Raw genomic sequence first — 72,089 nt, 5'->3', positions numbered from 1 at the left:
GTTTCTAGCAATTTCATTTTATTATACATAACCCAGAGTATTTTGTGTATGGAAGCTATTTAGGATTTCTGCCAAATCTACACAGCTAAGACTAATGCAAAAACACTCTCCAAATTCTGTGGATAAACTGAGCATATTTACACTCTTCCTGACCATGTCCAGGAAGTAAAGGGGCATTTTTCTATAAAAATAGGTCTTACTCTTATTGTGATTCTAAATTATAGAGACAGCAGTCACACCCAGAAGATTCGGGGGAATTGCACTATTTGTGCACAAAAACTGCTCAGTATGAAGGGCTAGTCTTTTCCATCATAAAAACACTTTATGTGATTGGCAAATCAGAAAGCGGTCAATCAGTAGACACTTATAGAGATGTTTTTCATCTCCAGTAACAGCAGGATGCTAACAAGAGAGTTAAGAAGACGAAAAGGAAAAAAAAATACATTGATTTGTTGACAGAGGCCTAGCAGCTGTCACGGTAAAACATGGTTCTCTTGCACTTAATCAATGTCAGTCTCCAGCCTAATCGTTTCGTAGCCCAGATGAGAAGCAATCAAGAGGAACACCTTCATAAGCATGACGCTTGCTAGATGGCGTTCAATGAAGTGTGTCCTTAAGCTTAGGCACTCAAAATGTGATGCATGACCCGAAGCTAATCAGAAACGCTTAACCCTTTGAAAGGAGGGCGCAATTACCTCCCTGTTTCTCTCTCTCTCTTTTTTCCTCTTAGAAATTACATTCGTATTCTGTCTATAATTTTAAAGATTCCATGTGTCTGTTGTGATGTGCAATTCTTTTTCTTGCTGGATAAGTTGAAGCATCATCAAGCGCAGTTCCCATCTTCAAGTGTGGGGTGCTATTACAAATGCATCTCATTTCTCAGAAAGACAACACAGGAACAGGGACTAAGCTCACTACTGATTTTCCCAGGTTTCTTTCTGTGCAAATATTTACCTCATCAAGGTACCTTTATTATTATTGCACTGGCCCAGGCATAATAGCTTGAGAGGCTGGTACCCCTACAAGTCAAGGCCTGCTTAAGAACACCAATCGTGTTTCTTGCAGAATAGGATTTAATTTCCTGTGAGTTGGCTTCTTCAACTGACTCCCGAGAAAGATGCTCTGGAGAAGCACCACCAGGGGCCGACTCATTCAAATGGAGAAAAATGCTGAGGAACCCACTCTGCCTCACAGCTTGGAAGAGAGGGGACCAACACACTCCTTTCCACACCATTACTTCGGCTTCATACAGAGAAGCCGAACCAGGGCTTATCGTTCTTTCTAGTTCTCATGGATCGGATGCATAAGTGGTGTGGTGCACTGGTGTGGGAGTGGGCTGTGGACCATCTGGGGAAAGGGACCAAACCAAACAAACCCTCTGCTTTGCCTCACTTAATGTTAAGTATCAAAGGCAGGAAAATGTGTTTTCTGTATTTTCATACTTTTTCACTTGATTTGTTCTCAGAAATAATCTCTGTGGTAAAGGCATGAGTGTGTGCTAATGTCTCTGTGTGTGTGTGTGTGTGTGTGTGTGAGAGAGATAGGGAGAGTGAAAAAGAGACAGAAATGGGAGGTATTAAAAAGTCTTGGTTGCTTTTGTGAGGCGAGATAAACTAAACACAAAACAACGACAACAATAAAAAGCAGTTTGATAGATATTAAGAAATTAAAAAAAACCTTCTAAATAGTAAATTATACTTGAAATTGTTAGGACATGTATTTAACCAACAAAAGACAAGAAATTAAAGCAAGCTTTCATCTCTAAGTCACCTCATGCATGCACAGGCTCACTGCTAATATGAGGCATTCCTGGTTGAATCAGAAATGTTTTTTCTTCCAGGTAGGAAGATGCAACTTCTGTGTGAGCACCCCCCATTTTTTCAGTGGAGGCATATGTTGTGATGCTGGAAAGACTTCAGCAGAGCTGAAGAAAGTCCTGGTCACCAACTTCCAAATATCAGGCAATGAAAACCCTATAAATGACAATGATTTGGTTCAATCTGCGAAGTCACCATGAATTACAATGGCACGTGTCAGGATGTTGGATACCTAGTTTCTCGGTGGGTAGTTATGTCACTATAATTCAATCCCTATAACTAAGGAGAGTTCAGTGATCTCTCCCACACCTGAATTATCAGACATCTCAAATCTTTATTGAAACCTTTTCCACACTGTCAAAACTTAAGGCCAGTAGACAAAAATCATACTTTATCTTGCTTGTCAAAAAAAAAAGATTTGAAAAAATGGAGCCATGTTTATGTATGTGGTCATTACTACACAAAAGGAAATAAATGCACGACTGTCACTGTGAGGTAATACTTGTACTAATTTTTAGGCATCAAGTGGTAGATTGTAGACAACAGAAAGGTGTTTCGTAACCACTTTTACAAATTCAAAATACATATCAAGCCATTTGTATTTTTCTCAATTTACCTGCTGTTGTCTTTTCTTCTTGGTTTTGCTGCTATTGCTGTTTTCATATATAAAAACAGTACTTTACGGATTTTCGTAGATTTGCTTATAACCTCTGTCTCTCTAGCCCATTTTTACTTCATAAATTCTTAAGTTATTCATCAGAGAATATTCTTCTCCAACAAATGTGCTTAGGAGCATGGTTATGGAGTTTGTGTAGAGAAAATGTTCTGATAAATTCTTAATGTTCTTTCTCCATCCCAGGATTTTGGCCAACTTCTACTTAAAGAATATTCAAATCCAAGTTAGAGCTAAGGGGAGCCAGGTGTAGCACTCTGACAATGGGGATTTTTCAGGCCCTCCTTACTATTTGAGTGTTTACTTCAACCTGCATGCCAACCTTATCCATCCAAACTACGCGAACATTTCCTTACTAGCATCTGCATATTTATTTTAACCTAAATGTGCATTTAATGCTTGTGCTTTTGTTTTGCTTATCTTGAAGCTCAGATTCTGGCTTCTAAAGTCTTTGTGGAGCATCTTTCTTTGCCTTTGTCAATATTATGTATCCTTAGCCAATCAAAGGTGAAATGCTTCTTATTGATAAGCAGGACCTGGTATAACCATGTATTTCACTGATAGCCAGTGAAATGCTGCGAGGAAGACTAGGGCTTGAATTTGATAAAGATAAGCTATTTACACCTTCTAAGCACAGATTCTAGGAGAAAGACAAGTCTTTCCATACCTATAAACAGTTACAGTTTCAGACCCCAGAAGGAGTGCTACTCCATCCTGTATGGTTGCTACGTGGGAGTCAGGATCAACCACAGGGCAGTGTTTGGTTTGATTTTTATTGAAGCACATATTCACAAGCTTTATTCCTAACAAGGCGATCTATCAGACTTGCTAAGCCATGGCAACTCCTGCTGTATAAATTAAGGGAAGAGAATGCTGAATAAAATGTGAACCACATAACCATATGCATATTTTGTTGATAATATGCACCCTGAGGGTGCAGTGGTTAAATGATCTGCTCTAGTTTGAAAGATTGGCTACTAGACCATTTGCAATGTGGGAAAAAGATGTGACAATGAGCTTCCATAAAGATTTATAGTCTTAGAAATCTTAACGCTTAGAACTCCAGGGCAGTTCTGCTATGTCCCATAAAGTAGCTATAAGTCAGAAATAACGATGTCAGTGGGCTTAATTTTGATGCTGTCATAAAATATTTTAAGTAAACTCAAAAATGTAGTTAATATTAAAATAACAGACACCTATTTCCTAGATGAAATAACAGTACAATTTCAATAGATAATATATATTTAGGAAATATATATGAACTACTTAAAATAATTGTCATCGGTAAACTTCAACAAAGAGCAAAAATGTGTTAGAAAAAAATTATGCTACAAAGGCTGAATATTTTGGAACTAGAACACTCAACCTTTCTTCCAAAGTATCCTAGATTGAGTCCAACCTCCAATGTTTGGTTAGCAGTATTTAACAGCATTCCCTGAATATCTATACCCAACTCTTCTCTTTCCAAGATTTCTGCCCAGTAAAATGTGTAATATTTTCTTATATATACTTATTAATATTTTACCTTGAATACCCTTTTATGTATTGTTTGGTCTATGTACTGGTTGACTGAAATCTAAGTTTTCCACTGACCCATAGACCTTTGAAGCTTCTTTGCTAGAGGTATCTCAATGTAAGAGAAAGGAGATGGACACTTTATCTTTGCTAGTCCTGGCTATGCAGTTAATCTGCATTACTTAACACTAGGTAGGCATCAGTGCTTTGAAATCAAGGTTCCCCAAGGATGATGTGATGGTAAAATTGAATTAATTCAGCTAGATAAAGTTTCTCAAAGAGATGTCCCCAAAACATGTTAGATGTTCATACATGCCAAATTGTCTTTCTTTCTTTTTTCTTTCTTTGCATACAGAGAAAGGGGTGGAGAGATGGAAGAAGGGAGACAGGGGAAAAAAGTGAGAGTGAAGAGAAGTACTCTAAAAATATTGCTTAGAGTCAGTACAGTAGTGAGTTACACATTAGGCTGCTAACAACAATGTCAGCAGTTCAAGCCACTAGTCACTCCTTGGGAAAAAGACAGGGCTTTCTACTCCTATAAAGTGTGAAAGTCTCAAAAGCCCCCGGGGGCAGTTCTACCCTGTCCTCCTGGGTCATTCTGAGTTGGAATAGATTCAATAGCAGTGAGCCTGCTCCTTTTAGTAGAAAAATCATGACCTCTTACAGATTTCTGCATTCTGTCTAGAAAGTTTACTTGTAATGTAAGCATAGGAAACAACCACTTGCAACAGTTTCTTCCGAATGGGGCTTAGATATGATTACCAGGACTAATGCCTGCCACAAGTCTCAGCAATTATAATACATTAAGGTGATGGACTCCTTCGTGTGACTCATTTCTAAATGAGACTGCAATCCAGAAAGGGAAATACATGTGTCGAGTTCAATTGATGAACAAATATGAAACTTCTGCAGTTGATACATTGCTAGGCTCTGACAGGTTGTAAAATAAAATATATTGATTATATATCTTTCTAGTTGATATACAACCCCACCCCTCAAAAAAATAATAAAAAGTGGACACAGCAACCTCTGATTTACAAAGTCTAATTTGTTCACCCATAAAATAGGGTTTCCCCAGTGATTGACTGCCCAAGTATCATGCTGAAAATTCTCCTTACATAGTAATTACATCTACCTGCTCCGAGTTCTTTTACAGGAAGGCAAAGAAAATGGCTCCCAAATGTTTCCAATTGACAGCAATTTTGAGGTACTGTGGTATTTAGTTGTTTTTATGGTAATTTAAGGATCAAGAGTGAAGGGTTGGAGGTTAGCCTGTCAATCAGGCGCAGCTTGATGACCTCATTTGGAGGCGCTAAGGAGATAAACAGCTCGCTGAAGGCAGGCCACAGGCTCACTTCCTGGGAGACATTGCAGCTGTCAATACACATGGAACTATGCTATAACCTTGAACTGGAGGATCCCCATGGAGACCCCTGCCTGCGCTGAGATTCTTACACCACCACTGAATCCACAAACTTCCTGCCCACTGACCTGTGATTTTTCTGTGTCTTTGCATGTGTTTCGTGAGTCTGAATAGGACTTTATACATTGGTATTGGGCATATGGGCTAATATCGCACTTATGGACTTGATCTGGACTGGGCTGAGCTGTTTTATCAATATCCACTTACTCTTGTATATAAAGCTCTTTCCTATGCACATATGCATGTCTATAAATTGTTTCTCTGGTCTACCCAGACTAACACAGATACCCACAGAGGAAAACATGTGGCATGGACAGGCATGGTGAGACAGTGACGGGAAGACCCACAGAGCTAGTAGAGAAAGCATAGTTCCCAAGCGAATGGAGGAAATTATATGAAACCAGGTTTACCAAATATTTTCCCAAGTACCTTATTAAAAGGAAGCCCTATAGGATTTTAGTTACTTAGTCACCTCTCTGTGCAAACCATTTGAAAAGTGATTGTGGCTGTTATTTGACCATTAAAAATCACGAGTCATCATATTTCAACAATACCATATGTTCAGGAATGATAAATGAACAGGGGTTGGTATAGGGGTTATGAGAAGCAATGCAAACGGGGCAGAAGTAGCTCAGCTCTGGATGCGAACATTATCCACTAGGGGGCATTGTTTCCGAAAATCTTCACCTGGAGTTTTAGTTAGTTCTCCTTCCTTCACTCGTCACTTACACTTCTAGGTGGCCTTCCCTGTGTTGAGGTAGTGAAGATAAAATTAATTGGAAAGTAATAAGAACTTTCTGATATTTCTGTTTCATTTTAAGCATGTTGCATTTTACTCTATTGTGTAAGGCTCAGTTCTTAGTGCAAAGTTATATTTTATATAAATGTGAAACTTTCTTTTTTAAAAAACCCATTTCATTAGGGGCTTGTACAACTCATCACAATCCATCCATCCATCCATGTGTCAAGCCCATTTGTACATTTGTTGCCATCATCATTCTCAAAACACTTACTTACTTGAGCCCTTGGTATCAGCTTCTCATTTTCCCTCCTCCATTCACACTACCCCTCCCTTGCACACCCTTGACAATTTATAAATTATTATTTTGTTATATCTTACACCATCCGAAGTTTCCCTTCACCCACTTCTCCGCTGTCCGTCCCCAAGGGAGGAGGTTGTATGTAGATCCTTGTAATCGGTTCCTCTTTTCTCCCTCACCTTCCCTCCACCCTCCAGGTATTGCCACTCTCACCACTGGTCCTGAGGGGTTCATCTGTCCTGGATTCCCTGTGTTTCCAGATCCTATCTGTATCAGTGTATATCCTCCAGTCCAGCTGGATTTGTAAGGTAGAATTGGGATCATGATAGTAGGGGTGGAGGAAAGCATTTGAGAGCTAGAAGAAAATTATATGGTTCATCATTCCTACGCTGCACCCTGACTGGCTCGTCTCCTCCCCATAGCCCTTCTGCAAGGAGATGTCCAATTTCCTACAGATGGGCCCTAGGTCCCTACTCCACGCTCCCACTCATTCACAACACTATGATTTTTTTTCAGTGTTTGATGCCTGATACCTGATCCCTTTGACGCCTTGTCATCTCACAGGCTGGTGTGCTTCTTCCAATGCGGGCCTTGTTGTTTCTCAGTTAGATGGCCCCTTGTTTACCTTCTAGCCTCTAGGACCCCAGATTTTATATCTTTGACAGCCATGCAGTATCAGCGTTGTTCACCACATTTGCTTACGTACCCACGTTGTCCTCAGTGATCGAGTCAGGACAGGCTGGTGTGCTTCTTCCATGTAAGTTTTGTTTTTTCTCAGCTAGGTGGCCACTTGTTTATCTTCAGGAACTTAAGACCCCAGATGCTATGTCTTTTGATAGCCAGGCACCATCAGCTTACTTCACCACATTTGCTTATGTACCCACTTTGTCTTCAGCGAACATGTCAGGTTAGGCTGGTATGCTTCATCCATGTGGGTTTTGTTGTTTCTCGGCCAAATGGCCACCTGTTTATCTTTAAACCTTTAAGACCCCAGATGCTATATCTTTTGATAGCTGGGTAGCATCAGCTTTATTCACCACATTTGCTTATGTACCCGCTTTGTCCTGAGTGATCGAGTCAGGGCAGGCTGGTGTGCTTCTTCCATGGGGGTATTGTTGTTTCTCAGCTAGATGGCCACTTGTTTATCTTCACACCTTTAAGACCTCAGATTCAGTATCTTTTGACAGCTGGGCACCATCAACTTTCTTCACCACATTTGCTTATGCACCTGCTTTGTCTTCAGCAACAGTTCCAGGAAGGTGAGCATCTCAGACTGCCAATTTGTTAGAACTAAGTGTGAAACTCTTTCACACTTACCTCTGAATAAAGTTGGTGGTTCAAGCCCACCAGCTTCACTTTGATAGAAAGATGAGCCTATCTTCCCCCATAAATATCTACAGCCTTGAAAACTCTATATAGGTTTCTATGGATTGGAATCAACTGAGTGGCAGTTTTATTTTATATTTTATTATATGGCTGTTATTCACATTAGGTAGCTGAAATTCATGTCAAAAATTAAGAAAACCATTTTCCACCAAGTCACACAGTTTTAAATTAGTCAAATATGCAATCAAGATGCATTGGTAATTATTGGTGATTGAAAATTTGAAAGTTGGAAACAAAGACAAAATTGGCTATTAGAAACTATAGCCTCACTGATAGAAATCACATGAAAAAATTTTGCAAAAATACAACTGATTCTTTGCAAATACCACTTTCAATTATATAAATAACAACTATACACATGAATCTCACCAGATGGAACACATAGGAATCATTTCAACTATGTCTGTGAAAATATATGGTGGAGCAGCTCACCATCTCAAGGCTTTAAGAAAAGCCAGGGGTTAATAATGAAACATACCATAAAGGGCTCATAAATACATCTAAAATAAGCTGAAGGAAATGAAAGTCTACAAAGAAACCAAATATAGTCATAAGTATATCCACTGGGAAGAGCATGTACGAGGACAAGCTCTCAACATTCACACATTAAGATATCTGGGAGACCAAGGCTTCCTTGCAGGACACTTCCTGCTTGTAGGTTGGAGATGCATCTCATTCACATTCTCCTAAGGAAAAGTTATTACCTGCAATGGCCCTCATCATAAAGGTCAACTGCTTGAAGGTTATCTGCCTGACAGGTTGGCAGACATCAAAAGCAATCTGACCATTTTGAGGTTTCAGGGACACCTGACTCAAAACATGATATTTTTAAATACCTCATATTCATGAGCAATCTGGCTGATTAAAAAGGAATAAAGAAGAATTGATGCTATTGACTTATGGTGTTGGTGAAGAACAAATAATCTGCCTTGGAGAAGAATTGCAGGAATTTGATCGTATGTACTTTGGTTACAGTATAATGAGAGACCAGTCATTGTAGAAAGGCATCACACCTGGTAAAATAGAGGGTCAGGGAAAAGGGAAGCCCCCACCCCCAGTGAAATGAATTGACTGTGATTTCAACAATGGGCCAAGCACAGCAAGAATCGCGCCCATGGCCCAGTTCCAGATATCAGCTGTCTTGTTGTACATGGCATTTCCATGAGTCACAACTCTCTAAATGGCGCCTAACAGCACTATTGTACAGTTTTGATTTTTTTAATTCAATTTGTAATTTTCAGTTACCAAATCAGGACTCTCTGAAAGATTTGAGTACACATTTGGGGCATCCAAATCTACTTTTGTGAAATAAAAGTATACTTGTAAATTACTTACTTTATGAGTAGTTAACGATAAGAGATGAATGGGAGCGATTTAAACTTAAAAATAAAACAAAGAATCATTTAGTGCATATTCTGTGGAAAATATAATAAAGTATGTTTCTGGAATGATTTGGACATCTAACTTGAAAAATAATCACAATGTATTTTTTAACATTAAAAAATGTAGAAACAAAATGTATTTCTTTTTATTTTTTGTTTACTTAACAATGTTACTGACATATAATTCATGTACTGTACAATTTCATGATTAGAATATATTTATAAAAGGTGTGCCATTCAAACTCTTCCAGAATATAGAAAAAGACAGCAAACTCCCGAATTCCTTCTATGAAGCTACTATAACTCCGATGTCAAAACTGGGCAAGGATCCCACAAGAATCAATAACTACAGATCAATATCCCTAATGAATATTGATGCAAACATTCTTAACAAAATATTTGCCAATAAAATACAGAAATATAAAACTAATAATTCACCTTAACCAAGTGGGATTCATACCAGGAATGGTTCAACATATGAAAGACCATTAATATCATTCACCACATTGACATGAAAAACTCTAAGAACCACATGATAACATAGATAGATGCAGAAAAAGCATTCGACAACATCCAACACCAATTCCTGTTTAAGACACTTGAGAAGATAGGAATGGAAGGAAAATTCCTTAAGACAATACAAGCTATATATGAAAAACAAAAAGCCAACATGGTAGTCAATGGAGAAAAGATGAACACAATCCCACTGAAATAGGGGACCAGCAAAGCATCCCCCTTGCCCCCAATCTTATTTAATATGATGCTGAAAGTTTTAGCTAATAGCATAAGGCAAAGAAAAGACATCAAATGTATTCGCCTGGGGAAGGAAGAGGTGAAACTATCATTATTTGCAGATGATATGATTTTATATACGGAAAATCCCAAAGCTCCACACGGGGAGTACTGGAAGCAATAGAGGAGTTTGGCAGAGTGGCAGGATACAAGATCAACAAACAGAAGTACATCGAACTAATATACACATCAGATACGACCACAGAAGAGGAGATCAAAAAGGTTGTACCCTTCACAATAGCCAAACACAAATAGAAATGTCTAGGGATATACCTGATTAAAAGAACAAAAGATCTATATGGGGCAACTACAGAACACTATTACAAGAAACCAAGAGTGACCTCAACAAATGGAAGAATATCCCATGCTTGTGGATTGGAAGACTCAATATAGTCAAGATATTAGTTCTGCCTAAGGCACTATATAAGTTTAATGCAATCCCAATACAATTACCCTCATCTTTATTCAAAGAAATGGAAAACTGATTACCAACTATATATGGAGTGTGAAGAAGCCCAGAATCAGCAGAGAAATCCTCACGAAGAAGGACACCGAGGGAGGCGGGGGTGGGGGGGAGGCTTGCTTGACCTAACTTTAGTACATACTATACAGCCACAGTTTTCTAACTGCATGTTATTGGTATAATGGCAGATACTCAGACCAATGGACAGGAACTGAAAACCCAGAAATAAAATCATCAACACAGAGACAACTGATCTTTGATAAGGGCCAAAAAATATCCAATGGGACTCTGAAACCCTCTTTAACAAGTGGTGCTGGAAAAAATGGAAATCAACCTGCAGAAAAATGAAGCAAGACCCTTATCTCACTCCATGCACAAGAATAAACTCAAGGTGGATCACAGACCTTGAAGTTAAACCCCAAACTATTAGGACCATCAGTGAGGGAATGGGGACCAATTTGAGAACTTTGGCACAGGAATACATAGGCTATCAGAAATAGGGAAGGACACAAACACAGAGGAGGCACAAATTGACAAATGGGATATACTGAAGATAAAATACCTGTGTACATCAAAAGAATTCACCAAGAAAGTAGTAAGAGAGTCCACGGACTGGGAAAACATCTTTAGCAATGACACATCAGACAAAAGCCTTATTACTACAATCTACAATACTCTGCTAGCTTCCAAAAAGAAACAAAACTAATTGCGCACTGAGGAGGTGGCCAAAGGACTTGAACAGAAGTTTCACAAGGGCAGAAATGCGAATGGCCAACAAACATATGAGAAAATGTTCCCGATCTTTAGCCATGAGAGAAAGGAAAATTAAAACAACAATGAGGTGCCACCTAGCATGCTCAAAGGTAGCCAATTCAAAAAATCAGAAAGCAACAAGTATTGGAGGGGCTTTGGGGAGACAGGAACTCTCATCTACTGCTAGTGGACCTGTAGGTATGTACAGCCACTATGGAAATTGATCTGTCGATATCTAAAAGAGATGGAAATCGAGTTACCATACGACCCAGCAATCCCCCTACTGGGCATATACCCAGAAGAGGCAAGAAACAAAGGACAGACATCTGTGCTCCAATGTTCATTGTGGCACAGTTCAGAATTTCTTTTTTTTTTTTTTTGCACGTCTGAGCGTGGAGGGCAGAGTGCGGGGTGGGGAGGTCTGTGATAGCCGGTCCCATGCAAATGGTTCTGTAAGCATTGTCCCGTGCCTCCTCAATCACTGCTAGATATACATTTGGGACCTTCGGATGGCCTTCTTAGCCCTGCCCCGCACCCCCCCACCCCCGCCAAGACTATGTTCAGTTATGTTAGTGGCCTCCAGCATCTCAGCCTCCATCTCCTCAATCAGATCCTGGCTTAGGCCTTCCCTAGTGGAAACAGTTCTCTGGTCACCAGCTTAGGGATAATCTTCCCCCATCCCTAAAATTATGACAAACAGAAATGAAAATGGTATACAAACTTTGGCCAAAGTCAAAACCGATCAGACCATGAATAAAAGATACCTAATTTTACATAGCCTCTGTTCATAGCTATAAACACTGTGCCCGGATGTGGCTAAGGAGGGGGTCAGGGTTTACAGAGTAATGTAGACTTGATTTGGTTAGACCCTGGGATCTCGTGCATCACTGCTTCCCCGGCCATTACTAGCATGCCTTCATCATGAGTGGAAAAAGGTTCCCTCGTCCTTGAGACCCATGTGTTCCCATTGGTCCAGAGGGAGCAGCAGTCCTGGGTCAGAGGAGCTGGATGGGCCCCTGGCCAGTGCAGTCCTCTCCCTGATTCCGGCCTCTGGGGCCGGAAGCCTTGGTTTTCTACCGAAACAACACTGCTGCCTTGTACAGCCTCCCTGGAATGTTTGTGGGTTCGGGAGAGCACAGTTTGCAAGCCCCCACATCAGGAATTCTGAGGAGTTTGAGATCAGTCGCTGGGGGAAAACTGGAGAGATTTCTATTCCAGACCAATTCTCAGGCCTGAGTTGTCTGGCCCCAGCTACAGAGACCCTGATGGAAAAGTGATTGAAGGCTTTTCAGCTCCCAGGCTCCAGAAAGGAAAAATGTTTCCACTGAGCCCCACCTACATTTTTCAATCTCCGTGGGGCTTGTGGTTGTTTTTTTTTTTTTAACGTTCTATTTTCTTACTCCCTGATGGCCCTTTCGGTTATTCAGCTTTCTCCACCTTTCCATTCCTCACAGTTCAGAATTTCAAGGAGTTGGAAACAACCCAAATTCCCATCAACTGACAATTGGATTAAAAAACTGTGGTACATACATACAATGGAGTACTATGCATCGTTCAAAAGCAAGGATGAACGTATGAAGCACAACACAGCATGCGAAGAACTGGAGGAAATCATGCTAAGCAAAGTAAGCCAAGCACAAAAGGACAACATGAGTCTGCTGGGGTGAGATTTAAAAAAAAATGCAAAGGAGACATAAGGAAAAAGCTACTTTATACAAACACTCCTGGGCTGAAGACGAGTAGTATGGCAAGGGCCAGTCCAAATCTATGGTTGCATATGGTAGCCAGCTAAAAAGAAGGTGGGGAAAGGGAAAAAAATAAAGAAAAATAAGGAAATGCTGAAAAAGGAATGGGTAGTGGGGCATGGGGAACTCACCTACCCAAGGGGATGGTATTGTTTATATCTCCACTGGGAAAGAGGAACCAGAATTCAACCCAGTGCTCCAAGATATGAATGTAACATGCTGGCAAGGAGTAGGGAACCAGTGCAGAGGTCTGAGGGACTGGCCCTAATCCCAAATATATGGTTATCTCCCCCTTCCCCCAGAAGAATTTATTTCAAAGTACGGCACTGGATCTGAAGCTCCAGGAAAGGGACATGTCTGATCGAGGGACACACAGGAGCAGATGAATGGGGAGGAGAAGGAGAGAGTGGAGCACATCCTGGCCCACCAGGCCATAAGGACCTTGTTTCTGATTAGAGCAGACAGTCCACAGAGAGGACCACATGATCTACCCCACTATGAGACATGACATCACTCACTGACCCATAGTCCTACAGGGGACAACACTAGAGACACAGTGTGAGTATTGCGCCCGATTTGATCCCACCACATGGAGGCAAAACACTAAGGGGTTGCAACAGAACAGCAAGGGAATAGAGCAGCAAGGTCCTGAGGGAATGGTGAAGGTGGGCTTTGGGGCTAGGCCTCGGTGCCCCAACAGACTGGACTGGAAAACACTCCTAAAGGCCAACAAACAGTCCTTGAACTAACTACAAGATTTTCATTCTTGTGTTTTATTTGTTCTTTGTCAGTGGTTTGTTGTTGTATATTGTTGCTTGGTTTTGCTCTCTCTTGATTTTGTGCATGTTATTATCTCTGCAGGTCTGTCTACGTAAGATAGGCTGGATGAACAATCGGGAGAAGAAAACAACAGGACTGGCAGTTCTCGGGGGCCATGGGAGAGGGGAAGGTGGGGGGAAAGGTAGTAGTATTAGCAAACCCAGGAGAAAGGGAACAACAAGTTAACCAAATCGGTGGTGAGGAGGGTGTGGGAGGCCTGGTAGGGAGTGATCAAGGATAATGTAACCAAGAAGAATTATTGAACCCAAATGAAGACTGAGCATTAGAGTGGGACAAGAGGAAAGTCAAAGAAATTAGAGGAAAGAGCTAGGAGGCAAAGGGCATTTATAGAGGTCTAAATAAAAGCATGTACATATGTAAATATATTTATATATGAGGATGGGGAAATAGATATATGTGCATACATTTATAGGTTTTTTATTAAGGTAGCAGATGGACATTGGGCCTCCATTGAAGTACTCCCTCAATGCAAGAATACTTTGTTCTATTAAACTGGCATTCTTTGATGCTCACCTTCCCAACACAACAGCTGAAGACAAATGGGTGCATAAGCAAATGTGGTGAAGAAAGCTGATGGTGCCTGGCTATCAAAAGATATGGTGTCTGGGGTCTTAAAGGCTTGAAGGTAAACAAGAGGCCATCTAGCTCAGAAGCAACAAAGCCCACATGGAAGAAGCACAGCAGCCTGTGCGATCACGAGGTGTCGAAGAGATCAGCTATCAGTCATCATCAGAACAAAAAATCTTATCATAGTTAATGAGGGGTGGGGAGTGCAGAGTGGAGACCCAAAGCCCATTTGTAGGCCACCGGATACCTCCTTACAGAAGGGTCTCGGAGAGGCGGCAGTCAGGGTTTGATGTAGCAATGATGAAATATACAACCTTCCTCTCATTTCTAAATACTTCCTCCCCCAATCCCCAGCCATCTCAACAATCATGATCCCAATTCTCTCCTACAAGTCTGGCAGGACCAGAGGATGTACACTGGTACAGATGGGAACTGGAAACATAGGGAATCCAGGGCGGATGATCTCTCCAGGACTATTGGTGTGAGTGGTGATACTGGGAGGGTGGGTTGGAAAATGGGACCTGATTATAAGGATCTACATATAACCTCCTCCCTGGAGGATAGACACAAGAATAGTGGGTGAAGGGAGACGTTGGACAGTGTAAGATATTGTTAGGTAGGCTAGTGCAGGCTTGGGGAATGTTCATTAACACATGCCCAGAGAGCCAAGCCATGGGAACAAAGGAGTGGCCCACTGCACATGCTCAGAGGTTCATGTCCCACCCCCCCACCCCCCGGGAGGCATGGGTGGGCACTAAATCTGGATTGGCCTACCTAGGCCACCTGGATTGGCCCACCTAGGCCACCTGGATTGCCCACCTAGGCCAGGTGAATTCAATTCAGCCAATGGGTTCAATCAGGGGTTGTCCACCAAGCCTCCCCGTGGAATCCTTAAAAAGGCAGGAGCCTAGAGTCGAGACACACTTTTTTTGCCCCATGATGCTGAGCAGCTTCTGCCAGGCTCCATGGTCGGGAAGAGTCCTATGGGTGCTGTGTAAACCTGAAACTTCTTCTAACTCTCATAAAACTCACTTGGATCATGAACCAGGCTTCGGCGTGAATTCGTTCTCACGCGGGGCCAAGGACCGAGGTATAACTCTAGATCCAGAGAGATCTAACAATATGACAAAATAATAATTTATAAATTATCCAGGGTTCATGAGGGATTCATGAGTGGGGAGGGAGGGGACAAAATGAGGAGCTGATGCCAGGGGCTTAGGTGGAAAGCAAATGGTTTGAGAATGATGGGGGCAATGAATGTACAAATTTTCTTTATACAATTGATGTATGTATGGATTGTGATAAGAGTAGTATGGACCCCTAATAAAATGATTTTAAAAAAAGAAAAAAAAACGATGTGGGCAATCATCACCACAATCCATTTTAGAATGTTTTAATTTTTGTACCCATTGTTATTAGCTTCTTATTTTTCCCAGCCTCTCCTAACATAACCCTAAGAAACTATTATCCTAGTTAGTGTATCTATAGATTTAACAAGCCTTTATTTCATATGAAGAAAATCATATAAACCTACAAGTATAAAAAGATAAAACAGAAAAACCTCAATCCAAAAGGAAGCCAAAAATAATAAACTGAAACAAATAAAAAGTGAACCATAAGAGAAAGCAAATGATACAATGTTTAATTTAAACCTACCTAAATTTGAATTAACATTTTCTGGTGCACTTTGTCTGACATCCCTAGTCACTGGTCAGAGGAAATTCCATGGAGGCTTAATAACCATGGAGATTCTGCCAATTGATTTTAGGCTTTCACTGTCATCCATAACCTTCTGCAAAGTGGGTACTCAGAATGTAAGCTCTAATACAATTCCCTCCTCTGATCTTGGGCTTTTATTATTTACAATCCTTGGATCACAAAGGCTGCTGTTGTGTTCACTCTGTGAATTACTGACAACTGACATAGATGACTACTTGTTTTAAGACAAGCAAGACGCTATTCTTTCTGATAACCAGACACCAAGTGATTTCTTCACGCTTTTCTGTAGCACCCATATCTTCAGTGATCCCTTATGAGTGTAAATATTGATCAGGGTTGCATCATAAGAACTGATTGTCCTTAGGTTATGGCTTAGGGTTAAGTGTGATTTCAAAATTCATATATATATGAATTTTATATATATATAAAATATCACTGTTCCACCTGAGTATTGTCTGCTTCTTGAGAGCTAATATATGTAACTTCCATGGGTCCTAATCACAATGTATTAAGAAATAATTGTTACGTGTTTTTCTTGTTTGATAGATACCAGAGCATAAAAGGATGGGGGTGGGGGGACCGTATGCAGTATATTTTCTAGAATAAGATTACAAAGCATGCTTCAGTGGAAAAAGAATATCAACTTCACTTGCATTTCCCTGTCTCATTCCTCTTCCTTAGAGTCATTCCTTAAACTCCATAGAGGTATTTGTTGTCTATTGATAATTTAGTATAGATAAGCTACCTTCTTATGTTGTTGATGTTGTTAAGTGCCTTTAAGTTGATCCTGTCTCATGATGACCTGACATACAATAGAACAAAAGGCTGGCCAGCCTGATGAAAACTCTGACTGCTATTTAGCATACAGGAGTGTGCTAGTTTCCTACATCAACCTAAGTGCCTTACAATCCAGCTGGGGGTCTGAAGAACAACAACATAATCTGTCACAGGTCTAGAGGGAGAATTAAGGTGATTGCAGGCCCCTGTTCTTTTTCAGAATCTTTTCTTGCCTTGTTTAGTGTCTGGTGGCTAGAAATGTTCTCGACTATAATCTGCCTCCATCTTCACATGACTTTCTCTTGTCTAGGTGTCTTTCCTCGCTTTGTCACTTGTGAGGACACTTGTCATCTGATTTCAACTGATTGAATTAATCTAGATTGATTGTATAATTGTACCTTGAGATTCTTTATTACATCAGCAAAGACCTTTTGTTCTGAATCACTTCTCTTATATACTAGATCGAAAGTGTGAAAACAGACACATCCATTTGAGCTATCATTTAGTCTATACAATGGCTTGGGGGAAGTCATATTTCAGAAGGTTCTGAATAACACTCCACCTTATATAGATAAGATGCTACACGATTTTAGCTTGCTATTTTGTGAAACTTTTCCCAGGTATTATTTGGCCATGCTGTCTTTGCACTAACCTTCACCAGTTCTTCCCAGCAAAGGTTTACACTGCTGAAAAAGACTGGATGCCCAATACAATGTATGTGACAGTTGTTAACTGACTAAATGAGGTTTTGCTTCTGTGAAAACATTTTTAAAAACAAAACACCTCAGGGCCATCGAGCCAATTCTGACTTATGGTGACTCTGTAGGACAGGGTAGATACTCCTGGGGGGATTTGAGGCTATAACTTTTTTATTGGAATAGAATGCCTCATCTTTCCCCTTAGGGGTGACTGGTGGTTTTGAACTGTTAACTCCATTGTTAATAGTTCAAAGTATAACCACTAAGCCACCAAGGCTCCTTCTACAGTTGGTACTATTTTAGCAATATATTTTAAATCCTTTTTCATTTGTTTTCTGTAGCATTACAATATTGATTATGCTTTCATTTTGTAATAATAGCTAGTTTTTATTAATCCCTGGGTAATGTTTGGGAATGGTAACCCATCAGTAGGTTGAACTCACAAGCTGTTCCACATGAGAGAGATGAGGCTGTCTCTCCCTTAAATATGTACACACTTGTAAATCCACATAGATTGTTTTACCCTGACCTGTAAGTTTTGTGAGGGGCTAATTTCACTCAGCACAAGGTCCTCCAGTTACAAACATGTCAAGAAGTGTTTCACATCTTCATAATTATTCTTTATCTTTAAAAAGTTTTATTAGTACTTCATCCACATATCATACAAGTCAATTGTCCAATCATATCAAGAAAAATGGTACAATCTTTACCCCAGTCAATTTTTAGAACATTTTCTTTTTTGCCTGCACTCATTGTGTTATATATATATATTCAATGTTGGCAAAAATATACACAACAAAATACCCACCAAGTTAACAACTTCTGTATGTATAATTCAGTGCCATTGAAAATACACTTCATGTTAAACAAATATTATTATTAACCCTCTCCAAAGTGTTCCACCACCATTAAAATGCACTCAATGGACCCTAAGCAAAAATGTTTCCTCCTTCACCCACATAAACATAGGTCAAGTGTGGTTTTTCTTTGAAAGAAACACACAGTGATCTTGATATAATACTCACAATCCTGAAATTCCATAGTTTAAAACTGCTTCTATAAAGAGTTGTACACACATCATCATAATCAGCTCCAAGGCTCGCCCCCCTCATACCCACTGATCACGCCCTATTTCCCCTCTCCCTGCCTTTTCCTTTCCCCATAAGACATTGCATCAGCTATTATCTCTATGCAAATCACTGTTCTTTAACATTGCACTATCTTCCATTGTATGTACCATGGCTTATTTATCCAGTTTTCCATTGATGAACATTTAGGTTGTTTCCAGCGTCTTGCTGTTGTGAATACTGCTGTAATACACACATATGTGTGCTATTTTCTTATTTCTTGAAGGTATATACTAAGTAGTGCAGCAGTTCTCAACCTGTGGGTCATGACCCCTTTGGGGGTTGAATGACCCTTTAACAGGGGTCACCCAATTCGGATTCATAACAGTAGCAAAAGTACAGTTATGAAGTTGCAATAAAAATCATATTCTGGTTGGGGATCCCCACAACATGGGGTACTGTATCAAAGGGTCACACATTAGGAAGGTTGAGAACCACCTAAGTAGAGGAATTTCTGGGCCACATAAGATTCCTGCTCTCTATTGTTGGAGGAAGCATCCTACCCCTTCCCACAGTGCTGGTACCGTGTTACCATCCCACCAACAGTGCCTTGGGATCCAAATGCTCCACACCTTCTTCAGTGTTTGTTATTTTCTGTTGTGTTTGTTTAATTGCTCTCAAGACTAGGGTGAGGTAGTATCTCAACGTTTCTATTTGTATCTCAGATGGCTAGTTATCACAGCTTTTCTTTATAGGTTTGTTGGCTGCCTGAATGTCTTCATTGGCATACTGTTTGTTCAGGTGTCTGCGCAACGTTTTGTTAGATTATTAATCTTTCTGTTATTTTCTATAGATAAGTCCCTTGACCAATATTTCATTAAGTATTTTACTCTAGTCGGTGGGTTCGCTATTTACTCTTTTGGTTTAGTCTATTGACTCTTACTTATTTCCCTGTTATATGTCACTTTTGGTGTGACATGCCTTGCCAGTTTAGAGTCATTGCTACAGGGAGTATGAAATCAGTGCATCTTTTTGATGAGAGATTGGCATACTAAATCCACATTTAAAGAATTTTTAATAGGATTATATCATGAGAAAGAGGGGTGGGATTGAAACCTGTTGGAAGTCATTGACAGAGACAATCAGGATAATGAAAATGATATTTTAGTTTCAGATGACGACATATTAGTGATTGGGTTTGAAGACTCTGGACATGAGGTTTATTGGACAGATAAACTATATATCATGGGCCTAGATATAGTAGCAACCCTGTGAACTGTCATTAATTCTTCTGACCAGTAAATCCCCCCATAGGCCTTGATAGTCAAGCCCCACCACCATCAATTCAGCTCTGACTCATTAGACCTGCATAAGGGTTTCAAGACTCTATATCTTTTCAGGATCAGACCGCTTCATCTTTTCCCTGTGGAGAAGCTGGTGGTTTGGAATCCCCAACCTTGTGTTTAGCAGCCCATGCTTATCATGCCACACATCAGTGCTTCTTTTATATGTGTGTGTTTATCTATTTATAATCAAGATTTTCAATATATATGTTCAAAAGCAGAACTACAGCCATTGAATCGATGTCAATTTAGAGTGAGTAAAAGAGAGATTTGTGTCTAAGAAATATCTCAGGGAATCACACAACAGGGTATCCTGGCAAGTCGAAAATGTGTATGTCTGGTACCAGAGCTACAGACCTTTGTTGCTGCATGAGATCTGCCTGGTGAAGCCAAAATTTGTGGGTCAGGCAGCAGACTGTAGACTTCTCTAAGCTCACCAGTTAAGCTTCAGTTTGAAGACAAGCACAGAAATGAGAAAGAGAAATGAAAACAGAAAGAGCTTTGCCAGCCATTCATTTATATACTGGGGCAGACTATGCCTCCCAGAAACTCCCTTTACAACAGATTGGCTGCTCACAGCAGATCACACCAGATGAGTGCGCAGCCAGCCCCTTCTCTCAAACCACTGAGCCATGCTGAGACATCCCACGAACCATCACAGAGCATAGAACGCTTTCCTTTTGGTTACTCTTGCATGTGTGCACATGAAGAGGGAAGAGACCAAAGTGTGAAGAGTTCAGAGAAAAAAAATCAAATTTCTCAATGTACACAAATAGCAAGACACTAATGTCAGTTAAAACACATATGGGAGATGGGTTAAGGTTCAAGTTCATATCTTTAAAATGAAGATTATTTAAATTGAAGGCCTGTCTACTCAACAAACACTTAGATAGCAACAACAGAACAAAAAATAAACTCACTGCCATGGAGTTGATTTTGACTCAGAGTGAGTTGAGTTCAGGTCGTAAATAATAGTAGAGAGTAAGCCTGCCCCTGGGAGTTTTTGAGACATTAACTTTTTTGTTTGTTTGTTTTTTGGGTTTTTAAATCATTTTATTAGGGGCTCACACAACTCTTATCACAATCCATACAAACATCAATTCTATAAAGCAAATTTGTACATTTCTTGCCCTCATCATTCCAAAACATTTGCTCTCTACCCAAGCCCTGGCATCAGCTCTTCATTTTTCCCCTCCCTCCCAGCGACCCCTTCCCTCATGACTCCTTTATAATTTACAAATTATTATTTTATCTTACCATTCATGTACTGTTTGATGTCTCCCTTCACCAACTTTTCTGTTTTCTGTTCCCCAGTGAGGGGTTTATATGTAGATCCTTGTAATTGGGTCCCACTTTCCAACCCAACCACCCTCCATGCTCTGAGTATCGTCACTCACACCACTGGTCCTGAAGGGATCATCGAGCCTGGATTCCCTGTGTTTCCAGTTCCTATCTGTACCAGTGTATATACTCTGGTCCTGCCAGACTTGTAAGGCAGAATTGGGATCATGATTGTTGGAGCTGCTGGCGGGTGGAGGAAGCATTTAGGAACTAGAGGAAAGTTGTATGTTTCATCATTGCTACATCGCACCCGGACTGCCTCCTCTCCTCCCTGAGACACTTCTGAAAGGGGCTATCCAGTGGCCTACAAATAGGCTTTGGGGTTCCACTCTTCACCCCCTTCCCCTCATTTACAATGATAGGATTTTTTGTTCTGATGATGTCTAATACCTGATCCCTTCTACACCTCATGATCACACAGGCTGGTGTGCTTCTTCCATGTGGGCTTTGATGTTTCTCAGCTAGATGGCCGCTTGGTTACCTTCAAGCCTTTAATACCCCAGGTGCTATATCTTTTGATAGCCAGGCACCATCAGCTTCCTTTGCCACATTTGCTTATGCACCCATCTGTGTCCAGTGATCGTATCAGGGAGGTGAGCACACAGTGATATGTTTTTTTGTTCTTTGATGCCTGATAACTGATCCATTCTGCACCTCTTGATCACACAGGCTGGTGTGCTTCTTCCATATGGGCTTTGTTGCTTCTGGGTTTGAGGGCCGGTTGTTTACCTTCAAGCATTTATGATCCCAGATGCTATATCTTTTGATAGCCCGGCACCATCAGTTTTCTTCACCACATTTGCTTATTCACCCGCTTTGTCTTCAGCTGTTGTGTCGGGAAGGTGAGCATCATAGAATGCCAATTTAATAAAAGAAAGTGGAGAGCAAATGCCTTGAGAATGATTGGGGCAGGGAATGTATGGATGTGCTTTATACAATTGATGTATGTATATGTATGGATGGTGATAAGAGTTGTATGAGTCCCTAATAAAATGTAAAAAAAGAAAAGAGGAGAAAAAAATGATTAGGGCAAAGACTGTACAGATGTGCTTTATACAATTGATGTATGTATATGTATGAACTGTGATAAGAATTGTATGAGCCCCTAATAAATTGTTAAAATTAAAAAAAAAAAAAGAAAGTGTTCTTGCATTGAGGGAGTACTTGACTGGAGGCCCAATGTCCATCTGCTACCTTAATACTAAACCTGTAAATATATGCATATAGATCTATTCCCCCATCTTCATATATAATATATTTACATATGTACATGCCTTTAATGGGAGTAGAAATCCTCATCTTTCTCTTGCCAAACAACAGGTGGTTTTGAACTTCCTGTACTGACCTTGTGGTTAGCATTTCAAGGTATAACTACTACGCCATCAGGGCTCCTGCAATACTTAGATTAGCTAGTTCAGAGTCAAAAATCTTTTTGAAAAGGGATATATTAGGTGTTTCTGAAAGTAAGGAAAGCAAATCACTCTCAAAACCAGATTTTGAAAGATGGTAGCAAATTTCAAGTTCTAATTGAAAGAGATGCAGTATGATGTGGCTATGGGCTTTTGTGGATACTCTTGAGCAAAGGCTAACAGCAGCCCTGACCGTCTTCACAGTGACTATTACTAAGAGGTAAAGCCATGTGATGACATAAACAGCAGGATGGGTTTGGGGCATGACTTTTGGCTCACTGACTTTCAATTCTCACAGGTCAGCTTGGCCTGATTGATCCTCTTTAACTGTGCATAATAGTGATGTTTTCCACTTTACTTAATTTTGCTTATTTGATAGAGATTCTTTCGCACATCACTTAGTGGAGATTTTGTCTAGTTGCTGTCAGCTTTGATAAAAAGAAGACGTTTGATTGTGACTGGCTATAGAAGCTCTCACATTTGCCTTTGTTACAATCAGTTATTCTCTGGGTTATTTATATATGACTTTATTTTTTTAACATTTACTTTTCTAAACACCTTTTCTCTGTTGGGGAATGTTCTTACCATATCATGTCATAATTAAGAGTCCATTGGTGGTACAAGGGGTAGAGTGCTTGATTGCTAACTCTGACTACTAACTAAACGGTAAGATTGGCCATTTGAATCTACTCAGAGGCTCTAGGAAAGTCTCAGTGATATGCTTCAGAAAGTTCACAGCTTATGCAGATTCAAGTAAAATTAAATCCTTCACACATTTCACCTTTCCTGTTGATGTGGTCTGTGGATTCAGTGATGAGGATTTTGGATTTATTTACATTGGGCTGCAATCCATACGAAAGGTTGCAGTTTTTTATTTTCATCAGCAAGTGCTTCAAATCCTCCTCACTTTGAGCAAGAGAGGCTATGTCATCTGCATATCAGAGATTATTAGTAAGTCCTCCTTCAAACCTGATACCATTTTCTTATTCCTATAGTCTATTGTTTCAGATTATTTGTTGCGCAAAAGATTGAATAACTCTGACACACACATTTCCTGATTTTCTTTAAATTCATTTTATTGTGAGCTATTACAACACTTATCACAATCCATCCATCCATCCATTGTGCCAAACACATTTGTACCTATGTTGACATAATAATTTTCAAAACATTTTCTTTCTACTTGAGCCCTTGTTATCAGCTCATTCCCCTCGCCACCCACACCCCCAGCTGTCCCTTCCTCATGAACCCTTGATAGTTTATTGTTTTTTTTTTTCATGTCTTACACTGTCCGATGTCTCCCTTTGCCCACTTTTCTTTTGTCCATCCCCCTGGGAGGGGGTTAGATGTAGATCATTGTGATCAGTTCCCACTCCCTCTTCCCCTCCCCATCTTCACTTCCCTGCCTGGTATGGCTACTCTCATTATTGGTCCTGAGGGGTTTATCTGTCCTGTATGCCCTGTATTTCCAGCTCTTATGTGTCCCAATGCACATTCTCTGGTCTAGCCAGATTTGTAAGGTAGAATTTTAAGGTAGAATAGTGGGGGAGGAAGCATTAAAGAACTAGAGGAAAGTTGTGTATTTCATCAGTGCTAAACTGCACCCTGACTGCATCCTCTCTTCTTGTGACCCTTCTATAAGGGGATGTCCAATTGTCTACAGATGGGCTTTGTGCCTCCACTCCACCCTCTCCCTCATTCACATTGATATGACTTTTTGCTTCTGGGTCTTTGATGCCTGATACCTGATTCCATCGACACCTGGTGATCACACAGGCTGGTGTGCTTCTTCCATGTGGGTTTTGTTGCTTCTCAGCTATGTAGCCATTTGTTTATCTTCAAGCTTTTAAGATCCCAGATATTATATCTTGTGGTAGTTGGGCACCATCAGCCTTGTTTACTACATTTGCTTATGCACCCATTTTGTCATCTGCAATTGTGTCAGGGAAGGTGAGCATCACAGAATTCCAGGTTATTAGAAGAAAGTGTTCTTGCATTGAGGGAGTACTTGAGTAGAGGCCCAATGTCCATCAGCTAACTTCATAAATAACATATAATATAGGTACATAGATGTATTTCCCTATCTTTACATAGAAATACATTTACATAATTACAAGCCTGTATTTAGACATCTATAAATATCCTTTGTCTCCTAGTTATTTCTTATATTTCTTTTTACTTTCCTCTTTTCTCATGTTGGCCTTCATTTGGGTTTCAGTAATTCCTCTCAGCTATATTGCCCTTGATCAAGCCCCACCAGGCATCCTCTGCTCTCCTCATCATCAATTTTAGATCACTTGCTGATCTTTGCCCCTGGGTTTGTTGACACTCATACTTTCTGCCATCTCCCCCTCTCCGATGTCCCCCTGGAACCGTTGCTCCCATTGTTTTTTCCTTCGGATTGTTTATCCCACCTCTCTTACCTAGACAGACATGCAGAGACAATGATAAGCACAAAAATAAGACAAAACAAAAGAAAACAAACAATGACAAAAACCAGTAACAAGAAAAGTCTATAAATAGTTCCATTTCTGTTTGTTCAATAAGTATGGTTAAAGGAGAAAACTGACACACACATTTCCTAATTTTCAACCACTCAGTGTTCCCTTGTTCTTTTCTAATTACTGCTTCGTGGTCTAAATACAGGTTCCATATGAACATAATTAAGTGTTTCAGAAGTCCCATTTTCAAGGTTATGCATAGTTTGTTATGATCTACACATTTGAATACATTTACATAGTCAATAACACATGAGTAAACATCTTTCTGGTATTCTCTGCTTTCAGCCAAGGTCCATCTGCCTTCAGCAATGATGTCCCTGGTTCCCTGTACTATTCTGATTCCAGCTTGAATTTCGAGTTGCTCCATGTTGATGTTCTGCTGTAATTGCTTTTAAAATTATCTTCAGTAACAATTTACTTTGGTTTGATATTAATAATATTACTGGGTAATTTTTCATTCTGTTAGTGTGCCTTTCTTCTGAATGGGCATAAATATGGATCTTTTCATTCAGTGGAGTAGGTAGCTGTTTTCCAAATTTATTGGCCCAAATGAGTGCTATGTGCTTTACCAATTTGTTGAAACATTTTAATTGATATTTTGTCAGTTCCTGGAAATTCTTTATTGGCTAACGTCTTGGACTTCTTTCTTCATATCTGGATCATATGCTTGAAGAAATGGTTGAATGTCAACCAATTATTTTAAGTAAAATGAATCTGTATATTCCTTCCAACTTCTTTGGATATTTCTTGCATCATTATACATTTTGCCCATAGAATCCTTTAATATTTTCTTTAATTCTTTCAGCTTGAGATATGCTGAGGATATTTTTCCTCTTTGACTTTTTAATCTCTAAATCCTTAAATATTCCATTATAATAATACACTTTGTCTTCAAGAGCTGCTCTTTGAAAATTTCCACTCTGCTTTTGTATTTTGTCATTTCATACATCTGCTTTAGCTGATCTACATGCAAGAACACGTTTCAGAGTCTCTTCTGACAACTATTTTGGTCGTTTCTCCCTTTCCTCTCTTTTTAACAAAGCTTTGCTTTCTTCAGATATGATGTTCTTGATGTTTCCTCATAGTGTGTCATTATGTCAGAATTAATATGATATTAATAGAAGGAAGATATATTATGGTCTATCAGGGGATTTAAAAAGTTGATGGAAGAAATTCATTATCTTTTCATCATTTTCCCCATAAATATTTTGAAGTCCCCATAGAACAGAAAAATACCACTGCTCCTTCCTTTATGTTATATGTATAAAAACGGTGTATGTTCTTCCCATAGAAAATTTGAAAAAGTAATCAGTAACTCAGTTTTCCTGTTCAAAATCTTCCGTGGTGCTTATCTACAATGGTAAATCTGCTCTCACGGGAATGCTCACTTTACAAACTCCTGTAAGGAAGTTCCCTAAAACATAGTTATAACCAGTTTCCTATCTGTCACTTTATGAAAAATTTATCTTAGGCAGAATATTTTTGTTAAAGAATTTTAAAAATGAAAAATAAAAATAAAAGAAAGCAAAATTATCTTCTGTAGCTACTCTTTTTACACCACCTGTGTGCTTGTCATATTGGTATGTCTTGTCTATAGCTGTAAGCTAAAATACCATCTTTCAAGTACCAGATAGGTCACATACAATAGACAGAAATTTCAGATTAAGACTATGAACAAAGGTCTTGTGATTTACTACTAAAAATTATCCAGTGAAATTCCTATGGATAATATACTATTTTAAATAATTTCACCTTGAGTGTTTCATCAGGTAGAAGAAGACGGTATGCTTTGTAAAGTGGAGGGAGAGAGAAAGTAAGAGAGAGCATCAATGAGACTGACTTGAGAGCTTCAATGATGACAATTATAAAGAACTGTGCAATATTTTGTTCTATTATACATGTTCTATTATACATGTTCTATTATACATGCTGAGTAGTGACCAACTTACATACAACTGACAACTCCTGCTCTTACCAAATCATCTCTCTCAGATACACAAAGCAACATCAAGCTAAATAGGGAAAAGACTGACGTTGTCATACATCTCATTTTAGTTGGCCCACAGTTAATGCTTATGGAATTTCCATCATGTAAGCCTGCTGCACAAGACGTCTTTATGGCATAAGGGAGCAAAATGTGCCCCACCAAAATCATGGTATTTTAAATCACCACATAAATGTGTGAAAGTCAAACAATTAATAAGAAAGACTGAATGAGAATGGAAACTTAAAATATTCAATATTTGTTGTTGGCAAAGAATACTTATTTTATCATGGATTGCTAGAAGAATGAATAAATCTGTCATGGAAGAAGAACAGCCATAATGCTCTTATAAAATGTAAAAGAAGAAAAGAGAAAAAAATGATTAGGGCAAAGACTGTACAGATGTGCTTTATACAATTGATGTATGTATATGTATGAACTGTGAAAAGAATTGTATCAGCCCCAATAAGTTGTTAAAAAAATAATAATAAAAAAATAAAATAAATAAAACAGCATTAAAACTATAAAAAAAAAAGAAGGATGAATAGTAAGCCTTTATCTTAGCTAGTACGGATATATTGTCAGCATAGCATAGTCACCGGAGAAGGACATGCTCAGTAAAATTATAAGGAAAAGAAAAAAGCAACTCATTCCCCACGAATTGATGTGCCAATTCATAGTGACCTTCTAGTACAGAGTGGCACTACCCTCTGTACTGAGTTTCCAAGACTGTTACTCTTACAGGATTAGAAAGCCTCCTCTTTTTCCTAAGGAGCAGCTTGTGGTTTCAAACTGCTGACCTTTGGGATAGCAGCACAACTCACCCCTGCCATGCTACCAAGGCTCCTCTTGGCAAAATAAGGGGGGTAAAAAAGAGAATGACCCTCACAACGGTGAATTGACCCAAGGGCTGCTGAGATGGGTTAAAGGATAGCACCAGTTGTGAGATCATCACAGGATGGAGCAGTGTTTCATGCTGTTGTGCATGGGATTCTTATGAGTCAGAACAAACTCACCAGAACCTGGCAACCATAAAAGAAATAGATCCTTCTTAGTGCTTCTTGGTGGGTTGAAGTGCCGCGCTGTAGATTAGCGAACACACAGAAACAATTTGAACCACCAGGAGACCTCAAAACTACAGTACACTGACCAAACTCGTCTAATAATGTAGATGCAATATAATTTATTAAATTGAATGCTATTAAATTGTGGCTTTACTAAGTTTTGTCAATTGACCCATGAACTTCCTTTTCCTGGTTTAGGATCAAATCTAAAACTGTTCTCTGTATTCATTCTCCTATCTTTTTCTTCACCTTTACTTTATCCATTATTTATGAGACCACAACAAATCAAAATCTCTCATAGCTCTCTTCCCCATGCTATTCTCTTCCTGAAACAAACAAGTATACAAACAAACAATGTCTATGGAAACCTGAAGTCTTAAGAAGTTAAACTGAGATTTTAGAAGCCAATAGCTTTGGGGATTCCAAACAAAATTAAATTTCCCATAAATTGTGTTCTTCTTTATGTGACTCCATTAAAAATTTATTTTGGATCCCTGTAGAAGTATTTCTGGGAAGCTTCTAGAATTCCAGCAGTAAGTGAGTACATTTGCTGAAGCAGCATGCTAGTACTTGCTACAGTTCTCATTACAAATCCAGCTAGGGGCTACTCCAGAAAGAATCCTGATATAGCTTCTTCCCCTTTGCTAAATACTTCATTGGAGCCTGAGGAAAATTATCATTACACAATGTCCCAATGCATCATGGACACGAACAAACAGAATGTAAAGAAACTAACACAAGTAATTTTTAACAAATAAGATGAAAATATTTCCTCCAAAGCAGCCTTGTTTTAAAGAAGAAGTAAGAAGGATATGCAATGTTTTGATTCTAAAGTTACTTCCTGAAGAAATTCTGTCTCCAAAGTTGAGCATCTTATTTTCAGTGCTAGTGATTCAGGAGGTCTAGTGGCACTGGGAGGTAAGTGGTAGCCTATAGACTACTAACCAAAAAGTTGGCAATTAAAACCTGCCAGCTGCCATGAGGGACAAAAATGAAGCTATTTACTTCCATAAAGGTTTATAGGCTGAGATACTCTGTATATAGTCGTCACTGTAAGTTGAAATCAACTAGTTGGCAGTGGAATTTTTGTAGTATTCAATTCTTGAGTTTAGACACACTATTGGGTACCTCATTCCATGAGTAATCAGTCTGTAATCCCCCAAATTAGTAAATCATGATTCTTGATCTCAAGATGCTCATAGTATAAGATAGCACATTCAAATTATGTAATAACCTCATTAAAAATGAGAAGAGGTGAGATAAATTTTAATATCACATTTTATTTAATGCAATTTAAACAAAAAGTTTTGCTTAAACATTTTATCAATGTAAACAAAACATCCACCCATACCTTCAAGTAGGTTGCAACTCATAGCAATTCTGCAAGGTCAGAGTAGAACCCCTGGGCTTCTGAAAGTGTAAATCTCAAAGGAGACAGAAGCTTCACCTTTCTCCCAAGGAGTAGCTGGTGGATTTTAACGTTTGGTCTTGTGGATAAGCCACTACTCCCTGTGTTGTGATTCCAATGGGATCTAATGTCTGTGGTCTTTTTAAAGTAGATCACCAGGCCTTTATTATGAGGTATCTCTGGGTAAGTTTACACTGGAAAGCATTGTTTTTCAGATATTCTTTTTAAAAAATTATTTTATTGGGGGCTCATACAACTCTTATCACAATCCATCCATTGTGACAAGTACATTTGTACATTTTTTGCCATCACCATTCTCAAAACATTTGCTTTCTACTTGAGCCCTTGATATGAGCTTCTCATTTACCCCCTCCCTCCCCATTATTTATAAATTTCTACCTCCCTCCCTAATAATTTATAAATTATTTTATTATAGCTTAAACTGTCTGACTTTTCCTTTCACCCACTTTTCTGTTGTCCATTTCCCAGGGAGGAGGTTATATGTAGATCCTCCTAATTGGAACTTTCTATCCCACCTTCCCTCCACCCTCTCAGTATTGTCACTCTCACCACTGGTCTTGAAGGGATCAACCATCCTGGATTCCCTGAGTTTACAGTTCCTATCTGTACTAGTGTACATCCTCTGGTCTAGCCAGATTTGTAAGGTAGAATTTGGATCATGATAGTTGGGTGGAGGAAGCATTTAAAAACTAGAGGAAAGTTGTATGCTTGCTACCCTGCATCCTGACTGGCTCGTCTCCTCCCTGCGGCCATCTAGCTCAGAAACAACAAAGCCCACAAAAAAGAAGCACACCAGCCTGTGTGACCACGAGGTGTCAAAGTGATCAGGTATCAGGCTTCAAAGAACAAAAAATTATATCATTATAAATGAAGGGGAGTGCAGAGTGGAAACCCAAAGCCCATCTGTAAGCAATTGCTAAGCTTTTTATCAGTAGCTGAGTACATAATATAACCTTTTGTGCTATCTAGAGACTCTTGTAAATCGTGAATAATTTTATTAACAAGTTATTTTGCATTATGTATTTTTAAATATTAAGTTTTCAACAGTTGGTAAACCAATCAGGTCAATTTTTGTAGCCTCATTTTCCCCAGGCTATTTCAGTAGGGGTATATACCTGGTGTGGCATGGTGAGTTGCCAATTGAGTTGCTAACTGCAAGGTCAGCAATTCAAAACTATCGGTCGCTTTAGGGAAGAAAACAAAGTATTTCTACTCTCATAAAGATTTACAGTCTTGGAAACCCACATTTCTACCCAATGTGTAAGGTTGTTATATGTCAGAATTGACAGAATGGCAGTGAGTTTGGTTGCTATTTGATATACAGGTTTTCTTTTGAAAAAAATGGAAAGAAGCATATATGTATGTACGTATGTAAGTAGCACAAACGAAGGGGTGCCCCCCAAAATGGAATTTTTTTTCAAAGATATGTATTTAACTTTTTTAATAAACAGCCTTATCACCTTCAAACTACTCCCCATTACACTTAATTAGTACATTTGTCATATCTGCATTCCATACTTAGAAACATTTTTCAGACTCATCTGTTTGGATAGCTGACAGCACTTTCCTTGTTTTATTCTTCACTTCTACATTGTTGGATCTCTGTCCTTTCATGGCCTTCCTCATTCATGGAAACAAAAAGAAGTTGCACAGAGCGAGGTCAGGGGAGTAAGGTGCATGGGGCAAGACGACATGCTGTATTTTGCTGAAAAACTGGTGACTGAGATGACTGGGTGAGCAGGTTCATTGTTATGGTGGCAAAACCATTCCCTCATCTCCACAGATTAGGCCTTTATTGGTCACATATTGTTATATTATCTTTTCAAAACCTCTAAATGAAAAGTTTTATTAACAGTTTGACCTGGTGGAATGAACTCCACCAGGTGTACTATGTGTCGACATTTTCATCCATTTGGGAATTTGAATGGACATCCAGAATGAGGTTTGTCATCAACTGACATTTCACCTTTTTTGAAATAAGTAAACCATTCATACACTTGAGGTTTTTCCCATGCTGTTTTTGTAAGCTGTGTTCAACATCACAACCATTTCTGAGGCATTTTTCCCAAGAAGGAAACAAAATTTAATAGGTGTACAAGGTTCTCTGAAATTGGTCATCACAAAAAACAAGGTTCAAAATAAATGGCTTTTACAAAAAAATTTTTTTTTACTGTGACCAGAGAGAACTTTCCCAGGTGATGCCACTGTGTACACTAACTCAGAGAGAGTGTTTGATGTTTTCTTAGTGGGAAGAATGCGTACTACAAAAGCTCCACTCTGCCAAATGCATGGCCATTTTTTTGTTTTGTTTTGTTTTATTTTTTTGTCACCCCCTCATATACTCTCATGTTCATTCCAACATAATTCATCGCAAGAAGCTGAAAAGAGTCAATACACCTGTGTTAGTCTGGGTAGACTAGAGAAACAAATCCACGGACACTTGTTTGTGTATAAGATAGAGTTTTATATAAAGGATGATTGTACATTAAGAAGACATCCCAACCCATTCCAGTCCAAGACCATGAGTCTGACATTAGTCCGTATGTCTGATACCCATCTATAAAGTCCTCTTAAGACTCATGTAACACATGCAATGATGCTGAATTCAGGACGATCAGAGGCCAGTGGGTGGGAAGTCTTGTAAATCCAGTGGCATTGTAAGCATCTCAGTGCTGGCAGGGGTCTCTATGCAGCTTTTCCAGCACCCAGGGCTGCATCAGGATAGGTCCATGTGGCTTCTCCTCAGGGGTATCTCAACAGGAGTCAGCCTTGTCAGTCGTGAGTCTCCAAGGGAGTGAGTAGCAAATGAGTTTCTCCTGCCTCCAAGGAGGAAAAAACAGATTTCCCAGAATTCTCAAGAGGCCTCAATGGCTGTGATCAATTAACAGACTAGACTCCATCCCATTCACCCTAAATCCTCACAAGTCTCAAATTGACACCAGATTATGTACTACCACAACACCCATTCATAGAACAATATAAAAAGAAACTGGTACACATACTAAATTCCACACAATGGAATACTAAGAATCCCTTTAAAAGTATGAAACCAGGAAGCACCTCATAATATGGATGGATCTGGACACTATTATCCTGAATGACCATAGTCAATCACAAAAGAACAAATGTGGAATGTGACCATTATTCTAGGGGTAAAAGCCAAGCAAAGGCAGACATGTATTCTCAGGTATGTAAACTTCTAATCCAATATCCCAAACAATTAGATGCTGTTCCTTTCAAAATGTTCATAATCCATATGTCACCCCTTATTGGTAGATCTTAAAAGTCATATTGTCAGAAGAAGCCTTAGCTCAGTTGGGATCAGTTTCTCTTGATGGGGAAAGAGGGTAAAAAACCATCAGTTCCTGTCATATTGCATTGTTTCATGGTCACGTCAAGTCAACAGCCACTCCTCCAAGTATGCTCAGTGAATCTTCATGCAGATTCAAATCCAGAGGGAGGGGAGAGCACTGTCTCAGAGGAAGCGCAATCATTTCTGCTGCTGAATAAGCCAACCTGCCCTTGGGAAAAACACTTAACATCACTCATGTAGACTCCCAATGGGAGAATACGCCTTGCATTATGTTCCTAATGAGAAACTTTAGACGGTTTATCCAGCCTTTGGTGACTCACACTGCATGCAATAGACAACCAGGATTTCAGACTTTGTCCTTTTGAGATATGCAACATTATTCATGAGACACGCCAGGAGCATCCAATTTACTTATAAGTAGATCAGGCTTTATTTTAATAATACCAGTAGCAGATCAGAGACTGAAATATTCCCTTGAATTTATGGCTGAAATGGTCCATTGTGGATTTGTAAGTCATTGGGCTTTGATTCAAATCTCTTGCTTTAAGGGTGCCTAATAATTGGCAATGTAAGACTATTATTTGTTTGCTATTTTCATATTCTCTTTGCTTTTTATGGCATGTCTTAGTATAGCAGGCATAGGTCTGCCTTAGTAAATAAGTGCCATTCAAGAATGTCCAGTCACTTTAGTTTTCAATCTGTACAAGTTAACAATCCATGTATTTTAATCTAAAAAGTTGTCTTATATTTGTATACTTTTCTTTTCTTAAAATATTTTAAAGTCTACATCGTTAGCTAAATCAGTGATACTATCAATGGAATTACCATATGTTCCATGGGGATGATTTATAATATTCTCCAATAAAATGATGATTATATCTGTAAAGTAGACTAAGGACATCTAAGCCATAGTATATGAATGGATTTTGAGCATGCACTTAATTATAAGCTGATCTAAGAACAATTAGTTCTTAAGAAATGGCCCTACTTAATACTTGCTCTCTTGAAGAGATCACTGAAGATAAGGGTGCTACAACAAAGCGTGGTGAAGCAATCAAATGGTGCCTGGCTACCAGAAAGAATGGCATCAGTGGACTTAAAAGCACACCTTAAAACAAGCAGCCATCTAAGTTAGGTGTCAGCTAAGGCCACACAGAAGAAGCACACTAGCCTGTGTGATTCAAGGGTTAAACACTATGAATGAAAGTGAAAGCCAAAAATCCATTTGTAGTGTCCCCATGGGGATTAAGTCTCAAGAAAATGCCCTCTGATCATTGACCATGGGTGTGAAAAGTCATGGTATCAGACAGAGTGTATTGGGAGGTGGATTAATGAAAATGTAGTTAGGTTAAATTTTAAGACCTTTTCATTTGTTTTTTGACCCATGTTAAATTTGTTCTAGTTTTTATTATTTTCTGTTTTCTTTAGAATTGAAAATTTCTATGTTTTATTTTATTGTTGTGGAGGGGGGTTGTGTGTCTTTTTTGTGAAATCTTGAATAGGTAGTCCTATAGAGGTAGCAAGTGGATTAATAATTTCTTCATGTTGTGGGAAGGGGGATTTGGGGAATAGCAAGCTCATAATAAGGAATATAAGAATGAAGAAACCATTGTAAAAATTATTATGGCGATGGTTTCACAACTATTTTAAAATGTTTAAAACACTAAATTGAAGGTTATCTGAATTATATGCCAACAAAACTGTTAAAATAGGTTATGGTAACTAACTTTATGAAATTTCAAAAGGATAATCTTGATGTTTTCTGAAAGATACAAGATGATTGCACAGAACTACCAGGAAGATGTTTTAAGAAAACTGAACACTGCATTGGTGAGAAAAAGAACAGGGATAGATATTTTTCCCATCACACAAAGCGCCTGTTCTCTGTTTATGGCTAGTAAGGGCTCTCCTTACTAGAATTTTGTTTTGAAACCTGACCCCAAGGTCTCTCCTTACTAGAATTTTGTTTTGAAACCTGACCCCATCCAAACTGCAGTCCTTATCTTATTCCTTGATTCTTATTTTTGTTCTTCCAAATCAAGGAACATTCCAAAGGTACACAATTTGGGTTCCTTAAGGATGTTGTCTTTGTCTGAGTTAGAGGAGAAAAATCAGTAAAGCTGTAGGTAGATATAAAGTTTATATTAAAATGGCTCATACAATTGTAGAAGCAGGTAAGTTTCAAGTATATGGGTCACATGTCAATCTAACACCTGATTTTGCTTTGATTAACTGCAAAGGCTGATGAACTCAAGATTGAGAAGTAAGATGGCATTGTGCTGATGACTCCCAGGAGCTGTAGGCAATATATGTCACTGGCACAAATCCAAAAAAAACTGAAGGTAGAAGGACAAGTTGGATGCAGGATTCAGACACAACAAAAGGTAAATGACCTTTTCCACAGTGACCTTTTATATTGGAAACTGGCCACACATTCATAGCAGATCTCCTTATAAAGGTGTGTACATTCTGTTAGATCTCATCATCGTGAATCAGTTGGTCTAAACTGTCAAATTACTGAGTATGCTTGCTCAACCAAGTTGACACAAAACTTTAGCTATCCCAAATTCCAAATACATTTTGATTTGGTGTAAAGTTAAGAGGGCAGAATTTTTTAAGGAATGGTTATTAAAATGGAAATGCTACCATTAGAAGTGCATAAATTTAGATGGAGGTACGTAGAGAAAAGAGAGTTTCACATTTTGACACTTTTGTGTAGTAAAATTTCTATAATTAATGTTAGTCACTATGCATCTGTGTGTTTTGTTGAGAATCACATGTAAAATGGGACTAAAATATATGTTTGTAGATAAAACATTGTCTATGATTTGTGTAGCAGAGTTTAAGATATTCTTGTTCAGCTTGACAATATGAGTGTCAGTTTTTGTGAAACAAAAATGAATATCATTAGAACTCTCTTGTTAATGTTTCAAAAAGTTTGATGACTCTGAAATAAATTATCTGGATTTGATTGCCAATCCAAATGGTACAGAGTGCCATTTCCAGGATCCACTTGACCAGTGACAGCTCCTTGTGATAAAAACAGATTGTTTTATCCCTGGGGAAAGAATCCTATCAGGGGGAGAAGATATGTCACCAATTCTTCCTAGGGACCTCTTTTAAGCCTGTTCAGTTTTATCAAATTCTCATGCCCCGTTATTTCCTCCAATTTAATGTTGTCATTTCTCTGTAGATAAATGAAAATTTCACGTCTAATGCTATCCATCAGTAAAGACAAAATCAAGGGAAGAAAACCCTATTTTCAAGTCTTAGGCGTTGAATCTAACAACCTTTTGCCTAAAGAGCTTCAAATGTGCATACTTTTATTTTACAAAGGGTGATTCGATAATCCTAGAATTGAAACGCATACCAGCATTACAGAATTGCTCATTTTCCCCAGGAAATAGCAAAAAATGTGAAAATGAAGACCTCATGCAAATGCAAACCCACTCAAATGAAGTGTGAATGCCAATCAATTTTAGCAGTGGTCTGGCCGTTGTTCCAGACAAGTTGAGACAGCAAGTACCTAGGTGTTACTGCCAGTGCTGTTCTGCTTGCTTGTCTGGTCAGACTATAAGATTCAATCATTGTACATACAGAGCAAAAGTCTGTCTTGTAGCCATAATGAGAGGCAGGTTCTGTGCTAATTATTCTGGCAACAAGTTTTTGCAAAAATTACCTACAGCATTTTTCCAATGTTCCCTTTTCCATTCTGTGATTGATTCAAGTATAAAGAACATGTGGAAAACTTGGAAATTAATGGTCTCTAAGCAACAATTAATTATCCTGTATTTTATTTGTCTTGTATTTTAAATGATATTTTCTCTTAATATTATTCTGGAGGGATTTGTTAAGTGTCTTTTTAATGTAATTTTTGTTAAATCCCATGCATGGTGTGATAATTAGGCTTTGTATAAACTTGACTTGGCTAGGCTTCTCAGTGGTTTGGCACTTAATACTTAATAGTTCCCCATGACCAAGCCTAGCACAATATAATTACAGCCAATCAATTACAAGAAGAATATAGTTGGGTGCAGCACCCTTGGTCAGGTCACATACTTGATGGAGTCAATCGGAAGGAAGTTTCCTTGGTGGGGTATGGCCTGTTTTCAATATCAGTGAATACTGTGGAAAAAACTTGCTTGCTATTTGGTGGTTTGGATTCTTCATCTGGTTCATCAACTTCTAGTTCTTTGGCTTGAGCCAGGACCTGCCATACTGCTTGCCAATCCTGGGAGTCATAAATGGACTGCCAACTGACCTGTTGACCTTGGACTCATTTGCCTAAGCTGTCATAAACCTGTGGTTTTCCTGTCTGTTTGGAGCATATTTGCCTTTAACCTATTGAGTCCTGAGAAGCCTCCAGGCTAACATCTAACCCGTAGACTTCGGACATACCTGGACTTGGACTTGCTCACTTCTAAATTGTGTAAACCATTTGATTGCTCTCTCTAAAATATATAGATATGTATATACATATGCACACACATATATAAATATATTGTATATGTATTTGAGCCTCACTGGCTTTTGTTTTGCTAGATAACCCACTCAGAGAACTACACTGCATTATTTCTTTTTAATTAAGTGAAGCAGGTAACTTACCAATGTAAAGTTACATTCATAACACTTTATACTGTAAACAAATCTGCTCACATTTAACAAATTTTGCCGATTTTTATTAAGATCAAGACATTGTAGAAAAATCTTTGCAAATGCAATACAAGTATATCATAATATAATGAAATTAAACATGGAAAAGCATTTGGATTAAAGTTGTAGTGGTAGCACCTTTCACTACTATTTAGCTAAGTTTCAAGGAATGAGAAAGTGTGGTTATAAGGCGACCACAAGAATAGTATAAATGAAAATGAAAGCCACATTTGAAGACCCTCCCCTAAATAATACCATAATTTAAAGAATTCAAATATTGAACATCTGCAAATGTTTCTTTTGTACAACAACAAAATCAAATAATGCAAAAACAAGAAAATCTTCAATTATTTAAAAATAACATTTTTGGTATATCAAATATCTGATAATATTAAAGACCATGGACAGACAGGAGATACCACAAGAGAAACAAAATAGGAATTTCTTAAAATGGGGAAAAGCTCACACAGAACTAAAGCACTCTATTTTCCCGATAAGTTATATTTATTGAAAGTAACATAGAAGATCAAAACAAATCAAAATAAAAAGACAGGAAATTTTAAATGGTCCAAAGAAATAAACTCACATCTACAATAAATTTCTACCAAAATGGGTGTAGAGATGGGGAAGGAAATATACCTTTTCACATCAAAGCTCCTGAAGGCACCATTGTCCTGATTTTGGCTGGCCCTAATGGTTATTCCAACAGACATCCTAAGCCCTAATAAACATTTGCCACCCCCACTAACTGAAGGTTACCTGGTTAAACCCATGCAATGGCTTTACAGGGGTAAAAAAACTGGTGATCTGCACCTATAAAATATTGAAGCTTGATGGTGCCCTGCTATCAAAAGAGATAGTGTCTGGGGTCTTAAAGGCTTGCAGGTGAACCAGCGGCCACCTAGCTCAAAAGCAAAAAAGCCCACATGGAAGAAGCACACCAGCCTGTGCGATCACGAGGTGCCAAAGGGATCAGATATAAGGCATCATCACCAAAAAAAAACTTACTTAGTGAATGAAGCGGGAAGTGCAGAGTGGAGACCCAAAGCCCATTTGTCGGCCACTGGAGATCCCCTCACAGAGGGGTTTAGGGGAGGAGATGAGTCAGTCAGAGTGCGATGTAGCACTGATGAAGAATACAGCTTTCCCCCAGATCCTGGATGCTTCTCCACCCCCCACCCCCACTACCATGATCCGAATTCTACCTTGCAAGTCTGGATAGAGCAGAGGTTGTACACTGGTGCATATAAGAGATGAAGGCACAGGGAAATCCAGGGTGGATGATACCTTCAGAACCAGGGATGTGAGGGGTGATACTGGGAGAGTAGAGGGTGAGTGGATTGGAAAGGGGGAACTGATTACAAGGATCTACATGTGACCTCCTCCCTGGGAGACGGACAACAGAAAAGAGGGTGAAGGGAGACGCTGGATAGGGCAAGATATGACAAAATAATAATCTATAAATTATCAAGGGCTCATGAGGGAGGGGGGAGCAGGGAGGGAGGGGGAAAAAAGAGGACATGATGCAAAGGGCTTAAGTGGAGAGCAAATGCTTTGAAAATGATTAGGCAAAAAGTGTACAGATGCACTTTATACAATTGATGTATGTGTATGTATGGATTGTGATAAGAGTTGTATGAGCCCCTAATAAAATATTTTTAAAAATCTATGGAAGCTTTACTCAGTTATTTAGGATTACTATAAATTGGAGTAAACTCAGTGGCGTTTGACAAAACCACCACCATAATAAAGACCACAACAGCTAATTACTTATTTTTCCAGAATCCTTTGCTATGAGTTACCATAAAAACACAGTTTGGGCCAATATAACATAAAGTAATATCTGCTGAGGGATTTATGGAAAATTTTTTTCATTGCTGATCAAAGAGATAGAAAGAGCTAACAGTGCTCTTTCTTACCTTAGGCCTGAGTGTGACTATATTGTTTGGAACTTAAATAATACTTTGTGACCTACATGAGAAGTTTAAAGCAGATTCCTTGGAGACACTATTTTATTTATACCTTTTACCTTATGAGTCATTGTCAACTTAGTTTATGTGCCAACTTGGCCCATAAACACATTTGGGGTTAATTGAAGGGGTGGAGGGATAAATGGCTCAGTTAACCTCCCCTTTCTAGTCTTGGGTTTCTTGCTTTGTGATGGTCGGACCAGGGTGCAGCTGCCTTAGCCAGTTACCTGCTTCAGCTCGTAAGGCTCACTTCCTGCAAGACATCCCTGAGGAGGAGCCACATGGACCTAACTCGATGTAGCCCTGGGTGCTGGAGAAGCAGTGTAGAGACCCCTGCCAGCGCTGAGATACTTACACATTCACGGACTCGGCCTTACTCCTGCAGTTGGCATCATTGCATCTGTTTTGTGAGACGGAGGAGGACTTTGTGGATTGGTGTTGGCCATGTGGGTTAATGGGTTAATGTTGGACTTGTGGGCTTGGGCAGCACTCGGTTGGGATGTTTTTTGATGCGCACTTAACCTTTATATAAAACTCTCTCTTATACAAGAGTTTCTGTGGATTTGTTTCTCTAAAGTACCTAGACTAACACATCAACTGTCACAAATATTTATATTATTAGTTATATGAGAAAAATAAATCTATTCATTTAAACCTTTAGACGGGGTTTCAGTTTTTTGTTGCAAAAATGTTACTAGCTTTTCAACATAGCAAAATCATTTTCCTAGATTCAAAAGAAAATAATTCTACATCATAGAAATGCATTGTTACTTGTTCTCAGTTGATTCTGAATCATTAGGAAGCTAATTGATAGCAACCCTGATTCCTGAGTTTGGAAATAAAAGTCAGAAAATTCTATGGAAAATGTAGTTTTGATATGGAAAGAGCTGTGAATGTATGCTCCATATTTAAACAAATTTAATTTTAATATGGGCAATTGGAAAATTTTGTAATTTATTTAGCATCCATGTAAAGCTTCCATTTTGGAAGAGGCAAGAATGTCTTCACAAGGAGACAAGGCTCCTTGAAGACAGAGGGCTCACGCATCAGTGGTCTTCTGATCTCAGCAATCAACAGAGAGTAGCAATAAGGCAGAAGAGCTTAGCTTGGTGCATGCCTTGTCACTTTTGTTTTGTCCCATCCAGTTGGTTCTGACTCATAGCAACCCTACGCACAATGCAAGAAAATACGGTGTCATCCTCCCAGTTGTCAGGTTTGAGCTCATGGTTGCAGCTAATGATGATTCAAAGCAGCACAGATGGTATAATAGTAGTATAGTATAATCATTCTAGTATAAGTGAGGCAAATAGGCCCTTAGTGTAAGGTTTTAGGTGAATCTAAGAGTTGGCCTATGTTCATGTTTGCTGAAGCTGCAGATGTTGGAAGTTTCAGATTCCTTTGGCGGCCTTGATTTTGTCTCCCCTGTTGTTCATGAGCTTCCCTGGAAAACTTCCTTAAATAGGGCCGGTGTCTTCAAGCTCTTTCAAGTGTAATTCACTGTTATTGTACTGGAGCCCTATTGATAGAGTGGTAAATTGTTGGAGAGGAGAACGGTTCCCTAATCTTATGATTAAATCTCAGTCTTATAATAGGTTTGTATTTCTAGGTTGCAAACTTTACGAGTATTTCTTGGCTTATTCCCACCACCCCTTATATGTGAAGAAGGCTAGAGGAGGTGGAAATTGAGTAATTTCCCTTTGTTTAATCATTTTATTAGGGGCTCATACAACTCATTATCACAATCCATCTATACATCCATTGCGTCAAGCACATTTGTACATTTATTGCCATCATCCTTCTCAAAACATTTGCTTTCTACTTGAGCCCTTAATATCAGCTCCTCATTTTCCCCCCTTCCACCCCCGCTGCCCTCACCCTCATGAACCCTTAATAATTTAGAAATTATTATTTTGTTGTATCTTACACTGCCCAACGCCTCCCTTCACCTACTTTTTTGTTGTCCATCCCCAAGGGAGGAGGCTATATGTATATCCTTATAATCTACCCCTTTCTTTTTTTTAATCATTTCATTATACAACTCTTGTCACAATCCATACAAACATCAATTGTGTAAAGCACATTTGTACATTCATTGCCCTCTTCATTCTCAAAACATTTGCTCTCTGCTTATGCCCTACTTTTAAAGTGAGATAAAGCTGGGGTAAACTAATTTAATGTGCCAAGTAGGATTTAGGTATGTAGAATGGTCTCCGGTGTATTTCATGGTGGGTTTTCCCTCCCTCTGATAGACTCTGAAGGAGTCTTTTATGAATCCAGAAAATCACAGCCCTTACCTGTCGCCAAAAGCCCCAGGGAACAATAACTAACGGACAAACACTTACATGGTCAGCAGAGACTAGCAGGAGACTGAAAAATTCTGAGAGCCAGTCTTACAAAAGACCCCACGCTTTGGTGTTTTACCTCCAGGAACCTCATCGGTTCCTCCCACTGAAGAGAAAGATGCCCATAGGTTCTGGCCGAGGAAAACACTTTACCAGAACCTTGTCTCACCATAGAGCAGCAGTTCCCAACCTGTGGGTCACAACCCCTCTTGGGGTCGAACGACATTTTCACAGGGGTCACCTAAGACCATTGGAAAACATATTTCACAATATATAATTGCATATTGTTTTGTAATCAATCACTATGCTTTCATTATGTTCCATTTGTACCAATGGAAATATATACTGCATATCACATATTTACATTACTATTCATAACAGTAGCAAAATTATAGTAATGAAGTAGCAATGACAATAATTTTAAGGTTGGGGGTCACCACAACATGCAGAACTGTATTAAAGAGTCGCAGTATCAGGAAGGTGGAGAAGCACTGCCCTTGATGAGTCCATTTAAAACCACAGTATCATTAGCACCTTATGGGGAAAGAAAATATTAAAGCACTTTATAATTTCTAAATCCTAGTCAGATTATACAATAAAGTGCTTAAATAGATAGATCTTATCTGAGAAATTATTTATTTAGATAACAAACATCCAATCAAGAAGACAGGAAGGGGTTTCCAGAAACCATGGAAGTTAATTAATTATGTAAATTATTCTCAGTATGCTTAAATATTTTTAATTACATTTCTGATTGATATTAAGAAAATAAAATTACAATTCCTTTATCATATGGAAAAATCTTAAATTCGGTGAGATTTTTGTTACACGTGTAAAATAAATTGAGTGTGAAACTTTAAAATTTTTAACCTAAATCATGCTAAAATTAAATATATAGTCCACTGTCCTCTAGCTCGTATACTTTCATTCTGCTACATTCTTTGTTCTGTCATCAGACATGTCCCCAGATATAATTAAGAAAATAAGACCTTTAAAATTACTTTGGCATAATATTATTACAAGTACTATTTTCCTGCATTATTTGACAGATGGAAAATATCTTTCAGTCATTGTTTGGACATTAAAAATAAATAATACAAATCTTTAATCCTATTTCTTTAATTGGAGGGCCTGGGTGACACATGCTTAACCCAACTGTTAACCCAAAGGATGGAAGTTTGAATGCATGCAGAAGCTTCTTAGAAGAAAGCATGAGCAATCTAATTCAGGAAACTCATGGCTTGAAGATCATATGGATCACAGTTCTACTTGACATGCATGGGGTTGTCATGAGTCAGATTAGGTTTGGCAGCAAATGGTGAGTTTTTTTCATCCATTAGTAGTGAACTTTTGGCATCTCATTTAATGAATGAATGATGAAAAGTTATAATCTCCCTCAAGTATGAAGAATAAGAAAAACTGTGTCAGAGAGCTCCTACTTTACTGTTTTTAATTAAACCAACTTTGTCCTCTTTTTAAAATTTTAAGTACATTTTATTATTTGTACCTTAGTCATATATTGGAAACCTAATTTTCTTATTTGCTCTCATTTATAGTTATTATGTTAAAAATTTACTGATAATATAACAGCATTTTATGAAAACTATTTTTGCATGGATTTATACAGTGAGAGTTCAGATTTGCTAAATGAATTGGTAGGCAGAACTGAGAATTAGTTTTAATAGTGTTTATACTTGTTTGACATTTTGGGCCTGCGAATGCTAATGAAAACTAAAAGATGAGAGTTATGAAAGGAAGGATAGTGAAGAATTGGTAGAGTGATACATTCAATAATTTTGAGATGATATTTTTGAGGAAAGATCTTTCAAAATTCAGGAGATCTATAACTCTGGCTATAACTATAATTTATTGTATAGTTATGTTGTTGAATGTCATTGGGCCTGTTCTCACTCATAATAAGCCTTTAGGACACTAGTAGAACTGCCTCATATGACTTCCTAGGGTGTAATCTTATGGGAGCAAATTGCCAGTTCTTTTCTTTTGAGGTGAGGTGATTGAAGTGGAACTAGTAACTTTTCAGTTAGCAGCCAGTACTTAACCAGTGCACCCCCAGGACTTCTTAGATATGTGTGTATATGTGCACATAAATCTGTGTGTACCATCATACATGATATTTAATTTAAATAATGTAATGGAATCATAATTTATGTAGGTTGATATTACTTGAAAGTCTCCCATATTTAGGGCTTTAAGTGACTTATATTATCATTGTGTCTCTAATTAATAAACCTAGATTAATTAGACATGCTCAGATACTGTTGAAATTTCTCTATCATATTCTTAGTCTTCTGTTACTCTGGTTCTAAGCATATAATTTAAAAATTAATAAATTTTCTATGAAAGAAAATCAGACCACAAGACTCAGATGACATCATGAGGCAAAAATGCTATTTTTCTACCAATAAGTAATACTTTACTTGTGAATTTTTGGTCTTTCACTTTTCCAAATTAATTTCCAGGAAAATTCACTCCATTTTTTTTTTCATCTAGGAAACAGCTTGAATTTGGAGAGTGAAAAGTAAAATAGAGTAAGCATGGCATGTAAATAATGCCCTTCCATGAGATTGGAGACTCTCACAAGAAAGAAATTAAATGCCTTTTTCATGCTGAAAAGGTGCAGTAAAATATATTTCATAATATGTAATAACTATGTAGCTATTTTAGCAATATCACTGCCATAGTTTTTTAAATCATTTTTGGGGACTCATACAACTCTTATCACAATCTGTGCATACATTAATTATGTCAAGCGCATTTGTACATTCGTTGCCCTCATCACTGTCAAAATATTTGCTCTCCATTTAAGCCCTTGGTATTAGCTCCTCATTTCGCCCCCTTCCTGCCTACTCCCCCGTCCCTCATGAACACTTGTTAATTTATAAATTATTATTATGTCATGTCTTATACTGTCCGATGTCTCCCTTCACCCATTTTTCTGTTGTCCATCCCCCAGGGAGGAGGTTATATGTAGATCCTTATAATCAGTTCTGCCTCTCTACCCCCACTTCCCTCCACCTCCAGTATAGCCACTCTCATAATGAAGTAATAATTTAAGAAGAAGAAGAAAAGGCTACAAATATCACTGCAATAATTTTTCAATGAAATAATAATTTAAGAAGAAGAAAAAAACACCTGAGAGACAAAAATAATCAATTTGCCTGGGCACAATCTTATCCTATTTTCCTCTTCTGTGAGTGGAACATATTATTTCGAAAGCAAACTCACTGCCATCAAGTCAGTTCTGAATTACAGTGACCCTATAGGACAGGGTAGAACTGCCCCTGCGAGTTCCTCCTCTTCAAGGGAGTAGAAAGCCCTGTCTTTCTCCCATGGAGCATCTAGTGGCTTTGAACTGCTGAGCTTATGTTATGGTTAGCAGCCCAATATGTGACCAGTAGGCATATTATAAGGTATTTAAATTTGTTTAAATTAATTACGTTTACATTTTCAAAATAGGTAAACAAAAGTTATGTTTCCAGACCTGTGTATTTCATCAAGACCTATGGAATCAGATTGATAGTAACTAAATGAGACCATTTTCCTGATGTACACAAAATATTTTTTATTAATAAATCTTTTTATTGGGGCTCATACAACTCCCATCACAATCCATACATACATCAATTGAGCAAAGCACCCCTATACATTCCTTGCGCTCGTCATTCTCAAAATTCACCTTCCACTTGGGTTCCTGGAATCAGCTCGGTTTCCCTTTTTTTCCTCCTCTCTCTCCCTCTCCACTCCCCCCTTCCCCCTGGTCCCTAAATAGTTTACAAATCATTATTTTATCTTATCTTACACTGCCCGACGTCTCCCCTCACCCACCTTCCCATTGCCCATCTCCCAGAGAGGAGGTTACACATAGATCTCCGAGATCGGTTCTCCCTTTCTACATCCCCTTCCCTCCTGGTGTCGCCACTCCCACCGCTGGTGTTGAGGGGTTCGTCCGTCCTAGATTCCCTGTGTTTCCAGATCCCTACTGCACCGCTGTACATCCTCTGGTATAACCAGGTCCGCAAGATAGAGTTGGGGTCATGATAATTGGGAGGGGAGGAAGCGTTCAAGAACTAGAGGAAGGTTTTGAGTTTCATTGTTGCTACACTGAACCCTGAGTGACTCGTCTCCTCCCCACTACCCCTCTGCAAGGGATGTCCAGCTGTCTACTAATGGGCATTGGGTCCCCATCACGCATTGGGCATTGGGCCCCCCTCCCCTTCATTCACGGTGATGTGCTCCCCCACCTGCCTTTACAACAAAATATTTTAAATGGGAAAATTTGTCTTATTCAGTTCCCGTGTACATGTAGCAATTTTTTGAATCACAATATAGATATCTGTTTATAAGCTGGAACTGTGAAAATATTTTCCAGTTTTTGTTTATTTATTTGTTCCTATTTGTTTCATTATGAAGAGAAATGAGATTTACCGACTAAGAGCAATATAACTAGCAGTTACACAGGAGGGCTTGAGACACGTATTCATTCTGTCAAGCACTTTGAATGAATATGCACTGAGAATTTACCATGTGTTGAACAGTGTACTAGGTTGAATGAGAAGATAACCAACTATTTGTCTGGAGTTTCATGTCAGGAAAAGAAAGACAGACAGTAAACAAATGCAAGGAACTATAATAGATATTCAAGGAAAGATCATTGTTTTTGTTGATGCGATGGGGTGTGACTGTGGGACACATGAGCCTGATTAGACAGGAAAAGTATCTTCAGGAAAGTGACATTTAAAAGTGAGGCTTCAATGGCAAGAAGGAGCCAGGCATATGAAGAATTTTGCCAATACCATTCTAAGAAGAGCGCACTGGAACAACAAAGTCCTTAAGAGGGGAGCAAGTTTGAGGTCCTGGAGCATCTAAGGCCGATGGGAAATGGGTAGGAAGACTGGAGAGGATCTTGTTAACACGTGACTCGAGAGTTGGTCATTTAGGCTTGCTTAAGGAGTTTTATTCCAATGGATTTGGAAATCACTGAAGATTAATTACCAAAAGATGAAATTATTTCAGTTAGGTTTTTAAAATTACGTGTAGAAAATTAGAAAGGATGTGACAAGAGTGGAAGAAGAAAGATGAGTTTCAAGGCCACTTTATTGATCCAGGCAGAAGTTGATGGCATGGAGAGAAGCTGATTACAAGAGGCTTAGCCTGAGTACCTGTAGAGAGTACCGAGTGAGGAGAATCAACAAGTGTTTGGTTTGAGCAACTGAATGGAACTATTTCAAAGATTTGGAAAGGGGCAAATCTGAATAAACAACGTGTCTGATTTCCACATGCCACAATCGAAAGCCCTAAGAGCTATTCAGGTAGAGATTGGTTAAGTACTTAGATAAATTTACAGTTAAGGGAAGAGCAGGACTATGTGGACTGGAGAAATAAATTTGGAATTTGGAAGCATATGGTTGGCCTTGACACTCATAGGACTCGACATGCTATCTAGGAAGACGTGGCCTTGGAAGCAACAGGAGTCTTGCAGCCTAGGCACACACACATGTTGAGATTCAGCAACAAAAGTCTCAGAGAAAGAGCCCCATACCCTGAATTCAGTCTGAAAGGAGTAACAGTCTTAGTACTTGGGCATAGGTTATGAATTAGTTCTTTGGGGGTTGGGACAAGGGTGGGAGAGGGGGCAGTGCTAAAAGATTACGGCTTGAAATGGGTTAATGAAACATTTTTGTTCTTCAACAACTATTGTAGAGCTAACTATACAGAAGTGCGTACCTAAACAAAACCAAGCCCACTGCTCTTGAGTGGACTTTGACTCATAGTGACCTTCTATAGGTATTCTGGAGCTTTCTAAATCATGATGGACACATGGACCTATCTGTGATAGTTTATTGTGCCAGCCTGGCTGATAAACACAAGTAGGATTAATTGGAGGGTGGAGAGATAAATGGCTCGGTTAGCCTCGCCTTGCTTGTTCTGTGCCTCAGTTTAAAGGGGTACACTACCTGTGGGATACCTAGCCTGTGGACTGTGTCGCTGTAAATTGAGGTCCCTCCAATCCCACAGGATTGGAATGTTCATCTCTGGAGCTGGGGACCGACAGTTGGTGACAGTTGGTGAACTGCCGTGCTGTTTGCTGCCTGGGTATATATAGCCCAGCTCTCTCTACAGAAGGGGACTGGCAACTGGCGGCTGTCAAGCCTTAAAGGACTGTTAGTGTCTCACTGCTTTATAATTTAACTGTTAATTTCTTGTATCATCTCTCTGTATATAATTTAATGGTTCATTTCTTGTATTATATATATCTATCTTTATAAATATATTTATATATAATTACTAGCAATCTGGTTTGTCTCTCTAGAGAACCCTGTCCAACACACTATCCCTCTCCCAAAAAGCAACTGGTAGATTTGAACTATTGACCTGCATTTGGAAGTCCAGCAGCACCACCAAGGCTTACTCATTGAAAAGATCTTATAGGGAAAAAGAAAGAATCCAATTTCCCAAGCAACCCCAAGATGACAGCATCATGCAGAAATAGAGAGTTTGCTTAACTCAGACCTCTGTGTTGCTTTTCTTCCTCCTACCATGTTTTCATTAACAGACTGAGAACGTTTTTGTACCATCTTGTGTCTCAATTCAGTCAGTCGGTGTTTTAAATGATTATGGTAAAAAGTCTTTTGACCATTGCTTTTGATGTTCCAACTCAACAATGCCCAACTCACTGCCATGGAGTCGATGATTCTGCTTCGCATCAGCCCTAATGGACACAGTAGGTTTTCCCGGCTGCACCTCTTCATGGAGCAGAAAGTGTTGTCTCCCTCCAGAGTTTGCAGTGCTGACCTTGTGGTCTGCCACTGGAGCTCCTCCTGGTGGTGTAGTCCTGTTTAAAATGATCTGGAATCAAACTTTGTTCCATGAGCTTCCTGCCCCCCAAGAGTGTCTTGTATCTTAAACAGATCGCAGTTCCCTCTAGAGTTCAATAGTTTGTAGGAGTCTTTATTGTCCCTTCCAGAAGGCGTCACTGAACGTCAACCTTATTAAACTTTTGCCAACTCTCATTTTGCGCACTTTTTTCCCAGAAGGAATTGCTTCAAAGGGGCTCTTCACGTGTCTCTAAAGATGCACTAGAGAACCGTGGTATATATATGTCAACGTGCACATGCGGAAGGATAGAACCCAACCCGTCAGTCAGGTCACAGCCTGATGATGACTCCTGGGAGGTAAGAGACACACCAGGAACCCCTCCTCTCTGTCTTTTCTTGTTTTCCTGCTTGCTGGGACGCTGGGCCTGCCTCTGGGGGTGGTTCCTTGTGATCCGCCATGCCATTTTTCCACTGACCTTGAATCCACTCCACGGGACTCCATGTCCACTGACCGATGGGTTGTTTTCGTTTTGTTTTGTTTTGCATCCCACTTGACCTTTCTCCTCCATCGGCTTGCAGCTATGTGAGAGTCTGAAGAAGGCTCTGGGCTGGGATGCCTTCTGATGTAAGATGACTTCTGGATATAAAGCTCTTCCTTATACGTAGATGAGCGTCACGGGCTTTTTTTCTCTGGACAAGTCAGCCTGACACAAGAAGCAAAATGGAATGAGTAGCAATGGATATAATTTCATTCCTACTTTCAAACTCCCCTTTGCTGGATGCTATTCAGCACACAGTCTAGGTTCCACAATTCCTCATGGCTATTAATTGTTTATTCATGGGCTCAAGGGACAGTCCCAACAGGACTTGGAAAATAGCTGTCAGTTGGGTAGAGACCAAGAGATGGCTGCCATCCATGTCTGCCATTTTTTTCTTTATAGGTATTATTTCATGGGGGAATTTTCTATTCACCACACTATACATAATGTTTCAGGTACCATATATAGATTCAGAGTTCTTTTTTTAAATATTGACTTCACTAAATTTAAGGTTCCTATGTTTTTTTATATTGCTGATATCCTTGTTGTCTGAGTGCATGTTTTAAATAGCTCTCCTAGTCCACAAGATATACCAAATCAATCAGGTTATTAAGTAAGTTAGATGAAACAACTTAACAGTGTTAGTTCATGTGGTATTGGAAAATTATTTTTGTGTTTTCATTTAATGTTTAAAATATCCTGAAATGCCCTTGTGAGTTTAATGTCATAGTCTACAAAGTCTAGGAACTCATGGCTAGGTGACTATCTAAAACAATGTCAGACCCAATCATCCCTCAAGGAAGAGAATGCCTATATCTATAAATATCCTTAGGAGGATTCTGAGTTTTGAATATTTGGGGACACGATGGCCTTAGGCATTTTCAGTTTCCAGCAAATATCAAACAAATGGCAGCAGAGTTCATCTTTTCCACAAGGAATGGAAGAATTAATCCAACCATTCATTGTTTATTATTAGTAGCAGTGTTATGCAAAATAAGATGTGCTTATGTGAATGTGAACTCTCTTCCAGCTAAATGTCAATCTGGAAGTTTGTAAAATATAATAAAAAGCTTTTCCCTGGCTGGTCATGGACAGCACATGCTTAGCATTTCTTGCCTTCCTTTTATCCATTTGAAATGTAAAAGTCAGCCTCCATGTGGTTGCGTTCCCCATCAACAACCTATAAAAAGGGCCACAAAACCATAGAAAACAATCATTTAATATTTAAAGAGAAAGGTGATGAATGATGATGTGTTTCCCCTGCAATTCAGGTGTTCTCCCTACACGGCCCACCTGTAAATGCGTTACTGCTGCGTATAACCAACCATATTGCAGCAAGCTGAATAAGTTTTCTCTTTTATTCTAATTGAGCAAAGCAAAATGTTTGCTTCTTTGACTGCATTTAAAATTATTATAAGCTTTTTTAGCGTCTGTGGTTCATATACAGGGTGAGTCTATGCATCACTGATGAGTTTGTATACCTTTGTATTTCGTGTGGGAATATTAAAAATTTTGTTTCATTTTCCCTTGTTCCATTTTCCCAATTCACACTCTCCCATATCTGCAGGAAGTACAAGCTATAGCTGGCGATGAAGACAGCTATGGAGATTAAAAGAATGTCTAAGTGTTAGGTAACAACTTGGCACTTTAAAAAGTCTGAACTTCCCCCCCCCCCCCCCCATTTAAACCTCAGAATAACTACCCTAATCTACTCCAACATGAAGTATACATCAATTATTTATTTATTTATTTTGAATTGGCTACGATAGGAATGCCAGATGACCAGCGTCCAAGAAAATTTACAATTTGAAATGATGTTTCAGGTATTTGTGAAGAAATAGGAGGAGAGGTGAAAGTTAGTGTGGGCACTGGTTTGTTTCAACCAAACAATGAACAAAGCAACGTATACCCATGTCTATTTTAGAGTTTGTCCGCATTTAATCTTGATGTTATACAAGACTAGCATGGAATGGAGCCAGATCTATTATTTCTTTTTATCTCTGGGACCTGAGCATGTGATCCCTAACCTGAAGAAACTCCTCAGCCTGGGCTGGGCTTTCAGGAATCGTTACCTGATTGGAACCACTTTCCTGTTACTTTCACTTACTTCCTCCCTGGAGCATACATGCAAATGGTTAATAATTGAGGCTGGGCTCTCGGGGAACTAGAAATTATTTTCCATGTGATTTGAATAATTGTGAACCAAAGAGCAAAAGCTGGAGATCATGAAAGAAAACTCAGTGTGCACACCCTATTTAACTGACAGGTCTTGGTATCCATATTCTGATTGAAAATGTATCAGAAATAACCTGAAGTGGGTGGAGGGTAGGAAGGAAGGAGAAAGCCAGTTGTAATGTTTAATGTTTGCCTCTTCTTTGTTCAAAAATTGGGGAGGAGGGAGGAAAAAGAAATGCTAATTTTAGAAGATGACTATCACTGCCCATCATTTCCAATTCACATTTGTAGCCATATGCTACTTTTAATTTCCTGCTTGCTTTTCTCAGAAACCTTTTCTTTCCTTTAGGTTTTTCAACATCATTATTCAAACTTACGGATGTAAAAATTGGAAATTACACAGTTTACTAAGGAAAACAATATAATAGCTTGTTTATTGAGTGATACTTGGTGAAAAGCACTGAGAGAAGTATTTTAACTACCATATATACTTGTGTACAAGCTGAGTTTTTCAGCACACATTTTTGTGCTGAAAAACTGGGGCTCGGCTTATACATGGGTCAGTGGTACCCCGGAGAGGTGTAACATCTCACTGGGGCCCCCAGAGGTAACAGGATGAGTGCCCGTTATCTCGTGGGTGATTGCTGTTTCTCCGCTGTTCATTCAAAGCCCCGCTGAAACTTCAGGGCTTTGAATGTTTGTTTACTCACATGTAACCAATCAGAGCCTTCCTATGAAGTATATCTTTGGATAAGCCTTTTAAAGACTGTGTGCGAAGGATGTGACATGAATGGATGTCATCTGGTCAAGCCCAACTAACAAAAGGAGGAAATCTCATGAAGCCTGACAGAGTTAATAGCAAAGTGGGTTCGAGATGCATGGGAAGGCATTCCGGAAGAAAAGGTGTGACATGCCTTCCAGAAATATAGTATTAGTAATGCTATGGATGGCAGTGAAGACTGCGCTTTGTATGAAAATGACAGCAGTGATGGTGATGATGGCAATCTCAGTGAGGACAGCATCTATGATGACCTCACACCAGCTGACGCTCTGCATTGGGATTCGGATGATGACGAGGAATCCAGTTTTGAAGGATTTAAACTCTTTACATTTTAGCTTGGTTGCTGATTGAGCTCAGGGAATAGTACTCTTAAGGTATCATTGTTGATACCTTATTGTTTTGGTTGAACCTATTTTCCACTTACTGTGCTGGTTTACTAATGTTAAATGATGTGTTGTCTTTTGATTTTAAATAAATATGTAAATACATAAACCCACTGATATCTCAATTTTTAGTAATTTTATTTTCATTTGTTTTGATTATTGAAACTCACCAATAGCTTCTGCATTCTCCATCCTAGGCCTATACTTGAGTCAATCAGTTTTTCTTGTTTCCCGGGTAATAATTAGGTACCTCAACTTATACTCGGGTTGGCTTATATTTGAGTATATATGGTACAGTATATTTCTAAAAATTTTAACAAGGTATCATTAATACCATTATTTTCTTCAAAACCATTTTACTGAAAGTCACGACAGCTATCATCATTTCATAGTTCAACTATATCCAACAGTATTTTGCAATTACTACCAAAATCAGTTTCCATATATTCTTTTCCTTTTTGTTAGCTTTGAGGAAATAGAATCTTAGCGATTATCTTAGTTATCTAGTGAGCTACAATAGAAATGACATGATTGTAGGGCTGTACCAAACAGAAATGTATTTTCTGGTAATTCAGGAGACTGGAAATCCTAATTCAGGGTGCTCAGTCTAGGGAAGGTTTTTTTCTCTTTGTCAACCCTGGAGGAAGTTTCTTATTTCAGAGCTTCTCCTAACCAATCTTTATCTGATTTGGTTAGTGTGATTTTGTCTTCTTCTCCTAAATCTACTAGTTCAATTACTTGTTTAATCTCTTTTACATCTCAAAGTATACCCTACACTAATCCTACCTCATTAACATAGCAAAGACAACCCATTCTCAAATGGTATTGTAGCCACAAACACAGAAGTATTGCACCACCTATTCCCCACCTATACAGTGTAGTTAATATCTTAATATCGTCCTCCTAGCCGTGGGGTTATGCATTAAACTCCAACTTTTCAGTCACTACTAGGGAGAAAGATGCAGCTCTCTCCTCCCATTGTGACTGATAGCATCACAAACCCGAGGAGCAATCCCTATTTGCCCCCCAGGGTCGTGATGATCAGAATTGACTCCAGGACAGTTGGGTTTTGGAAACCTTAGTCCTCTGTTTTGTACTGAAGCCTGTGTGTCTGTGGTTAGGAGACCTGGGCTTATAATGAGTCACGTGTTAGGCTGCTGCCTGCAGGGTAAGCATTGAATACTAGTGGCTCCAAAGGGAAAATATGGGGTGTTCTCCTCCCAGTTTCAGAAACCCACAGGGACCATTCTGCCCAGATTTGTGAGTCAAGAGTGTAATTTGTTGTGAATAAGAATTATTCAGGTAAATATCTGAACTATGGATTTGAGACTTGCAGCCTCCACAACCACATGAGCTATTTCCTTGACATTTCATGACTTCTGTAATAGGTTTCAGTGAATTGTGGAACCCTAAAACATGAGGGCAAATACTAAAGGGAGGAGCTTATATAAGGGATAAGGACATGACATGATACTTTGTAAAGATCAAACATATGGAACAGTCTTAAGCTCCACTTCATTGAGACCAGCCTTGTACTAATCCTTCTAAAGTAAATTATTTTTTGCCACTTATTTTTGGAGGACACAATTTAATACAAAATATTTTTACTTTGACCCTCCAAAGTTCGTGTCTTTCCCACAAGCAAAACATAGCTTCCTCATCATGTCACTCCAAAAGTCTTAACCTCCAAGTCCCAAATATCATCTTCTGAACCATCAAAGTCAAATATGAGTAAGATTTTCTCAAACCAGAAAAATCCACTGCCATTGAATCAATTCTGAGTCATAGTGACCCTGCGTAGAGTTCCTAAGACCTTAAATCTCTACAGAAGCAGGCAGCCTCCCTCATCTTGTTTCTGAGGCTCACCTGGGGGCTGAGTATCAAATCTTTACATTAGCAGTGTAGCACCTCACCAACAGGGCCAAGTTTAGGTGTGCTGAGTCCTCAAGCAAAAGTTCTTTTCATTTGTGAACCCATAAAATCAAGAGTTCAGTTTATTTCTTTCCAAAATATACTGTTGGAAAAGGCACATGGTAGACCTTTTCTTTATAAATGAGAGAAATTAGAGGCTAAGAAACAATAATAGGTACTAAGCAAGTCCCAAACCCAGCAGGACTATTTACAGTAGGTTTTGAGGGAAGAAAATAATTCTTTGTTTTCTGCGACCCTTTAGACCAGTGTTTCCCAAAGTGGGTCCCACTATCCCCTGAGGACACCTGGAATGGTCCAGGGATGCTTCAAGAGCAGTTACCTACACTGTATCCTGAGTTTACAACAATAGTTCATTACTAGGTGTCACTTTTTTTTTTTTTCTGAAGAGGAAGCAGTAGTCGGCTGAATACATTTGGGAACTGATGCTCTAAAGTAGAGCTGTGCCTGCTGGCTTTTGACACACTGCTGGTTCGTCACACTCCCTGGATTCAGGATGGAGGCCCTCTGCCGTGGGCTTGGGTTCTATTTGCCAAGCCTTTGAGAATGGAAACTCTGCTCCTATTGGTAGAACTTAGTTCCTCTGAGTTAGGACCCCACTCTTCCAGACCCCCTCTTCTGTGTCTGGGACATGGAAGACCAACTCCCTCAGCTTTAGTCCGTGACCCCATCTTCTTGATCAAACCGAATGACTGCCCTACACTCCGAAACTGAATTGCTGAACATCTGATTTTGACACCTAGGAGTCTGAATCTACCTTGTGAGACTCATAGCCTTGGCCCTACCCCCTTGAAGCCCCAGAGACTTTACCCCCACCCTTTGAGACTGAGGCAACTGTACTTTCTATATGCATTCTAACAAGTCTGCTCATCTCTGAGCTGTTACAGAAATGACTCTTTTCTTGGAACAATGGATATAATTGCGTTGCTTTGTTTACTGCCCGTAGAATTCCAAGAGGTAAGCGATAGTCTTTTCTTTCACTATCTCTCTGCTCTCTTCATTCTAAATTGATGGTTTTTCTATCTTAGTTGCTTATAAGATTCATCAGTCACAGGCTTATTCTCTTTAACAAAAGACTATGTAGCCATATTCGCCTTGAAAATTTTAGGGCATCTGCCCTTAGTCTGAACAACAGAATTTTCCAAATCTTTAAGTTTTGTTTTGAATTTACAGGGTTCATTTTCATATCAATATATTTCCTTTCAAATTTTTCTATCTGTGAAAAGGATACATTTCACAACTCCTTAAAGATTTTGCTTAGAAATATTCTCAGCCAAACAGTCAAGTTCATCAATTACAGATTCTACCTACAACCAAATATTTGAACAGAATTCAGACAAGTTCTTTGCCACTGCATAAATAGTATCTCCCTTGCTCTATTGTCAAATTGCATATTCATCATTTTATTCAAAAGTTTCATCAGAAGCTCATTTAAAGTCCACATGTCTAGCAATATTCTGTTGATGGCGCTATATGCATTTTCTAAAATGAGAGACGTTCTATCATCATAAAGACGATATGCAACCCTCCCCAGAATTACCTTTGATCTCCATAGCTTTGTCAATCCTTCCAAGAAAAGCTAGAATTTTACTATAAGACATCTGAAAACTCTTCCATCTCCCACTCATTACTCAAGTTCAAAACCACTGCCACATTGTATGCATTTGTTAGAGCAGCATCACACTTCTTGTTATCAAGTTCAATTTTAATTATCTAATGCTGTAACCACATGAGGGTGGCTTTAACAAACAGAAATTTATATTCTCACTGTTATGAGTCTAGAAATCTCAATTCAGGCTTTTTCTCTTTGCTGGCGTTGGGGGAATGTACTCCTTTGGGCTCCTGGGAGATCTTTTCATGGCTTAATATCTCTCTTCCTCCCTCTCTTCTAGCTCACTTGGTTGTTTAAAACTTTTTTATAAATCAAAAGATATTGGCTGCAAATATGTCTAATGTTAATGCTGTCTCATTAAAATGACATAAACAATTCATTCCCAAGTGGAATTTTGACTATAAGTATAGAAATTAGGGAGGAGCACTTGTTCATAGTGATTGATTGTTGGGCTGTTAACCATAGTGTCTTCAGTTCAAAACCATCAGTAGCTCCATAAATAAAAATGAGGTTGTCTACTCTATTAAAGATTTACACTTTCAGAACTGCCTCAGAGGCAATTTTAACCTGCCCAATGGCAGTGTGATTTGTTTGTTTGAAGGATGGGGTTTACAGAAGTTAGGAATTACAATGCCTCTTTTGGAGGACATGATTCTATTGTTAACAAATAGCTTCATAGTTAAGAAAACAAAATTAGAGGCAGAACGTAAAACTCAAGCCTAGACCATAAACCATCAGCACTAACACTCATAATAATTCCTCTTAGAACCTTCTTTTAGAGGGGGGGCATAATCCAATTGCACTTTCACAACAAAATAATGTGAAAAGTGACAAATAATATTTTCAGGGTGGAATACATTACTATTGTGTCAATGCTGATGCATAGTGACCCCTGTTGGTTTCTGAGACTGTAACTATTGCAGTAGAAAGCATAGTCTTTGCCCCATAGAGCTTCTGGTAGTTTCAAACCACGGACCAAGAGGATGGTAGCCCAACGTGTAACCACTACACTACCAGGGCCACTTTGGGCAAAATGTGAGTGAGTATATGTGAACATGGTTGCAGAGATAAGAAACAAGTTAGGAGAGCCTTTTGGAAGTCATGATAAATATATGAGACTATGTCGATGGCAACTAGTTTCCTTGCTGAAGAACATAGTAAATAAAAATGGTGACCATAGCAAGTAAAAATAATGTTTTAATTCACTTACTTTTGAATAAATGCAGCACTTGTATCAAAATTCAAGAGTCACAATATCAATACCTTTTTAAGTAATTACATTACTGAATTACATTCTCTAGATTGAATCTCTAGATTGAAGTGGCCAGAGAGACATTGAAGACAAGATTTGGATTAGTAAAGTAGTGACTGCTTCCAATTCCCCACCCCCTTGGGTTTGTCGTTGCTCTTGTAAGATTTGACTCACCAAACCTCACAAGTTTAAAATTTGTGATTAACCAACTTAGACCAAGTGTTTTTTTCTGCAATTTGCTAGAGTATAAACAAGATAACAAAGAAGGATTTTTGACCTACTGTTGAAATGAAATGTGCTTTCAAGAGCTTCAAAAGGAAATATGATTCATTCTTTGGTCTTCATCAAAACAAGCTCAGAAATGTCTACTTCCTAAGGCTTTTTTAATTGAAATTTATATCTGTGTACATATGTGTGCATGTGTGAATATATGTGTATGTATTGAATTATTTGAAGTAAGATTATTATACTGAGTAATCCCTCTAGATGACCCACATAACACAAGACGGTTCGAGAAGTTTCTAAGAAAATTTAATTCTATTTTTCATTTAATTCAATTTTTCTATGAACTTTCAAAGTCTATATAGTGATAGAATTAAGCAACAATTCTTGAACCTGCTGGTGTTTCTCGAGATGCAACTAACTAGTCCATGACAGGTTAGAAGTCAAAGCTCTGTGGTTTTGTAGCATGTACCAAGGATATATTTTGCAATAGCTCTAGGTCCCATCCATTTAACATCAGAGGGGGTTCTCATCATTCATGAAAAACTTGAAGTGAAGGTTTTCTCTTGAATGCTTGTTTCTGGAGTAAGAGGATTTCTCATAGAGAGGTGTTGTAGAATTAGCATGAATTTTGCTGCCAAACAGAGCCAAGTTCAAATGTCTTCTTTGCTACTTCTAAGTACATTACTTTGGAAAGTTTCCTGAGCTGAGTCTCCACTTTCTCATGGAAAAGGGAAATAATACTCTATTGATGCCAGCTTTGCAATGATGTAAGAGCTATGTGAAATAAACTATTCAGAGAGCACTGAATGGAGTTGACAATAAATATCCATCCCCATGCAACTATGTTAGAGGTGGAAGATAGATGCTTGCAGAAAGTCCAAGAATCAGCCCTGCCCCCTTTTCTATAAGAGCAGCTTCTAATTCTAGGAAGGCATTTGGGGGAAGTGGAGTTGGCAGAGGAGGGTAGAAATGTGATCTGTTCTTTTGAATTTTCTCTCACATTCCTTTTCTCTTACTTTTCCTCTTAGAGAGCAGCAATGCACCAGACCTGGTGACACAATGAGTTAAATTGGGCATCTCACTGGAAGGCAGGAGTTTCAAATGTACCAGCTACTCCACAGGGAAAAGGTGAGTCAGCTTGTTCCTTTAAAGATTTACAGCCAGGTATACCAGTGACTCCAGCGCTCAGCACCGAGATGGGAACTGACGCCTGGCCATGGTGCGATATTGCCTTTGAAAGTAATCCCGCATAGTATCTGTGGAACCCTACATCAAATGGGTACACCACCCCGGTAGCTTGAGGAAGTTGGAACTCCTCTACCCTCACAGACAGATGTTCAAGTCTCAGTCATCTCCTTCCTTACCACTCTATTTCTTCTCACTTATTCACTTGCTCTTCTATCTTTCCCGCCACAGTCAGTCTCAACAAGCTGTTTGTGTTGTTGTTTTTTTCTCTCTTTCTTCGTTTACCCTCTTTCTCCTCTTCTCTTCCACTCTTTCCTATCACATGCCAAAACTGGCTTCCAGGTCACTATCCTCTGCTTAGGACAAATCAACCCAAATATCAGGAGGAACTCCAGCCTTCCCTTCATAGGAGGGCTGTATACCACACAGGCAGCTCAGACAAACATTTACACCATGCTGCACTACTGAGGAAACCTCCGTCAGACCTCTAAGGTGATCTCATCAATTAAAGCAATTCTGCCCAGCACCACTGGGGCCCTGCATTAAAAGAGTACACCAACCTGCATTGTGGGGCAGGGTCTAAACCCCTCTGGCCCCACATTCAAGCAATTATATGATAAACCAATAGCCAACATGGTAGTAAACGGAGAAAAGACAAAACCAATCCCACTGAAAAAGGGGACCAGACAAGGAACATCCCTTGCCCCACTCCTATTTAACATCGTACTAGAGGTCCTAGCTAACAACATAAGACAAAGGAAAGATATTAAAGGTATTCATCTGGCGAAGGAAGAGGCAAAATTATCATTATTCCCAGACCATATGATTCTATATATCGAAGATCCCTTAAACTCCACAAGCAGAGTGTTGGAAGCAATAGAGGAATACAGAACAGTGGCAGAAAACAAAATCAACAAATAGAAGTCTACTGGACTGCTCTATACATCAGACAAGATCACAGAAGAGACACTTAAAAAGGAAGGACCCTTTACAATAGCCAAGCACAAATTGAAATACCTAGGAATATACCTGACTAAAAAACTCGAAAGGTTTGAGGAAAACTATAAAACACTACTACAAGAAATCAAGAGAAACCCCAACAAATGGAAGAATATCCCATGCTTGTGTATTGGTAGACTCAATTTAGTAAAGATGTCAGGTCTGGCCAAGGCACTATATAAGTTCAATGCTATCCCGATATGAATACCACCATCCTTCTTCAAAAAATTGGAAAAACAGATGTCCAAGTTCATATGGACGGGGAAGAAGCCAAGAATTAGCAGAGAACTCCACAAGAAGAAGGATAAAGTGGGAGGGCTTGTTCTACCGGACTTTAGCATGTACTGCATGACCACAGTAGTCACAACAGTGTGGTACTGGTATAATGACAGATATTCAGACCAATGGAAAAGAGCTGAAGACCCAGAAATAAAAACACTAGCATATAGGCAACTGATCTTTGATAAGGGCACAAAAATATTAAATGGAAAGCTGTTGCCATCTTCAATAAATAGTGCTGGAAAAAATGGATATCTACCTGCAGAAAAATGAAGCAAGACCCTTACCTCATTCCATGCACAAGAATAAACTCAAGGTGGATCACAGACCTTGAGAAAAAACCCTAAACAAATAGGGCCATCAATGAGGGAATTCAGACAAACCTGAGAACCTTGGCACAGGAATACATAGGCTATCATAAATAGGGAAGGATACAAATACAGAGGAGTCACAAATACAGAAGTAGGATATACTGAAGATAAGACACCTTTGTACATCAAAAGAATTCACCAAGAGAGTAATAAGATAGTCCACCGACTGGGAAAGCATCTTCAGCAATGACACATCAGACAAAGCCCTTGTTACTAAAATCTACAATACTTTGCAAGCTTACAATAAGAGAAAAATGAATTGCCCACTGAGGAGGTGGGCAAAGGACCTGAACAAAAGTTTCAGAGTCTGAAATCCCAATGGCCAATAAACACATGAGAAAATGTTCCCGACCACTAGCCATAAGAGAAATGCAAATCAAAACAACTATGAGATACCACATAACACCCTCAAAGATAGCCCAATTCAGAAAATCAGAAAGCAACAAGTGTTGGAGGGGCTGTGGTGAGATAGGAACTCTCATCCACTGCTGCTGGACCTATAGGTATGTACAGCCCCTATGGAAATCGATTATGGTGATTTCTCAAGCAGATGGAAATTGAGTTACCATACAACCCAGCAATCCCCCTACTGGGCATATGCCCAGAAGAGGCAAGAAACAAACCACAGCCACACATCTGTGCTCCAATGTTCATTGCAGCACAGTTCACAATCGCAAAGAGTTGGAAACAGCCCAAATTTTCATCAACAGACGAATGGATTAAAAACTGTGGTGCATACATACAATGGAGTATTATGCATCGCTGAAAAGTAGTGATGAAGGCATTAAGCATATGGATGCATGGGAAGAACTGGAGGAAATTATGCTAAGTGAAGTAAGCCAAGCACAAAAGGACAAGTATACCATGAATCTGCTCAGGTAAATATATATATATATATATATATACACATACCTGAGTAAGTATATATATATAAAGAAAGAACAGAAAGGTAAAGGCAAAAGGGCCACAGGGAAAAACTACTGTATACAAACACTACAGTGGTGAGGTCCAGGTTGTATGGCAGGGGACAGACCAAATACAGGGGTACATATGGTAGCCAACTGGGGGGCAGGGAGGGAGGAAAAGGGAAAGAAAAAAAAAAGAAGATGCATTGCAGGGGAATAGGGCATGGACCCACCCAAGGGGAGGGTATTGTTTGTGTCTCCACAGGGAAAGAAGGACCAGACTAAATGTCAGTGCCAGACGAATGTAGCCTACGGCCCCCAAACCAGCTACGTGGGCAACTGGCCCTCCCCACAGAAGAATTTACTTTAGAGGATGGCACTGAAGCTGCAGCTAAGGGAGAGGGGCATGTCTGATCATAGCACATGGGAGCAAATGAAGGGGGAGGAAGAGAGAGAGGAGCACATCCTGGCCCACCAGGCGTGGAGGACAATATCCCCGCTCTGAATAGCCAATGCCCAGAGTGGACCATATGGCTGATCCCACCACGAGACATGCCATCCCTTGCTGGCCCAGGGCCCTAAGGGGGACAACACTGGCGACTCAGTGTCCGGACTAACCCGGATTGACCCTGTGTCACTGAGGCAAACCCTTAAAGGTGTGTGGCAGAGCAAACGAGGGAGCCCTCGAGAAAGTACAAAGAAGAGACTCTGGAGCAAGAGCATGGTACCCCATCGAACCTGACTGAAGGACACACCTAGAGATCAAAAATCAGACCTTGATTTATTTACAGGTTTTTTTCTCTTTTAAAATATTTTTTATTTTAATTAATTTATTTTTCTATGGATCATTGGTTTTTCTTTTTTGTTGTCATCGCTGTGTTCTCATTTAGCGCCAATGTTGCTATGGCTTGATTTTTGGTGCATATTATTATCTCTACAGATCTATCTAGATAAGATATACTGGATGAATAGTCTGGAGGAGAAAACAACGGGACCAACGGTTCTGGGTGGACATGGAAGAAGGAGAGAAGGGGGAAAGGAGGTGGTGCTGACCAACTCAGGGACAGGGGAGCAACAAGTGATCCAAAATCAGTGGCAAGAATGTGTGAGAGGCCTGGTAGGGATTCAGCAAGGGCAATGTAACCGAGAGAAATGTGTGAAACCCAAATGAAGGCTGATCATGATAGTGGGACAAGAGGAAAGTAAAAGGAATTAGAGGAAAGAACTAGGTGACAAAGGGCATTTATAGAGCTCGAAATATTGGAATGTACATATGTGAATATATTTATATAAGAGTGTAGGGAAACAGATCTATGTGCATATATTTATAGGTTTAGTATTAAGGCAGCAGATGGACAATGGGCCTCCACTCAAGTACTTACTCAATGCAAAAACACATTGTTCTATTAAATTGGCATTCCATGATGCACACCTTCCTGATAAGATTGAAAAAAAATATGTGAACAGGCAGGTGTGGTGAAGAACGCTGATGGTGCCCGGCTATCAAAAGTTATAGCGTCTGGGGTCTTAAAGGCTTGAAGTTAAGCAAGCGGCCATCTCGCTGAGAAGCATCAAAGCCCACATGGAAGAAGCACACCAGTCTATCTGACCACGAGGTGTAGAAGGGACCAGTTATCAGACATCAAATAACTAAAAATCATATCAGTGGGTGCCTACCTTCCCAATATGATCACTGAATACTAATGTGTGCATAAGCAAATGTGGTGAAGAAAGCTGATGGTGCCCGGCTATCAAAAGATATAGCATCTGGGGTCTTAAAGGCTTGAAGATAAATAAGCGGCCATGTAGCTCAGAAGCAACAAAGCCCACATGGAAGAAGCACACCAGCCTGTGTGACCAAGAGCTGTCAAAGGGATCAGGTAACAAGCATCAAAGAACAAAAAATCATACCATTGTAAATGTGGGTGAGTGCAGAATGGAGACTGAAAGCTCATTGGTAGGCAAATGGACACTCCCTCACTGAAAGGTTATGGGGAGGAGATGAGCCAGTCAGGGTGCAGGATAGCAACGATGAAACATATAACTTTCCTCTAGTTCTTAAATGCTTCCTCCCTCCCACTATCATGATCCTAATTCTACCTTAAAAATCTGGCTGGACCAGAGGATGTACATTGGTACAGATAGCAACTGAAAACACAGGGAATACAGGACATATGACCCCTTTAGGACCTGTGGTGAGAGTGGCGATGCCTGGAGGGCGGAGGGAATGTGGGGTGGAATGGGGGAACCGATTACAAGAATCTACATATGGCCTCCTCCCTGGGGGATGGACAGCAGAGAAGAGAGCAGGGGGAGACATCAGATAGTGTAACATGCCAAAATATTAATAATTTATGAATTATGAAGGGCTCATGAGAGAGGGGGAGGGGGAAGGGAGTGGGAAAATGGGGAGCCGATATTAAGGGATAACGTAGAAGGCAAATGTTTTGAGAATGATGATGGCAACAAATGTACATATGTGCTTGACACAATGGATGGATGTATGGATTGTCATAAGAATTGTATAAGCCCCCAATAAAATGATTTTTTAAAAAGATTTGCAACTTTGGGGGTCCTGGGAAGCTATTCTACACTGTCCTGTAGGATCACTGCCCTTCAGAATCAACATGATGGCAGTAGGGTTTGGCCATTAGGGCACAAGTGGATAAAATGTTCATTCCCTTAGGAGGAGGTGGCAGGTGGCATGGTTAAATCAATTACCTAATTATTTTCTTGAGAAGTAGCTAATTTGTCTACCAGGATTCTTGTCAGAACATAGCAAATGGATGGAGATGGGGTCTGAAGCTACAGAGATGCCCTGGGGATCATACCACAACCCCCTATTGGTGACTCAAGCTATCAATGTCCTCTATGAATCAAGAGGATGCATCAAGAGAGCAGGTTTTAGTTACACAGAACATGACAATTTCTCAGCACCCACAAGCAACATCTTAATAACTGCTACCAAATTCTAGTAGAGTTGAATATTCTTGTCTGATGTTGCTATCTTTTACATCTTATGTGTAATTACTAATTATTCAAAATTGGTACCTTGAGCACCTCACCATTGAACAGAAAATGTATTTTTCCTCAAAGAATTCCAAGATGAGAAAATCTTATGAAACTTAAGAATCTCTTTGGGAATCTGAGTCTTAGTGTCTTTAGTCACTTGGTGATTGATTTTTAAAATGTTTTTGGCAGTCTCCTTAATAAATCCTTCTTTAATGTCAAACCTGGAGGAGGTGTATTTCCAGTAACTTGTAGTCTAATGCATTGGGTTAAATGTTTAAGGGGAATATTATCTGGAGAAATTTCTTCACTGTATCTTAGAGAACAAAAGAGACCTCAAATCTCAGATATCATTTTAGGAGACCATGTCTTATGTCTCAACCTGGACAAAGACATATCATCTAAATGAGAGAGATCATTAACAAGAGGTCATAATGGTGTCAAGATATTTATGAAAACTTGGTCACTTAACTAGGACATGGGAGGGCAAGGAACCTGTCACAAAAGCATGATTGGCAACAGATCAATACATCATAGTTGTACATTATTTTGCGGACATGTGCATCATGCTAGACAAAAGAACTTACAAGTTTGGTTCAGGGACCTCTGCCCAAGGCAGTCAGATTATGACTCATGACCATGTAACCGTAGTACCCTCATTTCCATTAATGCCAAGTCCCAAAGGGATAGACCACCCTTCTCTGGATTCACTAGCTGAGTGGTAGCAATTCAGTTTCTAATGCTCCCTGTCCTACGGCAAAGTCATTCACTCAGAATGGCTTTGCCTAGCTGAAGTTGTTGTTAGGGATTGGAGTGTGGTAGTGACTCTACTGTGTCCAACAGAGCAAAACACTGCTGGGTCCTGTGTCCCCCTCATAGTTGGTCTTATGTTTGAGTCCATAGAGTCACCTGCTCTTTTTTGATACCCCTCCACTTCACTGCAATAGAAACCTCATGTTTCTCCTGCAGAGCAGCTAGTGTTTTCTATGTTAGCTAGTGTTTTGACTAGCCTTATGGTTAGCAGCCAAATGTGTAATCCACTATGCCATCAGAACTCACAACGTGGACTGAATATATGTGGAAACTAATAAATGGATTCAGGGCTTCCAATGTAAGCCAGTGCCTTCCTCAAAGTTAGTGTTGATAAATTTAAGCTCTAATACAAGTATCTTAGCAAAATCTCAGTAATAGTGGGAATGCATTTCTGAATGGACTGGCAGACAGGGTCAGAAAACTGCAGACAATCTGATCACTGTGAACTGTTCATATGCCTAATATGTGAAATTCAGGCTAATTCAACCATTCTACATGGCCACCCAAGCTGCTTCCTTGAGTAGACACATTTGAAGAAGGAAAAAAAAAAGTTCCAGACAACAGCTGCAGAAAATTTAGGGACTCCTTTCCCTTTGAGTGAGAATTTCCAGAAAGAAAAATAAATAAAGTGTTAGAGCTTGTTCATCTGGTTGGCAAGGCAAGCGCTCCCTCTTGCATAAAGGTGGTTTAGTTGAAGAATGTTGTGGTTTCTCAGATTCTATGTTGGAGACACAGCAAAACACACACCTTATTTGAGAGCGATTCACATCATACCTTTTCATAAGGCATGGCCCAGAAAGCAAGCTGTGTTTTCAAAGGATGTTTCCCTGGCACAAGTTGCAGCAATTCTATGTGTGGTTCATTGTAAAAACTTCTGTGGGTGGCTAAAGCAATAGACTGAAGGTGTATGAAATATTTAATTTGGGCTGGTTTACTCCAGCCATTCACTCTACTCCTAACACCTGTACTCTGAGGTTGGGTAATGATCTGTGCCATAAAAAAAATGCACAAATCTAGCAGGAAACATAGTGAGTGAGTAAACTTTTTCTGTGTAGGGCCAGATAATAAATATTTTAATCCTGATGGGTCTCTGTCCTAACTGCTCAAGTCTATTGAAGTCTGCATTGTAGACTGAGACCTGCCTGATGGAAACATGTTGGTGTGACTCTGTTCCAAATAGGATTTGATTTACAAAAACAGCCCCTGTCTGGATTTGGCTCGTTGGCTGTAGTTTGCCATTCATTGGTTAGATCATTACTTCTTTTTACATAGGAGGTAACTGAATCCCACAAGGGGTTTTCACAATCATTCTAGCTAGTGGTATAACATAGAATTTGAAAAACCCATGTTATATTCTTTTATTTTTTAAACATAAACCTTTCTCTGACCATCAATAGTCCCAGTCATACTTCAGAAGACTTCAGAATAAACAGACAATCCTTCTCTGTGTGTTTTGACATCTCCTTAACTGGAATAAAAGTCTGAGCCTGTGAAAGCTACTACTTTTCTTTGAACATTTACTGAATGAAAAGCTTCAAAGTAATATACAGATATGAATATGCTTATATAAAACATAATCATCCACTTTAAATATAGAATTTGTTAAAGTCTTAGGGGAAAATCATCTTTGATAGGAGTAGAACAAAAGGTTTGAATACTGAGATGGTTAAAGTTTATTGTGCCAACGTGGTTGATAAATACAGATAGGGTTAATTGACGGGTGGAGGGATAAATGGCTCAGTGAGCCTTGCCTTTCTAGTTCTTGGGTATAGTGCATTGGGATGGTCGCACCAGGGTGCAGCTGCCTTAGCCAGTTCCCTGATTCAGCTTGCAAGGCTGACTTCCTGCAAGACATCCCCAAGGAGAAGACACATGGACCTACCCCGATGCAGCCCTGGATGCTGGAGGAGCCGTGTCGAGACTCCTGCCAACGCTGAGATGCTTACACATCCACTGATTGAGTTTTCCTCCTGCATTCGGTATCTTTGCGTCTGTTTTGTGAGATGGAACAGGACTTTGTGGATTGGTGTCAGACATATGGGTTAATGTTGGACTTGCGGTCTTAGGCAACACTGGGTTGGGTGTTTTCTTGATGTGTACTTACCCTTTATATAAAACTCTCTTCTGTGGATTTGTTTCTCTAAAGTACCCAGACTAACACACCTACTGAATATCTGGAGAGGTTGCTTCTCTGTTCTGGATATGGACATGCTGATTTTTCTGACAATTCTAGTGCTTCGAGCCTTCATGTTCTTGCATGAGATCCAGCCCCTCAGTTGAATGGGTTCTCAGGAAGAAAAAGATGTCAGCAGTACTGAGGCTTGACCCAATGTTGAAATCAAGAGAGCGCTAATGTATTTTCCAACAGGTTTATATAGTCACGAGGCTTCCAAGCCTCCAACAGGCACATAAATAACAAGAGGGGGTACCCTTCCCCCCAAAACAGATTTTTTTCAAAGCTACCTGTTTTATTATTATTATTTTTTACAAAACATCTTATCACCTTCAAATTACTCTCCATTACACTTAATACATTTGTCAAATCTGCGATCTATTCTTGGAAATATTTTTCAAAGTCATCTGTTTGGATGGCTGGCCACTCCCTCATATGTTTACTTCGTTTCTTCTATGTCATCAAATCGCTGTCCTTTCAGGTCACTCTGCATTTGTGACGTCAAAAAGAAGTCTCACAGAGCAAGGACAGGTGAGTAAGGTACATGCGGCAAGAGAGGCATGCTGTTTGAGATGGATGCGTGAGCAAATGCATTGACGTGGTAGCAAAACCAGTCCCCTGTCTGCCGCAAAGCAGGTCTGTTGTTTTGTCACACAGGGTTACACAGTATTTTCAGAACCTCTAAATAGAAAGCTTGATTAACAGTCTGAGCTGGTGGAAGGAACTCCAAATGCATTGTGGTCCTCACTTCAAAGATACAAATGATTATTGTTTGAATCTTTGATATCACTTGGCGAGCTTTAGGGGGGCAAGGTAACGGTGATCTCTCCATTGGCTTGAGCGATGTTTGCGTTCGGTATCGTGAGAATTGTACCACGTCTCCTCACCAGTGGATCCCTTTGGAGCTGTTCTTTCAAAGCACAGCATATTTCAATTCGAAACTATTTTTCATGGTCAGTCAACCCCCCAGGCCCAAATCTCACAGTTAAAATTTGCTGAACTGAGCTCCTATGTAGTCCAGATAACTCCCTATCTCCTCAAGAGTCTATTGTCATAATTCAAGCGCTGGTGCATGGATTTCGTCGACATTTTCGTCCATTCACAAAGTTGACCGGCTGGCCAGAACAAGGTTTGTCATCAAGTGACATTTCACCTTTTTTATAACAGGAAAATCATGCACTTGACTTTTCCCCATAGCTCTGCCCTTGTAAGCTGTGTTTCAACATCACAACCATTTCTACGGCATTTTTCCCTAACAGGAAACAAAATTTCAGAGCCGCATGCTGTTCTCTTAAATCAACGATTCACAGGAAACAAGATTGGAGTGAAACTGCTTTTACGAAAAAAAATTCACTGTGACTTTGCTAGGCAATGCCACTGGGCGCACTAATGCAGAGCACCTAGTGGGGAAAAATGCGTACTCCAAAAGCTCCGCCCAGTGGAATTTTTTTTTTCCATTTGGGGAGGGTGCTCGCTACTAGAGAGGGCATTGGCTTAACCTTGGATGTTCCTGAGCAATCTCCAGGGGGAACAATCTAAGATCAGTATCAGAAGGAGGTATCAGAAGGGAGTCCCCTGCACTTCGGGTAGGGTGGAAAGAGAATCTGATTGCTCTTAAAGAGAGGTAGTCTCCATCTACACAGTGAGCTGCCAGGTATATGCAGGAGACATCTTTCATGGTAACACCGTTGTGAGGGCTTCTGTGGGGATGACCTTCAATCTGGAGATTGTGTATTAGGTTTTGTGTCTATCTGCAACTGTGAAAATCTTCTCTCGCTAGAGCTGGTCTTCCAAGTGCTGTGGTTAGGAGTGTAAAGATTGGGCCTGTGCACTCCCTTCTAGGTCCTCAGTTTCCCACAAGTTTCTGTGTTTCCTGAAGCACCAGCATCTAGTGACCTCACTTGGCATAGAATTGATTTTATGATTTTCCTTTGTAAGAATGTATTGTTTTTTGATGTCGTAAAGCGCACTGCTGTCAACTCAATTCTGATTCATTGGGCCCTATTGGACAGTGTTTACAAGGTTGGATATAAATCTTTAGGGAAACATTATAACAGCTAACCTTTTGGTTAGCAGCTGATTGCTTTAACCATTGCTCTAACAGGACGCCTTTGGTGGCACAGCACATGTTAATTTGCAATTTATTTGTTTACATTGTCCATAATCCATGGCCATTAAGTTGATTCCTACTCAAAAAGAATTGGGCATTGAGGCGAAAGAGATAAAGTAGATACTTTCCAATGCTGTTGGGGAAATGAGAGAGAGAGATCTTTAGTTAAATTCAAACATTATTAATCTCTCCTCTCTGTTAGGAAGATGGTGTTGAGAATGAGTGAGGGGGAGGTTTAATACAAGATCACTTTAGGTAGTGGGGTCAAGAGCAAAGAGAAAAGACCTGAGAGAATAATACTTCAGAGGGTTTCTTCCTCAGCTCCACCTAGATCAGTGCACGGGAAAAAATTGTCTAAATGCTGGGCTCCCCTCGAACAGATACCTCTGTGGATTCTGTAGGTAATTCATTACAATGCATGTGAATGTATGTCCTGGAAAAAGAAGAAATAAAAAAAGATTTCTTATCCAAATAAACTTTCAGAACGATGATAAACAGAAAGCTATATGTTTCTTATCACTTCTTTTTAAAGTGTTTATTATACCAATGTGCACTGTGAGTTACTAAGATAGCAGTGTTGTTTGCAGTAATTTTTGCCAGATCCTTTGATCATAGAACACATTATGAGACAAGTGCCCCCAGGATCTAGTTGTGAAATGCTGGTTTCAGTTACCTTCATCATTCATCCGTGGCTTCCATGGCATTGTCGCAAACCACACTATCTAACTACGCTTTCATTTGGGTTCTATTATTCATTGCCATGGCCACACAGAAGTCACAGACTCACAGAACTCACAGATAATACTCTGGATTGAGGAATTTTATCAGGAAAATTAACAGGTCACCACAAATCAGGACCAGCAAGCAGTAAGTATACAGTCATTGGTCCACCACAACACCTCTGCTCAGCCAGTAGTCAGTCTCTCTTTAATCTTCAGATTCTCGGCCATTTTTTTCTTTGCTTTCATGGGCCAGGAAGCCAGCCTGTCATTCTACCTCAGAGTCCTATAGTCCTGTACCTCAGAGTCCTATAGTCCTGGGTCAGATTAGGAGAAGGTACCCCATAGTCTTGATGCTGCTCTTCTAAGCCTCCAGGCCACAATCTCTGGAGCATCCGGTCTTGGTAGCCTCCACCACTTCAGGTAATGATCTTAGATGTTGTGATAGTTAGGTTTATTGTGCCAACCTGGCCAATAGGAACATGTGGGATTAATCAAGTCACAGTTTGATTGGAAGACAAAGAAATAAATGGCTTTGCAAGCCCTCCTCCCCCTCTCTGGTGATTGGAGCATGCTGGAGCATGTTCCTGTTTTAGCTAGTTCTCTGCCTCAATCTGTGAACCACACTCCTATGGGACAAGCCAACCTATGGATCGTGTCACTAAAGCTTGAGGCTCCTTTGAGACCTGCTTTGCCACACTGCTGGTACATTGCTTGAGGCTGGTGGATCCTGTCTCCTTGCATTTCTCCTGTTGGATATTCCATTCAGGCCTGTTTTGCTAAGCTCCCGAGCCACTGACAGTTGGTGACCCACCCTGCTGTTTGCTGCCAGTGGGCAGAATCTGCTTGCCTTGCCCAAAGGATTACTCACTGCCTGCTTCCTTGGCCTTGGATTGGCAGCCCATGTGAGTTGAAGGACTTCCAGTATATTAACTGTTCCATGGAAGTGAGTTGAACTGAACTCTCTGTACTGCTGTGTCGACTAATTAGCTGTTGTATTCCTTCTCAGTGTATAATCCTATATATATATATATATATATATATATATATATATATATATATATATATATATATATATATATATATATATATATATATATATAATCATCAGTGTCCTCATCGTGTTTGTCTAGGGAACCCTGCCTCACACAGGTGTGCCCGTCCAACAGTCCTTGGGTTTTTTCTCTTTGGCTCAGATGACTCTCATACACCAACGAATGGCTTCGGAGGAGGTGTGGTCTGTCTTTTAGCTGATTATACCCGACAAAGGGAAACAAATAAAGGTGTCTGAAATCACATCCTCTAGTAAATTCGTCTTTAAGATACCTCCAAAGAAACAAGAAGACTGCTGGACAGGGGGCTAACCATAAAGTCAGAAGTTTGAAAGCACCCATGGCGAAAGAAGAGATTTTCAACTCCCTCAAAGAGTTACAATCTCCTAAACCTAAAGGAGCAGTTCTTCTCTGGCCAGTGGGGTCACTGTGAGTCAGAATTCACTTGATGTCAGTGAAGGAAACGGAGGATGTGACTTGGTGACTGCTCCCAGTCCTGTCCATTAGGTAGCGCTGGTGGCGTAGTGGTTACATGTTGGGGTGTACTCCAAAAGGTCAGCACTTCAAAACCACCAGCCACACTGTAGGAGACAAATGGGGTCTTCTACTCCATAAATAGTGATTGTCTCAGGAACTCAAAGGGTCAATTCTACCCTGCTCTATAAGGTTGCTATGAGTTGGCACTGATTCGATGGCAGTTAGTTGGTTTGGGTTTGGCATCCTGTCCAAATGGAGG

The sequence above is a fragment of the Tenrec ecaudatus genome, chromosome 5 (genome assembly GCF_050624435.1).
Source record: "Tenrec ecaudatus isolate mTenEca1 chromosome 5, mTenEca1.hap1, whole genome shotgun sequence".
Taxonomy (NCBI): Eukaryota; Metazoa; Chordata; class Mammalia; order Afrosoricida; family Tenrecidae; genus Tenrec; species Tenrec ecaudatus.
This window is presented reverse-complemented; position numbering follows the sequence as displayed.